Source organism: Siphateles boraxobius, unplaced genomic scaffold, assembly GCF_051911475.1.
Source record: "Siphateles boraxobius isolate OS27281-9 unplaced genomic scaffold, OSU_SipBor_1 11, whole genome shotgun sequence".
In the NCBI taxonomy this organism is placed as follows: Eukaryota; Metazoa; Chordata; class Actinopteri; order Cypriniformes; family Leuciscidae; genus Siphateles; species Siphateles boraxobius.
Window position 1 is genome coordinate 82,561 of NW_027508711.1, and position 72,089 is coordinate 154,649.

The window sequence follows — 72,089 nt, forward strand, 5'->3', positions numbered from 1 at the left end:
CCGGGTGCTGGAACTGAAAGAACTGATGAAAAGATCGTGGAGTTGTGCTTTTGAAGATCTCCGGGAGAAATGGATTCCGGAACTGGAGAGGACTTGACGTAGGCTGTTGACTGAACATTTTGAAATTGGTGGAATCGGTGTATTAGCGGCTGTAGCATGGAGAGATTTAATCTGAGAAGAATTTCTGAGAAGAGGCACAGTTAAAACTGGCGGTCTTGAAGGTGGAGGAGAACGTTGCCTTTTGGAACGTGGTTTATATGAGTGCTGGATTTCTCGGCCGGAACGCTCATGGAGATGATCCGTATTTGGATCCGTAAGACCCGATCTTACACGGGGTGAGGCTGTCGGTGTCTCGGGAAGGCTTGTCAGTTCGTCGTCTGACGGGAAGAGAAAGCTGTCTGTTAGCATTTCCAATCATCGCAACTGCACTTGTATAAAATCCTTGGAAGCATTTAAACGACACTATTCTGCATCCTGGAAAAAAATTATGGAATGAAATGGCATTTACCATTTAGAACTAACCTGGTCATGCTTAACCTCAGCTTAACACACATAAATCTTGCATTGGTCGGCTACAATGACCAAATCAAGCTGGTGCTTCCAGTGAGAGCACAAATAAAAATGTAAACCATTGGCGTATAATGAGATATGGTATAAACAGTATTATTTTATATCTCGTGCATATATTTTAACCCTTTGTGATCATGCAATATGCTTGTTAAATGCAGTTTAATGGTTCCTGGTCAACGATGTACTGAATTCATTTCAAGTGAGGGTGCAGTTACAGACCGGCCTTTCAGCTCACTCTAAATGCTCTTGAGTAGCATAATTATCTCACAATCTCTCCATAAACTTTCATCCACTCACGTTTTCTCTTTCACCACGTCCTGTTCATGTGTGCAGGAAGGTGAGCAGGAGCGCAGGTGCACCAGAGCTCATTAGCTTTATGAGAGACTTGATGGATGGTTTGGTTTTCAGAGCATTACACTCCAACCCTTTTCACATCATATGAGATTGTGTTTTATTATTAAAGAGAATGAATATTCAACAAAAATACATCCTTTATCATCCGTTATTCAGTAAAGAGAATGAAAATGTTCTCTGTGCCACTGGAGAGGTGGAGAGCGTGTACCATCGATGATAATTGATTTTTTTTTATGCTCCCGTGAATAATGATGACATGCTATTTTTTTATGAGGTAGATATTGTAGATATGAATTACATAACAGATATCTGGTGTTGATTATGTCATTGAGATATCTACATCTGCAGATTTGTGTCTTGTGCATTTCATGTTGTAACTGAATTATTGTGCTGAAGATGAAACTCATGCGGTCGCTGGACCCGCGGCGTCTTAAATACGAGATATTCCAACATGCTGGCTCTGAAAGGGTGCAAAGTGTTTCTAATGCTTTTCTTTTCTAATAAAATGTTGTTTCGACCATCCTTTGTGGACCCTTTCCTTTGTTCCTCAATTTTTTTCTGAAGAAATGAACGCTATTGCCTTCTCTTCCTTTTTAAGAATTTGATGGAATTTTGCATTGGAGTGCATGAGGCAACAGTTAAAGGTTTATATGCTTAAGCAATAAAGTATGAGAATATCAGTTAATGAGAATTGTTAGGCACCAAGTACAATGGGTTTATTATGGTATTGCCATGGTAACATCCCTTTTGCATCATAAAAATACTACAATATAACATTACATATTATTAATATTACAAATGTCATTTTGTTAGTTTAATTCATTAAATGGATAGTGTTCCCTAAAATGAAAATCAATATTTTCTAACATTAATTTTCCTCTTCCACTGAACAAGCTTCCATGGCTGATATTAGACTTCTGTAAAAAAGGAAAGTAATTTCATAGAAATAGCAAGTTACTACATTTTGATTAAAAATTATAAAAACAAACAATTTGGAAAATATTCTTCGTTGTACTGTGCACTGATGAATCATTCACAATAAAGAATAACAAATGAATATGTATTATGTTTGTAATAGGCGTGAATTCAGGTTGATTCTGACACTTTTTCCAATTCATCTCAATGGCAAAAAGTGTCCCTATGTTTTAATTTAAAATCTTGATTATTCTTGAATGAACAATATTTGAAAGATTTAATATTTTGATATGTGGAAACAGGAATTGTTGGAAGTGAACAATAAATATTAAATTTATTTAATTGAAAGCTTTTTATGTATTTTGGTCTTTCATTTACACGACAACGGTGGTTTGGGGGCTTTGAAACTCAAACTTTTGAAAGCCGGTTTCAAAGTGCAAGTGTTTTCTATGTTCTTTGAACGATGATAACCTTGCCACGACGTTAACCAAAGTTCAGAGTGAGTTCACTGTTAGTTGGGATAATAAAACATTTTCTCATTTTTTTTGTTAATTCAACACTAAATATACAGTGTACCATGTTTCACTCTTCCTCAGAAGGCCATCTGGACAGGCGAGGTGAGAGCGGACAGGATCATGAGAACAGCAGGCCGTGATCTTCTGACCTTGCTGAGCTCAAGGCTGAGGTGAGACGGCGATGGCCTGTCAGAACACAACATGCGTCTTGAGATTTATTATTTATACTGTGTGTGTCTGCATGGAGCTGTGAACTCTCCTCTCTCCCTCTTTATTACTTTATTAATTTACCTAAATGAGCGCCTGGTTTAACATGCATCAAAAAACTGATTAATATTTGGTTTGGTGGTATTATGTAAGAATATTATGTTTAATACACTCTTTTCTCCTTTTGTAGTCCAAAAAAAACGTGGTATTAGAGTAGCACCAGGGTAAATAATGACTGACTTTTTATTTTTAGGTGAACTATCCCTTTATCGTTTTCTTAGGCTGGCTAATTTCTCCATAATGTGACAATGTGTGTCTGATTTTCCCATGTGAGACGTTCACTGTTTGGGTCAATGCCAAGACTTTAAAGATAGGCCTACATCAAATAAATAAATAAATATAGTCTGAGAAATATTCCTTGAAGTAAACTGTGACAACTAGCCAAGGCCTATACAATAAGAAAAAGTTTAAATTACTGTAAAATTGTGTGGAAAAGCCTTCGTTTACGGAAAGCCCATATGAGCCTTGAGAATGATGCAGTGGACAGACTGGCCTTGTGCAGAAAACATCAATCCATACAGCCATATGAGCCAGTAAAACCTTCAGCTGTGACACTAGTGGTAATATATGTGTTTTCTCTTCCATCATCCACTGACCTAGATGAGACAGTCCTGTATCCATTATTTTTTCTTATCCAGATCTGAGAGCTGATGTCCTGCTCAGTAATAATCCATCTGACGGAAGGCTCGATTGTAACGCCACCCAGAGGACAGGGTGAGCATGCCACACTGAGCGAAAAACATGTCACAAAACTTTCCCTGCCCAAGCATTTAATTGGACTTTCTCTCTTATTATAAAATAAGTTCAAGACGTTATTGAGTGCACTTATTCAATCTCACATTCAATCCCACTACTGGGCTGTGTTCTAGGTCTGCATACCCTCATCAATATCAAATTGATTTCTAGAACACAGTCCAGTAGTGGGATTGAATGGTATGCATTGAATGCATAGATTCAGAGGCATTAGGTACTGTAAGTATTATATACAACAATGCAACAATAATAAAACAATGCATTGACATTTACTTTTGATACTTAAGTACTTTTAAAACCGAGTACTTCTGTACTTTTACTTTGGCCTTTTACTTGTAACGGAGTAATATTTGGCCAGTAGTATCTGTACTTTCAGTAAGGAAGTTGTGTATTTTGTCCACCTCTGCATAAAATAATAATAAAACAGCTATAAAGAAATCGTTTGGGACTTTAAATAATTTCCCTCTTATGTAGGCTATGTACTACAGGTTCAGTTTTGAACAAAATTAGGCTGACCATAAAATCTAAATTGACCATTTTATTTTTTATAGAATATTTCAGTATGTATTATAAGAATGTATAGTATTTATCAATAATAGTATGTAACTAATTATCAATGCACTTAAAGGGTTAGTTCACCCAAAAATGAAAATGATGTCATTAATGACTCACCCTCATGTCGCTCCAAGCCCGTAAGACCTCCGTTCATCTTCGGAACACAGTTTAAGATATTTTAGATTTAGTCCGAGAGCTCTCTGTCCCTCCATTGAAAATGCATGAACGGTATACTGTCCTTGTCCAGAAAGGAAATAAAGACATCATCAAAGTAGTCCATGTGACATCAGTGGGTTAGTTAGAATGTTTTGAAGCATCGGAAATACATTTTGGTCCAAAAATAACAAAAACTAGGACTTTATTCAGCATTGTATTGTCTTCCGGTTCTGTTGTGGATCCGCGTTCAGTGACGCTGCTGACGTAAGATGCTGCTGACGTGTGTCTGATGCGCCCGAGCTTTGTTTACAGTCTGAGGGAGACGCACGCTGGAAATAAAACAATCTCCACAAACATGTCTAAGGATTTCCACACAGAGGAAGACTTGCATTTTTTTGCCCAGCCATATTTATTTTTACCCGAATACACGGACGCATCAGATACACGTCAGCAGCGTCACTGCGGACTCGTGAACGCGAATCCCCAACAGAACCGTTGGGGTGGAAAGACAGTATGTCACGTTATAAAAAGGCTCTAAAAGCAGCCAGGGCTGAGCATGAAAAATCAAAGATAACGTCAGTAGACTATGGAGTGCCGCAAGGATCGGTGTTAGGCCCTCTGCTATTCTCAATATACATGCTGCCACTTGGTAATATTATAAGAAAACATGGAATTAATTTCCACTGTTATGCTGATGACACTCAATTATATATCTCATCACGACCAGATGAAAACACTAACTTATCTAAATTGACAGAGTGTCTAAATGATATAAAATGCTGGATAACGTTTAATTTCCTGCTATTAAATTCAGATAAAACGGAGGTACTACTTATTGGTCCAAAAAACTACCCACAAAATCCCTTACAATACAACTTTAATTTAGAAGGATGTCCTGTTACTTTATCCACTACAGTAAAAGACCTGGGTGTTATACTAGGCCGCAACTTGACTTTCGAAAATCATATTTCATATATTACAAGAACAGCCTTTTTCCACCTTAGAAACATTGCTAAGCTACGTAACATGCTATCTGTTTCTGATGCAGAAAAGTTAGTTCATGCATTCGTGACCTCGAGACTAGATTACTGTAATGCTTTATTAGCTGGTTGTCCTGCATCCTCAATAAACAAGCTACAGTTAGTGCAAAATGCAGCTGCTAGAGTTCTTACTAGATCAAGAAAATATGATCATATAACACCTATTTTATCATCTCTACACTGGTTACCTATTAAGTTACGTATCAATTACAAAGTATTCCTACTGACCTATAAAGCCCTAAATGGTTTAGCTCCTGTGTATTTAACAGACCTTCTATCGCCATACAATCCATCGCGCTCTTTAAGATCACTAAATTCGAGGCTTCTGGTCATTCCTAGGATATCTAAGTCCACTAAAGGAGGGAGGGCGTTCTCACATTTAGCTCCTAAACTCTGGAATAGCCTTCCTGATATTGTTCGAGACTCAGACTCGCTGTCCCAGTTTAAAACTAGATTAAAGACGCATCTCTTTAACCAAGCATTCACTTAATGCTTAACCTTTAATACTACTGCTGAATCAGTTCGAATGCATTAACATTATGAACATCAGCTATGCTAATTATTTCCCATCTGCCTTTCTGCTGTTATCTCGGGACGCTATTTAGTCCCGAGGTAAATAGCGTTCGTCAGCTCCAGTTTGTATCCAGCCTCTCACGGAGACTTTAGATGCCCCGACGCCTGTGAAGAGACGACTCGACGCCTGTGAAGATACGACTCAAAGCCGGCGATATGTTATGCCATAAATTAATACATGATTAACTAACTGTATTTTCTATGTACATTTCCGAAATGCACTTTCTGTAAAGCTGCTTTGAGACAATGTGTATTGTGAAAAGCGCTATACAAATAAATTTGAATTGAAATTTAATTGAACCGGAAGACAATACAATGCTGAATAAAGTCGTAGTTTTTGTTATTTTTGGACCAAAATGTATTTCCGATGCTTCAAAACATTCTAACTAACCCACTGATGTCACATGGACTACTTTGATGATGTCTTTATTTCCTTTCTGGACAAGGACAGTATACCGTTCATACATTTTCAATGGAGGGACAGAAAGCTCTCGGACTAAATCTAAAATATCTTAAACTGTGTTCCGAAGATGAACGGAGGTCTTACAGGCTTGGAGCGACATGAGGGTGAGTCATTAATGACATCATTTTCATTTTTGGGTGAACTAACCCTTTAATATTTTTTTTTATATATTCATGTGCCCTTGTAATCTTTAATCAAAATAACTTCCTCTCCCTCTTGTAGCGACCTCTTCTACGATGACTTTACTTGCTCGAGAGCAGGACAAAATCAATGACAAAATCAAGTCCCTCCCTAAATTTTTTTTTCTTGTTCGCGAATCCGGCCGTTTCACAATAGGGAAGAAAAGACTAGCGCAATTTTCGTTCATGCCAACTGTGTCTGACAATTTTCATTTATTCCTTTAATGTGTGAAAATTTACAATAGTGTTCAAGGATAATAAACCATACATTGTGAAATGATTGAATAATTCCGTGTTTGGAACCACATTTTTCCTTTCCTTCTTTGTTCTGTGTTTTGCTGTGTGAGACCCAAATAGGAGTAATTCAAATCAAGGGAAAATAATCTCTGAAAAAAACAAAAAATTATACAAAACACAGCCTTGCACCTGCAGTTGTAGATGATAATCCTTCATTATGAGTCTGGAGCTGTTTGTTGCTGCACCTGTTCTCTGAGTAAACAATTAAACATGGCATCTGGATACAAACCTCCCCTGGAATCAGCAAATCTTGTGTGCTGACTCTAGGATCTGAACCCCACATGTGCCGCTGGGTTCAACGTACCTCACATGAGCCTTTGAACAAGAGCTTTTAATGCCACTTTCTTGGCGAGCGAGCCGAGACTATGATGCCTGTTCTCACAACCGTGGCATTTTCTAAAAGCTCTTAGCATAGCAATGTACTGTATGTAATTTAGGCAAGACATTAGCAAATGGTGCAAGATAACAAACATGGCTGCATCAACAAAATAATGACAGATTCAATTTTCATATGTGCAAAGTGAATTCCACAATGACTCAGGTTGTGAATAATTTTAGATCTTTCACCTTTCTATTTATAATCTGTAACAAAAGGCCATTACTCTTTCTGCCTGAAACATGCTGACCAGAGAGAATGAAATGGTTTTGCTGACTCTTAAACCCCACGTTCTTTACCCCCGAGCAATTTATAGCCTACTTTGATTTGTGCAGTGCTTGTGAAGGACAACCTGCATGTATGCTCCGATTCTGTGTATTTTACCTACAAAATGAAGCATAAACTGTAGGCTACCTGATGGTTTTTGAGGTATCTGGATGGTATCTTGAGACGATACCAGCTTGTAAGGAGAATTTGTTTAAGCTAAGAAATTATATAGGCATTATATTCTTTAAATAAAAAGTACTGTGACAATACTATGGTAATTTGGTAAGCATTCCATATTGAATGATGGGCATATTCAAATACCATAGCATTTTCATATGTCAGCATGAAATAAACAGTTTCGTCCAGCATACACTGCAAAACCTAACAAATGTACTATACTAAACCCTTTTTAGCTGACAATGTGCAAAAGTTGAACCTAATTGCATAGCTCTAGTAAGTGTTACTAATTGTGCAGCCTAGCCTACTATAAACCCTATAGTTAAAGCAACACTATGTCGTTTTTCAAACTTCATAATATATTTCCAAGACCCTTAAGATGGTTCATCGACTTACAATAGGTTGAATGACACGTCTGCCATAGCCTGACAGTGTCTGTACCGCTTTTTCTGGCATTATGTAACTTCGGGTTTCGGGTAGTAACCAGAGACACACAAAAAAAAACTACAAAATTCAACTGCTTTACGGCATACGTCACTTACCCCACTTCCTCAGATTCTGACGTGAGAGCCCAACTAGCGTTTGATACTCGTCTGTATGTTGTTGTCTTGGCCAAAATAACAACTAAAAGGAAGGAGGAGACTAAAAGAAGAAAAAGGGAGAGTGACAAATTAACGTTAAAAGTCCGGACGAGGATCAACATTGGAGGGAGAGGCTGGACACCAAATAAAGAGTTCGAGGCTCGAGGACAGGAAGAGAACTGATACAAGACAAACAAAAACAAAAACGTAGAGGAAAATAAGACCACCGGTAAAATCAAATAAATTACTCACAGTGAATGTAATTTGGACAATGGCTGAGACATCTGGTGGATCTTTTGTATCGTTAAACCTAGATAACATGCTTGATGAAGGTGAAATGTTTTGGGATGAGGTTGTTAATGGCAACAAGCAGAAGGTACGACAAAGGTCAGAGAGTGAAGCGGATTCCATAGAATCAGTAGTTATGGCGAAAAAGACCAAAACAGATGGTAACAGGTCCTTGAGGCCTCAGGTTGATGTTTGGAAAGTTATTTTGGTATTTGATCAAGGGGGGACCAGATTTACATCCAATACATATCACGAAAGCAATAGAGAAGGAAATAGGCAAGATTAATCATGCACGTTTCATGGGTAATGGGAGAATGCTGATCTTTGCAAATTCTAAGGAACAACAAAGTAATATTCTCAAGAAAACCACACTCAACAAACTCAAAGTAACGTCACATATTCCGGGTGCAACATCTAAGGTCAGAGGAGTAATATCTGGAATCCCAACTTCAGTTTCAATAGAGGAGATCATGGAAAGTTTAAAAGATTATGATTTAAGTGAAGCTAAGCGGTTGTAAAAAAGGTAAAGATAAAATAGAAAGCCTGTCTATTTTATTAGGCTTCAAGAAAGAACTACCTAGCAGGGTTCAAATGGGATACATGTCATACTCAGTGAGAGAATATATCCCGCCGCCGTTAAGATGTTTTAATTGCCAACGGTATGGTCATGCTGCTAGCCAATGTCGAGGAAAAATTAGATGTGCGAAATGTGGAGGAGAACACAAGTATGGTGAATGTGAGCAAGATGCTGTATTAAAATGTTGTAATTGTGGTGGCAATCATAGTGCAGCTTATGGAGGTTGTGAGAAGCACAAAGAGGCAAAAGAAGTCCAGAAATGCAAAATGATTCATAAAGTTTCCTATGCTGAGGCGGTTAAGAAAATTGAAATGGAAAAGAAAGGTGCTAGCTTAATTGTTCCCCAGTATACACCAGAGCAAGCTCGGGAAACAAATGCTAGCAACCCAATAAGCAGAGTAAACCACAGGAGCCATCATAATGAGAGAATCCAACAGGTCAGTAGGCCTAAATGTAACTCTCAACAGTCAGAATACTGTGAATTCAAAAAGAAAATGTCAGAAGAAATAATGTTGGTCAAGAAAAATGACTTCCTTGCCTTTATTTGCGCAGTGATCAGTAAAGCAACTGAACCTCATCAGGGAAGTAATACGGTAAAATCAATTGTGGATATTGCAAATGACTTTTTAGGATTTAGCTCACAAGCTAGTAAAATTCAAGAGATACTGAATTGTAAATATGAGGGTCAAAATAGTGATTAAAAGCCTTATGGTATTTTTCATTCTTCAATGGAATGCCAGAAGTCTAATAACAAATGGTCAAGAATTTAAGAGATATATACACAATTTGAAAGAAAAACCTGAGGTCATATGCATTCAAGAAACATGGTTAAAACCACACCTTGATTTTGTATTGAAAGGATATAATGGTATTAGATGTGATAGAGAAAAAGGCAGAGGAGGAGGGTGTATGACATTTATTAAATTAGGAATACCGTATAGGTCTATTAATTCCAAGGCCCACGAATGTGTGGTAACTGAAATATTTAACAAAGGTAGTGGTAATTTTACTATCATTAATTATTATAATCCATGTAAAGCATTAAATAGTGAGTTATTGAAAAGTATTGTTAAGAGAAGTCACAGAGAGATTTGGTGTGGGGACTTCAATGCTCACAACAGTTTATGGGGCAGTAAACAGACAAATTTGAATGGTGAGGCAGTGGAAGAAATGATGAATGATAGAATGTTAGTGTGTTTAAATAATGGTTATGGTACTAGAATTAATGTTTATAAAAATGAAACTTCTTGTATAGATTTAACTATAGTTGATAGGAAAATTGCCAGTAGATGTGAATGGGAAATAGATCAAAGCACAAGCATGGGTAGTGATCACTTCCCAATTACATGTGCAGTTGATATTGAATTTATGATTGAACAGAGTTATGTGCCCCAAAGATGGAATTTTAAAAAAGCAGATTGGGAGAAATTTGTAGAAAGCTGTGGGAATGGGGAAAGTATATTAATTAATAATGATCAGACAGTTGATGAAATGAATAGTATTGTCAGTTCTTTTATATTGGTTGCTGCCAGCCAAAGCATTCCTGTTAGTCAAAATCAAAAGAAGCAAATCAATGTTACATGGTGGAATGATAAGTGTTCAGAGGCTATCAAGGACAGGAATAGAGCGTTTAAGAACTTGCGTAGAACATTAACAATGGACAATCTTATTAACTACCAAAGGAAGAAGGCATTAGCCAGGAAGGTTATTAAAGAGGCTAAGAGAGATACATGGAGACAGTTTTGCTCAACAATAGGAAGAGAGACCACGTTAAATAAAGTATGGATGATGATTAAGAAGATGATAGGCAAATTTAAGCCTCCTCAGGTTGCTGTTTTAATTAAAGATGGGACCCATGCAATCTCAGATTTGGAAAAAGCCAATATGCTTGCTAGAGCTTTTGCAGACATACACAAGGGTAGCCACCTGGAGGAGCGGTATATGAAAAGGAAAGAAGAGGTATTGGAAATAAATAGGAATATCTTAAATACCAAAGAGTCAAATATGTCTATTATGGATGCTAAAATTAATATGTCAGAACTTAAAAGGGCATTGAGTAATTCTGCATACTCTGCACCAGGGACGGACAACCTGTGTTATGCTATGTTTAGAAAACTACCTGATAATATATTGGAGAAAGTTCTTAAGCTGTTTAACAAAGTATGGAATGAAGGTAAATTACCAAGCATGTGGAAAGTGGCAAGAATTCTTCCATTTCCTAAACCAGGTAAAGACTCAAGTGATCCAGGAAACTATAGGCCTATTGCACTCACTTCACATTTTGGAAAATTAATGGAAAAAATTATAGTTGGACGTTTAAATTATTTTCTAGAATACATAAATCCAATTAAAGGGTATCAAACTGGATTTAGGAGGGGTAAGTCAACAACTGATGCTCTGGTTAAAGTATGCAATGAAATTGAAAAGACTTTAATAATGAAAGAAGTAATGGCGGCAGTTTTTCTGGATATTGAGAAAGCCTATGATACTATGTGGAGAGAAGGTTTGTTGATTAAATTAGGAAAATTGGGAATTAATGGGAAAATGTATAATTGTATACTTGATTTTCTTTCTAAACGTTCCATTAGGGTCAAAGTGGGAGATGCAGTGTCTGATGAGTTTATTGTTGAAAATGGAATTCCTCAGTGGAGTGTTATCAGTCCTATATTGTTCAACATAATGATTAATGACATATATGAAAAACTGGGAGATAGTAACGAAGGTCTATTATATGCAGATGATGCTGTCATTTGGAGAAGAGGACGTAACATTTCATATGTTAATGATAAGATTCAAAAGGACATTCATGTACTTGAACAGTGGGGAGTTGATTGGGGTTTTAAATTTTCTATCTCAAAGTCACAGGTTGTTTATTTTACTAGGAAAAAAGTCCCTGAAACTTATAAAATTATGCTTTATAATCAGCAACTTGAAAGAAGTGAAAAATATAAGTACCTAGGAATATGGTTGGATGCCAAACTTACATGGAAATTTCACATAAAATATGTTGAAACAAAGTGTAAAAAGGTAATTAACCTTATGAGAATGGTCACTGGGCATAATTGGGGAGCTGACAGGCTGTCTCTGATGAACATATATAAAGCATTGATAAGATCAAATATTGATTATGGCTGTATAATGTATAGCTCAGCTTGTAAGACATCCCTCAAGAAAATTGAAAGAATGCAATTTAAGGCTTTGAGGATTGCCCTTGGTGCTTTTAAAACAACTCATACAAGTGCTTTATTAGTTGAATCTAAGGAAACCCCTATTAATTTAAGGTATGAGAAATTATCACTAACTTATTGGGTAAGGTTAAAAGGAAGTTTCAACAACCCAGCTCTGTCAGTACTTAGTGATTGTTGGGAATATTGTAAAAAGTCCAGTGGGTTTGGTTGGAATATTGGCAATTTAGTAAACCATTATGGATTAAAAGAGTTGAAGTATGGCCCAGCATTAGCGTTAAGTTGTGTTCCTACATGGCTGCTTCCTGTACCAGAGGTAAATATTAATTTATTAGCGGGAAAAGGTGAGCATCACACTAAGCAAAGTTTTACTGAAGCCTGCTTAAGTTATTTAAAAACTTCATATTATGGATATTTGGAAATATTTACAGATGGCTCTAAAGAATCAAAGGGTCATTGTGGTATTCGAATTTACATTCCAGAAGTTGGAAAAAGATATGGGTATAGAGTGAGTGACCATTTATCAGTATATTCAATAGAGATGACTGCAATAATTACTGCCCTTAGGTGGGTTGAAGAGACTAAACCTCTGAGATCTGTTATATGTACTGACTCTATGGCAGTATTACAAAGTTTTATAACAGATAATGCAATACGTGAAGATTTAGTATTAGAAGTAAAGCATTTTCTTTTAAATCTTATAAGCCTTGGGTTAGTGGTACAGTTCTGTTGGATTCCAGGACATTATGGAATTGATGGCAATGAAATTGCTGATAAGTTAGCTAAAAAAGCTCTGGAATTAGACCAAGTACAAATTCACATTCCATTGGGTAAAGGAGATGCTAAAGCTTTAATTAAATCACAGATTACACTAAAGTGGCAAGATGAATGGGAGTTAGAGAAGAATGCCAGACATTATCATAGGAACCAGAACTGTGTTGGAGGGAAAAGAATCACCTCATTGGGTCTTAATAGGCATGAAGAAGGTATGATAACCAGATTGAGGTTGGGTCACACAGGCCTTAATTCCACTTTATCCTTAATAGGTAAAAGTAATGGCATATGCTCTGAATGTAAAGTATTGGAGGATGTCACCCATGTTTTATTTAAATGTAAGAAATTTGACAAATTTAGACAGAAATGGAAAGACGCTGATGCAGAAAATGATATTCATAATATTTTACAGGAACAAGGAATGCAGGGACAAAGAAGCAAATATTTAATTATATATCTTAATGATACTGGTTTAAGTAGAAGAATTTAGTGGGGTTTTTTTTGTTTTTTTTGTTTATGATTTGATGTATCATTTGCCAACGTCCTTTTTACACACTCCTGTGTAGTAGTCCAGTAGGTGGCGGTATATATCGTAAAGATATGATCTGCCATTAATCAGAAGAAGAAGAATAAGAACATTGGAGGGAGAGCCAGACAGTTTGAAGACGGTGAGAGTGCGCGCGACCGTCTCTCTCTCTCTCTTTCAGTAAAATGCACTCTGTCAAAAGCCTAGCAGTCAGTCATCTATAAAGTGTTTATGAATTTATAAATAAATCAGGGAGTCAGGGAGCTGACTACCGCGCGAAATGTAAAAGGCTGAATAACATTGCCTGGCCATGTTACGGAATCTGGTCATCCATTTATCTTCATGAATCAAGTAATGCTAGTAGAGTACCGATTTATCAATCTAGCTAGTAACGATGGTTATAGTAAATAATCTTTTTTATTTATCCTAATACTATCCTAGTATCCTATCCTAATGTCTGCAGGCTGATAGTGATAGTCATGTTTGTTTATTTATTTTTTCTGGTGAAAGTGTCTTGCCTCAGGCTATAACGCAAATCGATTTTCAAATGTGCATATTTGCATACTTGATATTATAATATTGACGATATATGGCTATTACCTACCACACAAACATTGAATTGAATTAGCATATCCGTTATGTAAAACAGTGGCCATTCTACTATAATGACGCTGTCTTGTAAACGTGAGCTACGCGATCTTTTGACGTTTGAAAAAAAAATAAAACCCATGAAATTATATTCATATGACATGCTGAAATATATGCCAATGTACCTGGGATGAAGACATTTCACACGCAACGCTGTCAGTCTGCCCAAGACGTGAGAACTCAAGACGGTATCGGCTTGTCAACAAATGTACGTGTATCCCCTGGTGTAACCATAGACATCATATAGAGACTAGATGCCCTATTGGCCGCTGTGGCGCAAGAAATGTGGCGCCATCTTAAACCGGTCATACTCCTATTTGCGTTGCATAGCAGCAGTAGATGCCAGAGCACTGTGCAGCATATTCCTGCTCAAATCGGCGGACCATCACTCGGGGATTACTTTTCACAAGTAAGATTTAACATTTAACATTACCATACTATTAGTTGAATTTTGTGAACAAAATATTCAATGTGTCCTGTATCGTAGCTACGTGTATGACCTTTGCAGCAAAAAAAACCCCACGTGAAAATCAGTTCGGTATTCAGTAAAATATGACTAATTAAATGCGCTGGCAGCTCATTGCACCTGCCAAACAGATTACACTGAGCGGAGCGGGTGACCGGTTTAAGATGGCGGCCCCACGGCTCGTCCGCGCAAATAGGCAGTAGCGGTCGATAGGGCGTCTATCTATATGATGTCTATGGGTGTAACCATGACAGGTTTTACGACAGTAGTAGAAGACAATACTGTTTCCCAACTGTAGTGGGACACCGAGAGCAAAAACCGCAAAAACGAAGTGTTGCTTTAAGTTTAAAGGAATAGTTCTGTCATCATTTAAAATTCTGTCATCATTTACTCACCCTCATGTTGTTCCGAACATGTATGAATTTCTTCTGTTAAACACAAAAGAAGATATTTTGAAGAATGTCGGTAACCAAACAGTCGATGGTCCTCATTGACTTCCATAGTATTTTCTTTCCTACTATGGAAGTCAGTGGGTGCTGTCAACTGTCTGGTTACCAACATTCAACATTTCAGATTTGAAACAATTTTAGGGCAAGTAAATGACAAAATTTCCAATTTTGGGTGAACTACTATAACCCTTGAAGGTATGATGCCCTTTTTGCTCCACTGTTTGTCACCTGTCCTCAGTTTAAAGAAAACTACTGGTGTCTTTAATCTTATTTAGTAGCAGGCACGTGCACACATAGACATCAAAAGGGGCTTGAGCACCTGCCCTTTTTATTCCTGGAGAGAAAGTGCCCTTTTTTCGAGATGGTTCTCACTGCGGAACATGAAATCCACGGGGAGGAGTCGGATCCAGATCCAACTCCTCCCACCTTACATACACCTAAACCTAGCCAACTCCGCCACCTGATCCCTAAACACACCCCTAATCCCTAAACCCAACCCTAATCCTACCCATCTCCACCCCTTGGATCTTAATCCGACTCCTCCCCGTGGATCTCATGTACTGCATTGAGGTGCTACTGCTTTTTTCTGGGGTGCTTTTTTTTACTTTTTGAAAAATAATACATATTCCTGTTTGCGCACAGCTTCCCTGTCAAACAAATATATTTATTGAATAGTGTATCTAAATATCAGGTCGGGAGTTGTGAACCATTGACCCGTTTCGTGGTTTTGGCCTAAAAGTCATCCCTGTATAGCACTCATGATTAAAGCTACACTGTGTAAGATTTTCTCCCATCTAGCGGTGAAATTGTATATGACTACCAACTGAATATTACTTTCTAGCCCCTCCCATTCCGAGGGCGTTTTAACTCCTACGGTGGCTGTATTATTACAAGATTTACATGGTTTCCAGTTCGACTTCGTCCATGAGTGTTCCTTCAAGTGATGAGGTTACTTTAGAAAACTATTACAAATTGCATTTAGTTATTTAGTTAGTTAACATATAGGTTATGACCTCTATGTAAAACGAATATTAGTTTTACGCTTTCGTTATTTTGGTACCATTTCATTGCTAACATCAGCTATCAGGTCTTGTTGATTTGCCTGTCGCGTTGTCGTTTTAATTCTCTCTTTCGCTTCCTTGGCGACTCTGTTACACGTCCTCGAGAATAGGCGCTATACTCCATCTTCAACAGGCTTTCAAATCTGCCGGGAGTCGCGAGTAATGAGCTTTACCTGAGCTTATACTGCCTTAACGTATTCACAGCAATTCGTCATGAAATTATAATTGTCATTATTTTTATCATAATAATCAGCGCAATATGTTGTACAAATTTTGTTATTAAAAGAACCATGTAGTTATCGTGAGAACAGATTTAGATCAGGCATACTACTGGCATACTAATGGGGTCCTAAGCTGGGACCCATCACTTCAGTGGGACCCATAGAAATATACACTAGATGTCGCCTTGGCTATGGCAGATCATTGGAACGAATGCGTCAATAGAGCCGCCATCATGGAACAGGGGAGCCCCTCCTCTTTAATGCATCAGCGTCAATGTAGTAAAGGTCTAACGGAAATAAATTCACCATAAATCGTCATGAATGCGATTTTCTAGTTTTTTGGGTTCGTTCCAACAGCCAGACATGTATTTATCATTGAGTCCAGAATAATTAAAAAAAAAAATTTAAATTCACATTCTTGTGAAATGCAATCCCTTGTCTGTCTGGTTTTTAGATTTTGTTCGTGTGAACATCCATACGCAGCACAAAAGTCCGGCATCATCCATGAATTCGAAGTACAGGTAGAGATAGCAGCGTTACCTAGCTACTTCCTATGACAAGACCCCTGTTCCAAGATGGCAGCGGTTTTGACGCATGCTTAGAACCCCAAGGTGACATCTAGTGTATATCTATGAGTGGGACCCAACTATTTTTTTTTACAGTCTATCGACCCAACACTTCACCACACCGCCATTCGAGCAACTCGCTCGTATGTATTCTGACTGGCAGATTCTACGCTTACGAGCATACTTAATTAGTTGGTGGAAGTAATTACACATGAATGAGCACATATAATTTTGAAAGAACAAAGTGTTTTTTGCAAAGAATCAACTTTAAAAAATACACAGTGTAGCTTTAAGATATGTAACGTTACAATCAGAGATGGGCGTTAACTGATTTATTTGTTAGAATCATGCTTTTTTTTATTGTAGCCTTACAGATTAATTTTTATTTTTATCAGTGTATTGTTTTGATATTATTTTTTAAATGTCTTAGTATAATAAAAGAATGCTCAGGATGTGTTTCAATGAATCACTTGAATGACAGCCTTGTACTGAGAGACACTGATTGCATTTCTCATATAACGAGGCCTGCGTCTATATATTTGCCACGTTCATTTACACCAGGGTCATTTACAACCGCCATTGGAACATATTTCCCAGCTGAAATGACACCCACTTACCGTCACCAATTCCTCGCAGGAAGCCCTGTCACGTATGCCTCTGGCTGTAAACGCTTCCGTCACAAATCATATGTGCTGTTTACCACCAAGTGCTTTCGTTTCACACCACTGGTGGCCTCCAAATGGATTTTCCCTGATCATAAATACCATCACCCAGGCCATGTCTCTTACAGGATAAGCCCAGGATCGAACTTTCGAGCACACACCATTGTCAGAACGGTAAATCCATGGCCTCCAAGTCACCTCAATTACATAGAAGAGTACAGGGCAGTAATGCAGACGCCTATATCTTGAGAAACGGAGCCGGACCCCTGAACTGTACCTGAATACTAATGACAAAAATAAGCAATGCTCCATTAACATAGCATCACACAAATCAGACTTGTTTTTATCACGTTCAAGTACTTATCATATTGATTTATTGTTGTGATTTGTTTTAAGCAGATCTTTTTATGTGGTCTAAAGGAGTTTAATAAGGACATATTGATTTTAGATGGATCTTGTTTTCATTAATGTCAAAAGACTTAAAAACTAATCAATATGCTTTTATTGGTAACTAATAAACTAGAAATATAACTGAACCCATATTTGAATGTAAGCAAACACCATGTACACAAATATAGTCAGGAATAATACAAACTGCTCGATTAGATTCAGTAAACAAAATAGATCCCCTTTTAGAAACACTAGTTAAAGGGCTATACAAACATAATAACCCTATCTACAAGGAAAAAGTACAAGACGAATATTCACATATTTAAAACCCCTGTGTGACCTGAGAAAATAGTGATCCACAGCCTTTACTAAAGTACATTAACAAACAGCTTTGGACTGTTATATTTAGTATGATCGTTTCGCACTTTACACCTAAATGAACTGAATTTTTATTCAGAAATACACTATGTATTTAAGTGGATCTTTATGCATGTTCTATGAGCACATTTTTGAGAAATTGAATTGGACATTTTAGAGCTCCATTGATCTTAAAGATGTTTACGCTGGGAAAATGAGTGACATGGAAAGCACAACAAGGCAAAAATGGGTGACAACAGTGCATGTCAAATGAGCAACTGTGCAATTACTTGGTACAGTAAATGTACTGATGGAATATGCTTTTTTTAAAGAATAAAGGCAAGAGGTGAAATTAAATCTAGCACACCTTAATTTCTCTAGTTTGGTTTGTTCCAGGTTTGTGCAACCTTTGCTGTATACTTATTTTAAACTCGTTTCCTGCTTTTGCAGCTATAAAAAAAAGAAAGCTCATATTGTATTTTCCTGAAACCTTCAATCAAGGAATCAAGTGCAAGGTCCATGTTGAATTTGGTCTTTTCAAAAAAAGTTGACAAGTTGGTCCATAATGAATCATTCTACTTTCATCAATCTGAGAAAAAAAAAAAAACAGAAAAGGTAAATTTCAGCCTCTAAATTGGACTCTTGCAATCGTTCAGTGTCACGGCTGCAGGCAGGGCGTCCAGAACTGGTTATTGAGAGAACATTCAGTTGAGTGGTTTTGATCTCAATTACCAGACATTCCCCTGTATGTTCTACTCTTGGGAGAACAGAGTGCCAGTCACAGTCCACTGCTGCAGACTTTTATGCAGTACAGTGCCTTAAATCCTTCAGTCCCGGGGTTTGTTAGGAGGGATTTGGGAAGATCACCCTGTGGTTAGGTTGTTGTCTGGTGGCTCTAGGGTCTCGGCGATGTCCTCCAGCTCATCCAGAAGCTCAGAAAAGGAAGGTCTTCGGAATGCATCCATCTGAGAGAAAGAAAGAAAATGGATAGGCTTTGGTGTTTCATTGAATCTGTTATATATACATCTTCAAAACAGTTAACCAGGTGAATTGGGATGCCGCATTGTGAAAGCTGAAGGTGAAATCGCTCACTTGGCAGGTGTTATTGCTATTCACGCCATATTAAAAGCATCACTTCATACCTGGCAACAGCTGGCCGACAGCTGCAGAACCCGCTCTGGGCAACCGTGCACCAGCTCTCTGAACGATTCCACATCTAGCCCATAGTCCTGTGAACACGATGTACATTTTGAAGTAAAAAAACAACAACCAATGTAAATTTTCTTTTCACTCGTTCCTTTGAAAGAACATGGAAATGCTCCTAAAAGATGTGTTGTTGTCAGATGAGTCTAAGACAAACTCTATCTTACCAGAAAATTGTAGGAAAATTTTAGGTCTGTTGTACCAAAAAATTAGTTTTCACCAGAAGATTGGAAGAAACTTTTCACAAACTATATTTCACCAGAAGTTTGCAAGACAAACTTCACAACTATATTATATCAGAAGTTTGCAAGACAAAATGTACAAACAAACTATATATTTCACCAGAAGCTTGTAAGAAACACTTTAAAAACTATATTTCACTTGAAGATTGCAAAAAACTTTGCAAACAATATTTTACCAGAAGATTGCAACACAAACGTTACAAACAATATTTTGGCAAAAGATTGCAAGACAAACTTCACAAACAAACTATATATTTTACCAGAAGATTGCAAAACAAACTTTACAAACAAACTATATTTCACCATATGATTGCAGGACAAACTTTACAAAAAATATTTTTCACCATGAAATTTTAACACTTTACAAATAAACTATATTGCACCAGAAAATTGTAAGACAGACTTTAATCAAACATACAAGACGAACCTTACAATCTAACTTTTATATCTCAGTCATAAATTAAGGTCAAGGCAAACTTTATTAACAATCTTTATTTCACCAGATAACTCTAATTATAAATTGGTTTCTATGAAAATTTCGCAATGTTTATAGTTAGTGTGAGTGCAATTCTGTTACGTAATATATATGCTACCGGTCAAAGTTAGAAATAATTATGATTTTTCAATGTTTTTGAAAGAAGTCTCTTACGCTCACCAAGGCTGCATTTATTTGATGAAAAATACAAAAACATTAAAATCTTAATTATTCCAAATTCCAGTAGTGTATATATACCATAACCATGTGTTTTTAGCCTCATACATAAATTAACAACTACTGTGAAAAAATAGATTGACCAGAAAATCATTATCCCTGATGTGGTAGAAGAACGCAATGAATAAATCCATACTAAAGAATCTAAATGGCCTTGCGATGGTTCCTTTGACCAAGATCAGATCTATCTGTTCTCTCCCCTCCAGACAAAATCGGTTGTCCATCAGCATTAATGAAGCGTAAATGACCACACTGCTGTACACCAGAGGGCAAATACTCTGTCTGAGCTTCCTTTTATCCCCAGTGCAGGAAAGAGCACATAACAAGCCTCTCTTAAGGGTTATATGTAACCATCCCAGAACTCATGTAAGTACTAAATTATGCATTCTGTGTAACGATTTAGAGTAAATGAAAACACACATTTACCTACATTTATGGACAAATCTTTTGAAATAAAGGACATATATTTGTGATCTGGAGAATTTAGATTTCATGCATCAAAAATATAATCCATGTCTTAGTGAATAAACTTAATTTTAAAATATTTATAGTCATAAATTATTTGTATGTTATGAGGAATTGCTTGAATTTGTTTGTTTTTTTGGCCCAGAAGCAACACTGTACGACAGTGGGATGGATATGAGTGCAGTGGATATGGATGCAGCATATCTACTACATCATATATTTATTAATAATTTTTGCATTATTTATTATTACAGTATTTACTTAACATTTTATTTAAAAAAATAAATAAAACATTAAGCTAGGAGCAGTGAAAGTTTGTTCCACTAATGTTTCATTTAATAAAAATGGTTTAATAGTATTGTTCTTTGCTGTTTTTTTTTTTTTACTATTCTGACATCAATAAAAAATACTACATTATATATATATATATATATATATATATATATATATATATACACTACCGTTTAAAAGTTTGGGGTCTATACGATTTTTTTTTAAAGAAATTAATACTTTTCTTTAGAAAGGACGCATTAAATTGATCAAAGGTGACAGTAAAGACATTTATAATAATGCAAAATATATATTTCTCTATTTCTTTATTGATGATTTATTTCTTCATTGATTTTATCATTGATGGACATTTTATACAAGAAAAGTAAACACATTTTTTAAGCATTGCTTTCCTAATGTATGCGATAGAAGGTTGATGGCTTTGAGTATTTACCTGTGTCCTGGGAAGCACCTCTGGGTCAGCAGGGATTCTTGCTAAGATCTCACACAACATGATCCCGAAAGAAAAAACATCAACCTATGATTAAACGGAAAAAATGGCCAGTCAGCAGAGATTGAATTCAGTCTCTAATCACATCAGCACCAGCACTGCCTCTCTCTTTACCCCTGACACTGAGGGAGAAACAGTTTACAGTTTATTGCATAATAAATGACTGTCCAAATCTTTTCCTCACCCCTGACCTGATTAAGTCTGACATCAAATCAGAAGGTTCATTTTTAATTAAGATGTAACTGCAAAAGGTTATATGGATTAATGTGAAATCTGTCAGCAAATCAATACTAATTTCGTTTTCAGGGAAAAGACTATTCAACCATGAATGTCCTAATATCCTACACTTTCATTTTCAAAGTCATCATTTGTTATTTGTTCTCAGTACCTTGCGATCGTACGGCTCTCCTCTAAGCATTTCAGGGGCCATCCAGAAGGCCGAGCCCACCAGAGACAGCTTCCTGTCTGGTTCATTTGCGGGCAGTTCCCCCACCTCTCTGGCCAGCCCGAAGTCAGTGACCAAGGCCTCCCTGCCACGCGAGGTCACGCGGATCAGACAGTTCTGCATCAACAAAAACAGATTACACGTGAAGTTTGTTGCATGAGTCACAATAGGAGATCTTTATCTCACGTCTTTCACTGCAGTATGAGGAAAGAAAGCAGTAGGAAATTGGTAAAGCACAAAACAACAAGGAAGATTTCTCTCCATCTCAGATTACCAAAACGATATGCAGAAGTCAAATCAAGTCACCTTTATTTATATAATGATTTAACGTTATACAACTGATTGTGTCAAAGCAGCTCTACAGTGATAACAGGAAAATGATTCAATGATGCACACAGAGTTCATTTCAGATGTACAGCAGCTCTAAAAGAAAATAGTGTCATTGTTCAGCTAAAGTCAGTTCAGTGTTGATTCAGTTCCATTGAAAAGATCATCAATTATTGAATTAGTTCAATTCATCTATAAAGCAGCTCTGCAGAGTTGGCTGATGAGAGAGGCCTGTTGTTATTTTTCAAAACAGAACTACCAAGCACAGTTACAGAATTACACCACAAGATGGCAACATTGCTCTATAAAAGGATTAGGATCAGCACTAAGAAATGTTGTCTCTCTGCTTCTCTTTCATAAAATCCAGCTAGAGCCTGAAGAAAGATCCAGTCATTACCGGACTGATCTATTCAAATCTGACCTGGTCATCAAAGCTGTGGAAATTTATAGTTCCTATTTTCCTCTATTTTCTATCTTAAAACAGAAAGTTACGGCTGTAACATCAGATTGGACTAATATATATTCTTATGCAATAGTATTATGAAAAATTTTGTTTAATGTTTAAATTCAATTATATTGTATAATCTAATAATATTAAATAGATTATATAAAATATAATAATTACTTTTAATCATAATTAAATATAGATATTTTTATTAATAATATTAATTATGCATTATAATAATATTTTTAGTACACAACAACCTCACTGAAGTGAGTTTTACTGAATCATCTCTTGTCCATGTTATTCAGCGAATGTGTGTAACCAAGTGAATTTCATTCTTCACAGTTCTTTCCATGAAAAATTGTCTAGACACATTTTTCCAGTCAATGAGCCAGTAACATTAGTGAGTGAAATGCACAAATTGATAAATAATATGATGCTGAATAGTGAGAGAGAACACAAATGAGAGAGGCATCCAGCTAGGCTTCATTACACAAGCATCATCTACACACACAAGAGACCAAACTCTTCTCTCTGACTTCACACAGAGCATCAGGTAGAGCTTTACATCAATAAGACATCAATGAGAATGTGCAATGCAGTTGTGAGTTTGGTATCAGGCTCTGAGGTTTCATGTGTGGCAGTAACAGTACCCCTGAATTTTAAATACACCCACTGACAAAAAGCGGATATACAACCACACTTCACCTCCAGGCAGAAACTTGAACTTGTCGTGTTATGTAAGCAAGCCAGTAATGCTTCAACCCCACACTGATAATGGCATCTTTGCTTCAATTAATGCACTTAGATAACAGACAAGTGAAAGAAAACAACACTGTGGTGGGTGATTGCGTGGTAGGGAGAGGTCGTGTGTGTCTGAGTGTGTTCATGGTTAGGGATAGGTTTAGGCAAAGGATTAGTGGATAGAAAGTATAATAATTGTATTATTATTACTAATTATAATGTATAATAATGGTCAATAGAAACATCATGATAAAAGCATACACATAAATAATGCTGTGTATTGATTTAAAAAAATGTAAATAAAAAATCATGGATAGTGTTACAATCTGAATCTGTAGTAAACTATAGGATTAATTTTTGCACAATGGATTTAAATATCACAAATCAAGTGGCTTGTTCAGGTGTGCTATTACTTCATTGCTCCGCCTCCAAAGCTCACCCTCCAATTCTAACCGCCCTGCTCCGAGTCGGACAGCTGGCGGGTGCACTAACAAGGAAAACAGCATTTTCTAGCAGTCATCAGCTTGCACAACTCTCACTAGATGGCCTCAGTTACATATGCAATTCAAGACTTAGTTGTTAGTTGCAAACAGCACAGGAGCTCTAGACAAACAATGGTACTCAAAACCAGTGATATTCATGTATGGAGTGGAATCAAAGCAACCTCTGCGTCTGTTTTCAGGCCTTCCCTCTTAGCTCTGTCCAGCACTGGAAAGCTTTTCTAAAATGTTCTCATAACTCTTCATTTTTCAGTGATTTTCTTATGAGCTTTTCACTTTTGTAATGTCTCTCAGCCAACTCTCTTTCTACAGTCTTTCTTCAAATCTCCCTCTTGCTCGTTCTCTCTCCTCCACCGTCATACGCACCCTAATGCCGATCTGCTACACGTTTGTTGTTGTGTCTGGTTGTGCCGGTTCGACCAACTTTCAAACAGCGTTTTTGAAATATCGCTTACCCTACCTTTAAAAAAAGAAATAGGATGTTTTAAACATTTAGAGAACATTCAGAAATGACGTTTTCATAACTTAATGGTAATGTTAACAAAAAGTATGTAAAACATTTTTGTTGGCTGGGACCCAAGCTACCATTCCGAACACCTTAGCAACCACATACAGAAGGAATGTGATAAACCATTCAAAACCCTTTATTACGCACATAGCAACACCCTAGCAACACCCTAGCATTGCAAGCACCACTCACATTCTAGTATGTGAAATCATTTTTTTTTCAAATCCAATATAAAACTTATATAAAAATAAAATAACAAGACTAAGGCTATGTCTGTTTTTAGTAAAATTGTGTGTGTGTGAGCAGGGTGAGAGGATAAAAGCTTGAAAGTTGAGTCAGCATGTCATTTTATATAGAGAGAGTGAGAAGAAAGGACAAGAATAAAGAGGCGAAAAGCAGTCGCAGGTCTGGTGTTTATGAAATGGTGAATGTTGGGTACAGCATTAGCATAAAAAAGGTCTGACCTCCTCATCTCTGTTCAAACACACAGTCCTGTGCTCACTGCTCACTGCAGCCTGGCAACTGACACAGTTAAATCGGTCAAGACCATGACTGCTTTTCACAGCTCAGACTTTATAGGGGTGTAGGATCCCTTCCCAAAAAGTAACACTTTTGTATTTTTGTCTACTTCACTAACAATATTAGTGACCATCATATACACTACAATTTAAATGTATGGGGTCTAAGAAATTAATACTTTTATTTGGCAAGAATGCATTAAAGGCAGGGTTGGCGATTTTTTTACAGAAGTTTTTTTTTTTGTTATGCTGGATGAGTTTCTTCACATCCTGATATCAATCACTATGGCTACGTTCAGAGTCTCAGTCCAAATCAGATTTTTGTGCATATACGATTGAAATCAGATCAAAATTAGCGAGTGTGAACTGGAAAAAATGACATGAAATGCAATTTTTTTAAATCCATTTCGAGCTACATCATATGCAGTTTAAAATCCTATTCAAAACGCATTTCTAGAAATCCGTTTAAGTCTGACCGCTCTGATCGGATTTCGTGTGGTTAATGTGACTCTCCCACACCACGAAAAAACGTAAACGTCAGACATTGTTATTGGAAACATGCTGAAAGTTGCAGCAGAAACAAGGTTGTGTTGTTGCAAAATGCTGGACGAGCAGAAGGCAATGTAATGGAGACATGTTTTGAAACCGGTGGAGACGACAGCACAGAATAAAGCCACTCATGCCAGCCTCCTACGGTTCTGCCGCTGCCTCAGAGGACGCAGTAGTCCAACGTGGCGGATAGACGTTGTCATGTGGTAAATAATAAGTCAACATCTGTATTGCAAACCCCTCCATGTTGCGGTTGTTGTTTTTGGCGTATGCCTATAACACAACACCATTGCCATAGAAACCAATGGAGATATTCCAGAAAAAGAAAGACCAGCATGGACACACAAATCGGATCTGAACAGCTGCAATACACAGTGTGGCATCAAAAATTTTAGGTCAGATTCCAATAGGATACACAAATAATCGGATTTGGACTGACAGTGTGAACATAGCCTAAGTTAAGTGGCTTAGATGTATTTATATGTATATATATCATCTGTGAAAGATGTAGGACCATAACATTTTCGTCCAATCATTGCATGTGTATTTCAACATATGTATTTCCATACCTTCGCGCAGACATCACATTTCATCAGCACACTTCGTGCTATGCAGAGTTAGACAGACGTCAGTCACTGAGCACCGAAACAGCAGCTTTTACAGTTCCTCCTGAACCAAAACAACAAGCTTATGCTGCGTTCATGCCATAACTACTGTAATTTGGAAGAGATGGGAACCCATGACCCATATACTTGGAGTGATTTGCGACTCAAATTTATGTATTTCAATGCCAACACTGTCAACGCCGAAATGAATTGCAGCAGTCAGGTGGTACAGGTCAGAGCTCTTTAAGTTGTTTATGTTCTTTTTCATTGTAATGTTATGTGCTGGGTAATGTGTAATTCTTGAAGGATCATGTCACACTGAAGACTGGAGTAATGATGCTGAAAATTCAGCTAACATTTTAAAATATATTAAAAAGACATCTGTTATTTGAAATTATAATAATATTTCACAATATTTATTTGTTACTGTTTTTAATATTTTAATCAAATAAATGCAGCTTTGGTGATTCTAAGAAACTTAAAAAAATAAAATTTGAATGGCAGGGTATTTACAGTAGGAGTTTCAGAGTTTCCTGATGTTTGTTTCCTTCACTGCACCTGTACATGGTTCATGGTATATTCTGTAAACATATTCAGAAGAAAAACAGAAAGAAGCATCTCTCGTTTTTCCCTGGGCTAATTCTATTCCTTTACAGCACACGTCTTCTTTAGGACACAATGTTCTTTACAAAAAAATTTGAAATACCTTGGCCCATGGTGTGAGAATGGTCACGTGTTTTGTTATCTACATTCCATCGCTCTGCTATTGTGTTCATGATGGACAAATGAAAACCATAACCGTAGTAAATCTCAGATATGACTTTACTTTATGACTTTACTTTATGACTAACCAAAGCCTTTCACTCAAGATATTTTCAATCTCACACAGTTTCACACATTTCAAAATTATTTGTTACAAAATGCCATTCAATATTTTTATAGTTTCAAATGTGAATTTAAAGTATTCAAAAGTGAATAGGAGTCAAAAAGATATTTTTTCAAATATACCACATTTAAAATGCATTAAATTCATTGCAAAATTTAGATAACATAATATTAACAAGCGGCATAAGCAAGGAAAAATCCAAGAACTAACTTCACTTTAGTTGGTTAAAAGGTAATTGTAAAAATAACAAAAAAGAGTGAGTTCAGAGAAAATGTCTAGCAATGGTTAGCAGCAGATGTCTCTTTGAAATATTGTTTACTTATATGCAGTTCAATTCATTTTTATTTACAATAATTTTAGTTTAAAAGATTTTAAGTGTGACTAAAGCATCCAGACAACTTTTGGGTCACTGTGTAAGTATACCAATCTTCACTTTGACTTTGAGTGGGATTATGTGAGATAATATTATGGTTACCTCATAACTAATATCAGAAATTAAAGCAATAAAAAGTAACAAAAGTATAAAAGAAATAAAAAAGTCTTTGCCACAGGAACAGCCAGCTATGTTATATGTGAAAGGAACTAATGGACACAAGAAAAGTGTACTAACTACCAGTTAAACACTAGAATATGTGGTCTCGCTGAATCATTTTGTCCAAAACATTACTCAGGTCAAGTCAGGCAAGTTAATAGAACATTAGAGCGAAAAAACATTAGCTCATGTTTCATTGGAGTGACATTAGAAATGTCTGTTATTATCTATAATTGCAAGGCGTGTTCTTGGCACACGCCTTCAAATCAAGGTTGAATGCTGCAAGGTGATGTTTCATAATATGTCTTTGCCATAAACTGCTAAACTTTGATCCCTAAATTCTGCCAACACACCTTAGAGTTGAGGTCTCTGTGGTAGATGTTCTTGTAGTGGAGATAGGTCATTCCTCGACTGATATCACAGCACAGTTCGATCTTCTCCCTCCAGCAGAGGCTGACATCCTCTCTGGCCAGCAGTTCCTCCAGACAGCCTCCACTAACATACTAGGAGGAGAACGAGGGAAGCACATGAGATTATAAAACGCTTCCAATCCTGATCTGATTTATACAGTGAAAACGCAACTCACTTTTACAGCATGTTAAATCAGGAAAACTTTTGCTTCGTAGAAAATTATATACTCTTGACACATTAGAAGAACATGATGGTGAGTCACTGGTTGTGTCATAAGATTTGACGGGCAGCCTATTAAGAAAGCTTGTACTGGATTCACTGAATTGTGAATCCTAAAATGATTTATCCTAAATCCTAAAATTTGCCACCCACCTCGAGAATTGGGTACAGCTTGTTCTCCTTGACACAGATCCCCAGGTACCTACAACAAGAAAATTAGAGTAATTTATCCATCTGAGAAATAAGGAATTATGTAAAGTTTTTGAACATTTATTAGCTATGACAAATCTTTATACATCTTTATACATCTGTGTAAACCCTTTTAAGAGATAAATTCTAAAGCTTGTAAGTGAAATAAAACTTAATTTCAAGCATTTTAGAATATCTGTTTACCAGATACTATAGTAGTTTTTTGTTGCTATTGGGTTGCTAGGGTGTTTTGGGTGGTTGTTAGGTTATAGATGAGGCCACTTCAAGCCGCTATAATACTATGGCCTGAATACACAAAGGGTAAATGTTTACTCTTAAATCAGTCATTATTTTTATGTTATGAATTCTAACTAATAAATGTCTGATAATACTATTTTGCCAAAATAAATTAAAAATAAAACAAAAATAGCAAGTCAATCGTTTCATATTCTACAAAAGAATTTATGCATAACAGCATTGTACAGTATGAAAAATGTATATTCATATGGAAATTTGCTAAAGATTATATTTAACAGTGTTATTACGATTTGAAGACTAACTAAGATTTGAAATTAATATATTGAATTAAAATATTAGAATTTAACATGCACATTTAAAGGGATAGTTCACCCTAAAATGAAAATTCTGTCATCATTTAGTTGTTCCAAACCTGTATAAATTTCTTTCAATTTATGAAGATATTTTGAAGAATGTCAGTAACCAAACACTTGATGGACATTCCATAGTGATTGATTGACTTCCATAGTATTTTTTCTTCTCCATGCTATGGAAGTCAATGGGGTCCATCAACAGTTTGGTTACCCTTATTCTTCAAAATATCTTCATTGTTCAGCAGAAGAAAGAAATTCACACAGGTTTGGAACAACTTGATGGTGAGGAAGTGATGACAGAATTTTCATTTTTGAATGAACAATCCCTTTTAAAATCCAATAATGATTGACACCAATGAATTAAAAATCTCTAATACTTGCCAAAAACTGACGGTGTAGACATATAATGCATCCTTACAAACAGCACTAATAATGATGCCTGTTTTAGCAAGCATTACTAAAGCTCAGTAACTAAAACAAGGGCTGTGTTGTAGGCATTACAGTCTCAAAGGCTAAAGCTTTTAATCTCATAATTTCATTTAAATTGTAGCCAATCACTGGTTACTTTTGTTAAAAGTCAGGAAATTTGAACCCAGTCAGGTTTTATTATTTAGAGTCAGAGTTGTTTTCTTCCCATGTTCTGAGTTGGTGTTATAAGCATGAGGCCTGCGTGGGATTGATGGATGTGATTAATCGTGTGCGCAGGGGCGGCTCACCTCACTATGTTCGGGTGGGAGAGTTTCTGAAGTAGACTGATCTCCCTTACAATGCTGTTCTGATCCACGTCGTTCTTATAGATCTTCAACACCATTACTTTTTTTGTAGTGCTGTGCATCACCTGAGCGGTAGAAAACAACATCATATTCACTAAACTGTGAGTTTCTTTCACTGAGATTCTGTAAACACATTCACAACAAAAAGAAGCATCCCTCTTATTTTCCCCTGGGGTAATCCTCTTCCTTTACAGCACACGTTTCCTTTAGTACACAATGTTCTTTACATAGAATATAAATCCATGATTTCTTGGCCCGTGGTGTGAGAATGGTCACAGTCGAGGCATGTGCCACAGTTTTTCATGCTCTGTGTGCACTGATATTAAACACGCTATCCATCACATTCTACGTTCTATAACTCTGCTATTGTAAAACTCTGATGTGAGCTTAGTGTCTCACCAAAGTCTTTCTTTCACTCAAGATATCAAGCACAAAGGGTTTCACACATTGGAAATCCCCTTTGGTATTTTTGTAAGGTCTACTTGTAACAAAATGCCCTTTATTTTCTTTCATGAGGTAAAAGTAAAGCAGGACTGCAAATATTTTGCAAAACAAGAGAATAAAAGTTAGCATATACTGTAAAAAAAAATGTGGTTAACAAAATGTGATTCCTCAGTTGTTTTTTTATCACCTAGTTATTTTCTTGTTTGTGAAGGCTTTCAAGACTATTTAAGCTTGACTGGGTGGTGACAATACATGACGTTAACCTCTATTTCTTTGTTGGGTTAAAAACTGTCTGCAGGATGTAGCTTGTTTTTGGGAGACTTCAGACACGTCATGTCTGTACAGTTCTGTTGTAAGGACTAATAGGGCCGTGACTTCCAGACAAAATGAATAGTAGATTTTTTGGCTGCAGAATATGGTATGGAACAAAACCTTAGCTCTTGAAAGGCAGCAAGTGGTGGAACAAAAACATTTATCTTGAACGCCTGAGATTTCACAGCTTTGATTAAATCAGTGCTCTTTCACTAAAGGGTCCGATTATCTAATCAGATTCTGTGCTTTTCAATATCAGCGACACAGCAGCTGCGTCCATTTTTACATGCTGCCTTTAGGACATTCTAGCAATTTTAGTAAATTTTTTGCAAAACTTTCAATCTCCAAACAGTCATTTGTTTTTTCTCCTCCATTATTGACAGGAAACTCTTACCTTGTAGACCTTAGAGAAGAAGCCGGTTCCGATAAGCTCTGCGCTGAAGTCCTCCCAGAATTCCAGCTTGCGGACGGTGGTTCGGAGTGGGTGCCAGCAGTCGATCTGGCAGTAGGTGTCTGTGGACTCGCTGATCAGCGTGGGACTGACCGGTTCCGGAGTCTCATCTACCTCACACATCTTAGAGATCTCATCTGCAACAAAAAAGCAGAAGCAACAGATATAAAGCTTAGTTTTAAAGAGCAGAAGTAGATGTAGAGTAATCAATGCAACCAAGATTTATTTGTAGCCGAAGATTTTTTTGTAATACAGCAACAATTAATCATAAACAGCGCCTTAATCATATGACGTAAGACCAGTTTTGTAGTAAAGCCAGCATTGTTTGAGATCAATACTAATGCCCAACACTGCATCTATACGGAGGATTATCCACAGATACATGGGAAAAAAAACGAGATGGAAAAATGACAGAACAGACAATGAAAAAGTAATTTACTTTATCCTTTGGTACTTTGGTTTGGTACTTTTTTGTACCCGTTTAATCGCAACTCAATTATATTTCAGGATACATTTCTTTTCTCCAGCTGTAACCTCAAATAATAATTCTGTTCTATATAAAATACTTTGAAGATATGTGCATAGTTGCAAAGCCTTTACAAAATTTTCAAGTATACTACACACTTAAAGGGATAGTTCAGCCAAAAGTGACAATTCTGTCATCATTTATACCCTCAAGTTGTTCCAATATGAGTAAGAAAACAGTTGATGACTTCCATAATAATAAAAATATATACTATGGAAGTCCATGGTTACTGTCAACTGTTTGGTTACCGACATTCTTCAAAATATCTTCTTTTGTGTTCAGCAGAAGAAAGAACTTCATACAGGTTTGGAACAATTTGAGGGTATCAATGATTTTTCATTTGAGGGTGAACTATGGAGTCAAGTCAAGTCACCTTTATTTATATAGCGCTTTTTACAATACGGATTGTTTAAAAGCAGCTTTGCAGTGATAACAGGAAAATAACGCAACAAAGAAAAGAAAAAAATAGTGTCATAGTCCAGGGGTGCGTTTCCCAAAGCCAACTATGGTCGCAAGTTCCGTCGTTACCAATAGAGTTCAATGGAAATTGCGATCATAGTAGGCCAACGATGCTTTTGGGAAACGCACCCCAGATTAAGTAAGTTCCGTGATGGTTAATTTTTGGTGTAACAAAGTTATTAATTTAGTTTATGAATCGCTCTGGAGAAAACAGTGATGTCATTGTCCAGCTCAGTTCAGTTTTTTTGATATAGGTCTACGATTACTTTGCAAATGATTTTAATTTCAAAAACATTTTAAAAACATTTCCATAGAAATGTGTATATCGTGATATACAGTATATTGATATCAACCAAAATTGTAAGAATACCATAATATAAAGTTTTGTTTATATTGTTCACCTTTACTATAGTCATAATTTACTGCATGCAAGTGGTACAAGGTAACAGGATGATACAGTTCAATGAGTTTGCGATGACATCAAATCTCTGAAACATACTCAAGAAAGAGTTTTGTTTGAGAAACAAGTAAAGGAGATACCCTTGAGCACACCTGCAGAATTTACTTTGTTGTCACAGTTATATCCTATTTCAAATTTACCCAACTCAAAAAGAACCTTTTGGTTGGTCACTCTGGATGTTGGCCAGACGTCTTTCTATTTCAGTTGGCAGTTTTTGGTGTTCTATATAGTATGAATGTGTGTAGTATGAATGGAATCAGGACATACTACATACAGTATCATGTGACCTATCAGTGTCAGTTGCGTCGCTTCAATGACATTCCTAAATCCTCTCCTGTGGCCTCATGGGATAGTAAAGTGTCCATCATATGCATACTTCAGAATCTCGCCGAAGTAGCAAGTCATCCGGGTACTTTTTGCCAACTCTTTTATGAGTTCTGTAAATTCGGACATACTTCTTTTGTCACATACTGTTTTTCGACAACTATATAGTAGGGAAGAATGCGATTTCGGGTGCAGCCTGCGACTTTAAAGATGGTTTGGCTTTATTTAGGCAAAGAAGAGGACATAACCATCCTCTAAAAGATTCTTAATGACCTCACTGGATTAACTCACAACATGATGTCAAAATGTAGACTATGGTCTAAATAAAAAGGGGCCAGCCAAAGTTTATATTTATTTATGTCTCTCCTGATGCTTAGTGTAGATGATGCCATACACTGTGCAAGCCTTTATGTGCTACAGTAGCACAAACTTGTTGCTGACCATGATATCTATAAATACCACGGCTTGCAAATAAAAAGTCTTCGTGTGCATGTGTGCATAGTGCGGATAATCTAGACATTTTATTGAGTTGTTTATTAGCGTGTCAGCTGGAGATTACATCATTGCTCGACTGAAAGCGCGTCATTTTTGGTGCCCAGAGCACCGGGTGTCCTAACTGCCCAATAACATGTTTACTGGGTTCCACACGTAACATCCTACAGAGTTTCTCAGTGATGATCCTGCCACAACCTCCATCCATCAGCTGCCATCAACACACCAGCCAATGACTCCAGGCTACTGACACCAACACACTCCCTCGCACTGTATTAGATATGTGTTGGCTTAGATATTCAAAGCTCTGTATCGTATGCAATAATCCCAAAGGCAATGACGTATTGCTGCTGCACGGGAAAGATCTGTAAAGTAGAGTTCATGTAATATCAGTGTTAGCTCAGCATAAACAGCGATTAGATAACTAGCTGGCCATACATATGGAGAAAAGGCTATAGTCCTTAGAGATGTTTTGCAGTGTTGCTCTGAAGTTTGTCTACAAGATACATAATTTAGTCCATCAACATGTTTTGGTCAAGTTTTTGTTTTTATTGCAGCTGCCTATTAAAATAGTTTTGACCTTGTTTTTGTGCTTGTCGTTGTTTGAGTTTTACAAATTACAATGTACTACCCACAAAGCATCAGAATTACTTTGTCATAGTTTATTTTGAACATGCACAATAAAAATACAAAAGTTATTTTTGAGTAACATGAAAATACCATGGTATATGAATATGGTAATCATTCAATACTAGTACAATATATGTATGTATTTACAAAAATTTATTATTTTATCTAATCTCTTAAATGTAATATTAAAAAATTTAAATATTAAATAAAGAAGAAGATGCTCAAATATTAGATAGTTTTGATTTATTTACCACTTTTTACCGCACCTATACCAGCACCGGTGACTTAAGAAAATTTTAGCTACCAGTGAAAATTCACAATTCTCAAAAATTTAATTAAGCAAATGTAAAATAACACTGCATTGTCTTCACTGTATTAAACTTCCTTATTAATTAACCCCTTATTAAAATGACAAAAGTTATTCAGTCAAGAGCATTGAGTGATTTCTTTCTTTGTCCTTTGTTGTCTGATTAACATTAAAAACAGACAGCAGCAGGAATATTAGGCTACTGTCACTTTAAGAGCGAATGCTCTTGCACACATGCGTTTACTTTCTCAACTGTTTACGATACTTGAGACATGTTCACAAAGAAACTCGCTATTTCTTTATATAACTGTGTGAATTTGTCTGTGATTTTGACGTGGCCTTGTTAGAATTCATAAATAATGTTACTGGCCAACTGGCGAGTGACAACGTTTCATATTCTCGCCACGCCAATTTTTACTCGCATTTGGCGCTTGGCGAGTGTTCATTTTAGGCTAATAAATATATATACTTCTCAGATATACTTGGTCACTATATATTTCCCATAATAACATTTGTGTTATTTTATAGCTTTGATAACTTTACTATTATTCTAAATTTTCAAAATAGTAACAATAAAGAATCAGCTACAACTTTCTTATACTGTTTCACAAAAAACCATGGTATTTCAATCTGATAAACCTGTATTACAGTACCAGCACAATACTGTATGTAAGGATGATTTGTGGAAAAAACATGGTGTATGTTGAGTGCATACATGCTAACAAAAGGTGTTGATTGAAACATTTCTTTTTCACACTTGGTTGATATTAAATGCTTCCGCATTGCATTTGTGTGTGGTTGCATGGGTGAACAAACAAAAGCATTTTTCCAAAAACTTCCCTGAATACTTAATGAAGGCATATGTACGTAAGATGTAATAAGATCCATCAGGGTCTAAATCTTGGTATTTCTGTTATCATCTACATGCATCATTACCGGAATTATATAAAGTAAACCGCACTCAAAGAAAGACAGGTCATCTAACCAACAAAGCTGACATAACAAGAGATAAGATAAGAAACTCACAAATCCTGTATGATAAGAGAGAGAGAGCGAGAGAGAGAGAGAGTGATTGCTGCCAATACATAACTGGCTGATATTTGATGTCTTGTACAATCACGCACAAGCCCATGCACAAGCACGCACACGGATGCACAGACGTACCTTGCCTCTCTCACATGCACATGACAATGGTGAATGTAGGATCGAGTGACGTGGTCTTTGAGGGGGTTTAGCAACCCAGGGAGTCTTCTTCGGTGTGTGTGGGTATGTTAATGTAAATGAGACATGGAAAGAACAAACAAGTGTAGAATGGATTCAGATGTGGTGTGACGCAAAGCGCTTGCTTGATCTGTACCTTGGAAAGAGTGGAAGAAATTGAAAACAGGGATCCTGCTGAAATAGTGAACAACAACTCTTTATCTACTAAATAAAAAAAGGAAAAAGAAAGAAAGAAAAAGGGTCCAATTCTTTGCAAAGCAAAGCCATTTTTGGGTGGATTGGGGAAAAAAGTGGTTTACAGTGATTTTGTCTACAGCAAAATGAGACACTGTTTGTCTATTCAACAGTGTTTTTTTCCAAAAAAACGTTTCCAATGGGAGCACCGCATATTCAAAACGCCAGCAACATTGGCGTTTTTTCATCAAAATTTTTTATTCAACTTTGAGTAAAACACAATGCTCATTGCTCGTCACTGTCACTTTTTACTCAGCCGCCCAATCACGGTGGAGGAGAGGCGGGACTAATCGACCAACCATCACATCCTGGGTTTACAACGACAACTTTCTACGTGGTTCAGCCATCTCCTCATCCGAAACCAGGGCCAGAACATAGTACTTTACATTGTGTTGACCCACAGTTTAACAGACTAAAATGCATGTTTGAGCTGTTTTAACTGAAAGCAGCTTGCACTGATATATCTTAAAATATGTCAGTGCCATTGTTTTGTCTCAAAATGCACACCAGTAAAGTTTTTTTCTATGGCATGTTTATAAAAGCCACTTAAATGTCTTAATTGAACCAAGGCCTAATCCTGGCTTAATCTAAGCCCCTCTGCGAAATCAGATAGTCTTTAGCATTTGGTGTCCACCAAAACATTTTCAACTTTTTACTCTCGGCAACACACAACAACATCAACAAAAGCACAGCGCTCAGCATGAAATAGATGCTCGGTGCCTCATCATGCTGCTGCCGTTTTAAATATACGTCGCTCCATTTGAAAACAAGTGAAAAAATATGCTACCATATAGAAACACTTTGGTGGGACACAAGTTGACACAACCTATAAGGCATTCAGGTAGTTTTCACTGTGATTATCAAAACTCTTCAAAGTCCACAGATGGAAAAACACAAAACATGGGCTTTAGCATTTAAAACAACTGAAGGGTTAAAACAGGTCATTTACATAATAAATAATTCAGTGTAAGGTGAGAACTCTCGTGTGTGTCACTTTGGAAGCTCTCCTTTAGAGATATTAAGTTTCCTTATGTCTGTGTGGCAACTGAAGCTCCCTGGGTCGGATCCCTTCTGCTTTCTATGACGTGAGCTCGAGAGTGTGTGAATGACACAGAAAGAGTGAGAAAAAAAACGAAAGAGGCGATGAAGATTACAGTTTGGCTAGATTCATCCCAAAGCTTCATATTATGTTAGAATATTCAGTGCAAGTCGTCTCACAGCTGGTTACTGAAAACACAAGCTGTGAAAATCTGTGTCATTTCAGATCGGTAACCATCTCTACTCTAAGTGCTTTAATTTGGCCGATAATAACCCTGAAGTCACACGTGGGTTAAGCGGGTCTCAGTCATCATAGGTAATGCAGAGGACACATGCATAATTTACACATACAGGACGGGTGTGATGAGTATTCAAATGCACTGTGGACAGAGACACTCCTATAAATGCAGGTCAAATATCAGTACAGCTAATGGAAATCAAACCAAACTGCAAAGGAGTTATATGTATATGAATCAAAATAATACGGTTTGATTCAGTTTGTTCCATAAGAAAAATGACATGCTTTTTTATTTTTCTAGACTGTTTAAAGGGGTCCAGTCATACATGTGCATGCTAATAAAGTTGATTGCAATAAAAACAGTGGTAATTTAGTTTTCCATGACCATTTTCTGGCCTCTCTGATTATTAGAATCAAACATGCTTTCTCTTCTGCTGCTGTGCCTTTATGGACGTCTATATGTAAATTAGAGCTTTGTATGTGAAATGATTAGTCAAATGAATTATATAGTTGGCACCCTTGCAAGGCCTGCATTACATTCTGACAGGTTCACACAACGATCCACACTGAAATGTGACGCAACTGTTAAAGTTGGACTTGGATCAGGAACATTGTTGAAAATATTTTTTTTTCCCTAACATTATGCAGAGCTGTTGTGCAGGAATAGCGAAAGACTTGGCAGAGTATATTAGTTTATGTTAGTTATATATAAACTGTAATGATAGTTACTTCTTCTTTTGGTATTTAGGATAAATTGTTTCAATCCCACTTTTCCCTTATTACTTCACCATGACTGGCCGAGCCAAACCGAATACCGAAAAAGTCTTGTTGGAGTGGATTGGAAATGTTAGAAATAGCACAGCCAGAGTGAAAGGATAGTACAAAATTCTGTAGAAAACCTTCTTAAAGGGGTGGTTTGCCCTTTTCACAAGATGTAAAATAAATCTCTGATGTCCCCAGAGTGTGTATGTGAAGTTGTAGCTCAAAATACCCCACAAATATTTTTATTGACATGTTAAAATTGTTACTTTTTGAGGGTAAGCAAAAACGCACCGTTTTTGTGTCTGTCCCTTTAAATGCAAATGAGCTGCTGCTCCCAGCACAGGGGGTGGAGCTTCAACAGTTTGTGTCCTTTTACCTCACACAGACATGCACTGAAAATGTCAATGTTTATGTTCAAATCGGAGTCAGACAACGATGGAGAGACTCAAGAGGAAGTGAAAACTTGTAGAATGCAACAGGATATTTCTGAATGGTTAGTTGATGAATTTATGTAGCTTATGTTTAGTTATCTTCCAGTCATTGATTAGCATATTCTGTCATGATAATCTATACTAATTTGCGTTCCCGGGGGAGAGGTTTATGTAAATTTTAGGGTTGGAGCTGTCACTAACCAGGGAGGAATGTTGTGTAGTCCCTACCAGCCATTTGTTGTAGTCCTTTAAAAACGATTTAAAAGCAAATATCTTCCTTTGCTTTGAACTTTGAGCTTCGTAACTTTGCAACAACCTCGTTTATGCTCAAACAGCAACATTACACACTAACTAAAGTTAAAAAAGTGAAATCATAATCAACCACCCCTTTAAAAATCATTTGTCTGACACTCGAATGTTGCCAAGTGTAAGTATCAATTAATGTCAATACTACATGAGGTCCAACAACAAACAGACATCTTCAGGGTGTAATGACAGGTTATCCGTTTCATTAAAAAATAAACAGAGTAAAGGAGTCACCCTGCAGGACATGAATAGCTGAGCTCAGGCAAACACTGGAAAAAGCTGGTACGGTGAAGTCAGAGAAGTCAGACACTACTCACTCATGTACTCACAGTGATTTAAGGCCATGAACACTATAACCTTTGGGGTCAGTAAGATTTGTTTTAAAGAAATTAAAAATATTTCAGGATGCATTAAATTGATTCAAAGTGACTGTAAAAACTTTAACATTTGTAAAAAAAAAAGAATAAATTCTATTTCAAATAAATGCAGTTCTTTGAACTTCATAATCATCAAAGACTCCAGAAAAAAAAAACACTGGATCATGTGACAGTGAAGACTGCAGTAATGGCAGCTTAAAATTCAGCTTTACCATCAGAGGAATAAATTACATTTTAAAATATCTTAAAATAGAAAAGAGTCATTTTAAATTGTTGTGTTTTCAGAGTCATTTTAAATTGTTGTTGTTGTTTTTTTGGTTTAACTTATTTTTATATATTGGTGACTATTTTGGATTTTTCTGGTATTTGTGTTTTTTAAATTTTTTAATAGATGATTGGGTTAATGAGTCTGATTATTAGATCAGTTGTGACGGATCACGTTTATATAAATTGTATCTTGCTGAGTTGCTGTGTACTTGTTGTTTGCCTGAGGAAGACCTTCGGGCCGAACATTTTATTCTCTTACTTTGATTTATAAGCTGTTTTCCCCACTAGGACAAGGATTTTGGATATTGCAATGTTTGTGGGGACATTTCGTCCCCATAACATAGGGTTTACCTGAACACACACACACACACACACACACACACACACACACACACACACACACACACACACACACACACACACACACACACACACACACACACACACACACACACACACACACACACACACACACACAGAGGGTGTGGTTCATGCCAAGACACCATTCTGTGAGATTCCACACTTTGTGAAGATTCTGCAGCACCTGATATGAGAAAAAAAGCACATATCTGCTGTTCTTACCAGACTATCAAGAGGACAGACACATCAAATAAAACCCCGAAGAAAGACCGTAGAGAACTACATAAACAAAATTCAGAAAGGCCAAATCAGTGTGGTCTAAATAACTGATACGTTTAGAAAAGCAGGCTGTCCAGCAAAGGCACACACACATATAAAAACGAGACTCTTCCGTTGTACAAGGGTTTAAAGACACTTGATCTCCATTTGCACGTGTACGGATGGATCTACCAGCTCCATTCAATTCTACAAAACAATACAAAACGTGAGGGAAAAGGTCATCTGATTTTCCACAAAGGATATTTATTCTAATAATTACATCAAGAAAAAGAGAGATTATAGCTGCAGCCTGAGATCATTAGCAGGCTCACTCAGTCATAATGAATCAAAGCCCTTGTTCCTTTTGTTTAGTCTGCAATGCATGTGACCTCAACCGTCTATTGAGACCTTCCACTACAAATGCGAAAATCAACAGTGATTCCAACAACTTCCATGTTGAACTAACTGAGTGACATGCTGTCCATATCATTTATTACTGGCTTTATTCCCCTCTTGGGTGACACCACATAACTGTCAAAGAGGTAACTGACCTCAGGTATGAGATGTATCCATAGTTTGGCAAAACCCATAAGCAACAATATGAATTATAGTTTAAATAAATGCATACTTAGTGAGCATAAGAGAGTTCTTTCAAAAACCATAAAAAATTGTAATATCAGGGGAATGTTTGGTAGCTCGACCCAGAGTATAAATAGACATCTTGACTTGAAATTTGTTTAAAAGTATAGGGACATTCAGTGCTTGTTCGACAAAGCACAGAAACAAATTTTGATTTGTCTCTCAGTTTGTAAACAAGAAACCAAAAAAAAGGACAGAAATGCCTTTACAAGTCTATGGGGAAATCATTTATTGTTTTGCTTCCTGTAAAGCAACTGATAGCAGAGCAAATCAAAAACAGTCATTTTTATGTAAACTGATTTTAGTGTAAACCTCATCAAATGTTTTGTTTTGATCCTGCAATGTTTCAGTTTGTGTTAAACTGACAGTGCTGGTAGAAACCCTGCAGTCTCTGTTACCTCGGTAGATATAAATATCTGATTTATCACCTACAGTACATTTCCACTCGAACTCTCTAACCTCTCAACAAACCTTCACACCTACACAATGCGTCAGATGTCACACAATATAATATAAATCCTCTTGATAGATATATAAGCAATACATTAAAGAGAAGGAATATTTTTAGGCAATCATTTTTAAAGTCACACGCACATGATTTGAACAGCCAATGACATAAAACACATCATCTATCAGCATGTGACAGTATATTTGTGTTCATCAGCATTTATAATTGAATATTTGCCAACTGCAGTAAATTTCAGACGTCATTACAGCTGGGCAGACGGACGACCAATGATCAACCTGTCATTTTCCGCTGCAATACAATCCAATCTTCTGACCTAACTTGCAACTAATTTTAACCAAGGCTATTAGAAGGTTCATATGCATCTCAGTCCAAACAAAATATCGGAGACATCAACATATAGCCTGCACATAAAGTTAGCCAAAATATGTTCTGCATGGTCCTTTCTTAAAAAAAAAAGAACACGTAAAACTATTAATACTTACTCCATCGGTTTAATAAGCTGTTCATATGCATCATGAGGAGATGGTGATGGTCAGCTTCCTGTGACTGCTTCTAGGAGAGACCACACAAGTATGAGCAAGAGCAAATGATACCCAAACATGCATTACAGTCTCAAAGAATACAACACAATCTATGTAAGATGAAGTGTTGATTGACTAGGCAGTGTTTATTTCTTCTCTCTGCATTTTTGTTTTGTTTTTGCAAAGCTAGATCTTGTCTACGCTTATAAAAGATAAAGTTACAGTGTTAAACTGTTCTTAAATAAAGTGCTAGATAAAAGATCATTTGATTGTACAGACCATCTTTCAAGCAAAAAGTTTTAAATTGAAACAGAAACCCTAAAAAGAAGATAATATTTTTTTTTTCAATTTTACTATATTTTATATTATTTCTATATTTTTAATAGGCTATATTTTAATTATATAAATAATATATACTACTATACTTCCCATAACTAAATGGAATAACAGTGCAATCTTGTATAAAAAAATACACCATGCATGAGATACTTAATATTAAATGTTCTACATAAAAATATCTGAATGGTTACTAATATTCAGTAAACAAACAAACACATAGTTATCTAAATATGAACTACAACGATATCCTGCAATAATATTTATAATTGAATTACAAGGTGGGAAAATACCCACTTACAAAAACACCTGCCTCTCTCAAAAATCTTCCTGGCACCTTCCAGCGAAAACGTTTGTTAGATGTTGATGGTACATCAAAGCGTGAATACCAGGTGAATACACAGTGTTATGAAGACTTCCTTCTCCAGACCAGGCGCGCAGCTCAGTGCGCATTCACGCTGATCCGCGCGCTTTGCTGTTCCCAAGCACAGAACGCGCGCACAGCTCAAGTTAATAAACGTTTGATCAGTTGCCATAGGAACCTGCTTGCGGATCAGAGGCTCCACTTATCTGCGCATACACTTCTCAGACTGCAAATCTGTGGCGCTTTCAACACGGCACGCGCTAGATTTTTTATTTTAGAATATATATATATATATATATATATATATATATATATATATATATATATATATATATATATAAAAAAGAATTACGTTCTATATATTCTACTGAGTAGGCTACTGATATTATTTTTGTTTGCAGAATGAACAATCTTTCACGAGACCACTGTCCCTCTGACGCCCTCTAGTGTTGTATAAATGAAGGTACAGCTAACGAAAGAGAGAGAGAGAGAGAGAGAGAGAGAGAGAGAGAGAGAGAGAGAGAGAGAGAGAGAGAGAGAGAGAGAGAGAATAATCACATTATGAAATAAATGTTTTTCTCCAAAACACATTGGGAACAATTATTTGCCCTCTTTAATTAAATATTATTATTTAATTAAATATTAAATATAATTAAATTTTGCAACCTCCTTTTTCCAAGGAGTCAGACAGGAGTCTCCTATAATACCTGAAGTTTGGAGAACAACTGACAAGAGATCAGAGACCATTCCTCCAAAAAGAATCTCTCTAGATCCTTTAGATTCCCAGATACCAAAAAGCTCTCCTTTTTTTATCTGTCCATAGAACGTTTGAAAAGTAACTGATACCACTGGAACTTAAAACGGGACAGGTTTTATGGTCAGATGAAAAAAAAAAGAAGCTTTTTTGGCAGTAAACACTTAAGATGGGTTTGGTGCACACAGGGATAAAAAAGTACTCCATGTGTACAATGAAATACTCTGCTGTATCTTTAATTTTCGCCTAATTTTTTGCCAGAGGTCCTGGACATCTTGTTCAGATACATGGCATCATGGATTCGATCAAATACCAACAGATAAAAAATCAAAACATGACAATCTCTGCTAGAAATCTTATAACGGGCCATGTTTGGATCTTCCAACAGGACAGTGATCCAAAACCAAACATCAAAATCAAAACAAAAATGTGTTACTGAGTACAAAACCAAGCATCTGCCTTGAACATCCCAGTCCCCAGACCTTACCCTGTAGAAAATGAGTGGGCTGACTGAAGAGAAAAAGCGCCATCTCAGGAATTCATCAGGCATTATAGGACACTCAGAGCTGTTTCCTTGGAAAAAGGAGGTTACAAAAAGTATTTAATAAAAGGGGGCAAAATATTGTTCCCAATGTGTTTTGGAGAAAAAACTTTATTTCATAATGTGATTCCAAAAGTTCACACATGTTCTAATTTGTTGCACTATTTAAATTTAAGTTATTACTCTATTGTTTAGATGTTTTTATTATTATTATAAGTATTCCAAGCTTTGGCAATATTGTATTATTTACAGTCATGCCAATAAGTAATTTTGAATTTGATTTGAGAGATCAAAATTCTGTCATCATTTCCTCACGCTCTTTCTATCCCAAACATGGCATTCTGCCCACTGTGGATGACAGAATAATTATTTTTGTGTGAACTATTCCTTTAAATCTACACTATTACTATACTGTGCATTGTTTAAAGACGGTCTGATTCTTTTAATAATGAGCAACAAGAAAAAAATATGAAAAAGCAAAAAGCAAAACTAAAGGCAACTTCAATTTATTCAAATAATCAACTGGATACAATATATAGAATTATCAGTGAGATCAGAGAATGTTGTAAAGAGCTCAAACATGCTTTGAAAACATGCTGAATGAAACTGCGTGAATGTGACGGCATGCATTTTTGTAACATGTAAACAGCCCTCTCAACAGTGCTCAAAACGCAATCTCTTTTGTGATATGGATGCAAACATTTACCCTAGCCCTTCAAGAAATACTGGGCAGATACAGTGAGGAATTATATTGAGAGGTTAGAAATATACAGTACAGCGTTCTCTTCAATATACACCTCTACAATCAATCAATTCAAAGTACCATTTGCAGGATTAGTATCTGAGAAAATGGCTATACATAGGAAACTGAAAGATGCTGTCTTTGATTTCAGCTGGTTAATTTTGCTCCTAGTTTTGATCATACAGAAGAAAACATGGTTACAGATGCCTTCATTTAAAGTTTTCAATAAACATGCATCATTTGAAATATGATAACATTGTAATGTGCAAAGATAAATCTCTCTCTCTCTATATATATATTTATATATATATTTAGTTTTTCTATATAAATATTTACTCGGGGAACGGTGCTTCTACAGTCCTGAATATATTATTTAAAGGTGCGGTATGTAATAATGACAGCTAGTGGTTGAAATGGGTACTACAGTCCAAATTCAAAATACTGGAGAGTTGTTTCCCCCGCCCCCTCCTCCTCAGACTCGACGCTCACGCGGGATGCCAGATTGAGGACATGCAACAGAAACGAGTGCAGCTGACAATGGAGCTGTAAGTTGCTCAGGTAATGTACACGTTTACAATGTTTATTTACAATGTTTTTTTTTAGGCCGAGTAGAATCTGCGATCTATGACCCTGTTCGTTTGCTGGCTTCCATGGCTGCAATACGCTGTGTTTTCCGTCAACTGGCAACCCGGAGTGTCTTAATTCTATTGGGTGAATTGGCAGTAGGTGGGGGTCACACAGACCAAAACAAAAACAGACATTCCAACACGGAATGCACATTTCAAAGTAAAATAAAGTTGTTGAAACAAGTATTGGAACTTAGAATGTTTCCTAAATCTCTACTTTTTATGACAAAAGATGTCCATAAAGAACCTTAAAAGGGTCATCAAAATCTGTTCAGCAAATCATTAAAATGTCCACTTACATATAGTGGTATTGTATAACCAGCTTGGGTTTGTCAGTGCACATGCATATTTGAGTCAATATTACAAGTTTCCTTCAATTTTCAATAATCAACATCCAATAGAACAAACACAAAGGACCAACCGACTGACTCTGTCCAGAACTGCACCACAATGTGAGATTTCTTATGCATAGTAATAGTACCTACACAAAAACAAATCACTAAAAGAGAGGGAAAAAATAAATCACAAAAAACAAGTACTATAAAACACAGCAAAGTTTAACATGCAGGGGGATAAAAGTTAAAGAAAAAAAAGGTATAGAGTTTACTTTAGTTACAAGGTAAACCAACAACATACATTCAAACTACTTGTGCAGAAAAGACTCCCCTTATACATGGAAGCATGAACTATGTTATAAATTTCAGTGGTGGAAAAGCACCATGACTCAGACATTTTGAAACTACAGCTAAAACGATCATAGAAAAATAATCAACACAGGAGATACATGACCGTAGTGCACATTGAGAAAATCTCAACAGGGCTTTGGACTATTTTTGCTAACTTTAAAACTGAGCTTAAGCAAGTTACTATATTTCCACACTTATCTAAAATTCTACTTCCCAATTCTACAATTTTATTGTACCAACAACAACAAAAAAAACTCTGCACATGTACTGATGATCTATGCTACAGTTATGAGTATGAAAATGTAAGGCATACATTTGTCAAAACAGACTGACAAACATTGATTCCTTTAAGTGAAAAGTCATGCATAGATTGCACAAAGTTATTGTATTTCCTCAAGAACGTTAGAGTTTAGAAATGGCGATGACTAATTCACTCTGATCACGACGAAGTCGGGAATGCACTACTATATGGCATTTTGGTAATTCTACACAGGAAAAGGAAGCGAAAGATACTGTTACCTTTATGATTAAAAGGGTCACGTTACTGTACATACAAGGAGAAGAATGGTCACGATGCCTAAAGTGGCACTACCTAGATGTTATTTGCGCCCTAAATAATTAAACTACTATTCAAAAACATGCTATGCATAATACTCTGATCTCTTGGATTTGGACTTTGTTGTATTAAAAGTTTCCAGATAGTTTCCATGTCTGGTCCAGTTCACTGTCTACAGCGCAGACATTTTAATACAAACACAAAGCGGTGTGATTTGATATGTTTGTATGTGTGTGTTTGTTTATATATCTGTATTTTCTTGAAATCGCACCTGAAGTGTCTCCTTACTATATTTATACACATTTCCTAGCTGCAAATTTGAATTATTATAAACTCATTTAAAACTTTAAAAAATTGTCCTTTTTTTATTTATTTGTTATTATTATTTTCAACTTTTATCTTTGATCAAACAAACCTGATTTTTTGAGATTTGTTACGTTGAAATTAATAACTGAAGAAACTCTGAGCTATTTTTCTTTTATTATTTTCAAACTCAGTTCTAATAATCGAATGAGATCTGCAATCAAGCAGCATGTCTCTATAACCGATGAGTGATGAACCAACCTAAGAAATCATACATTTCTTCTAAAGACGTATTAGTGAAGATTGTGTGCAAATTTGAGGAATTTTAATTATAAAAGCCATTTATTAATTTATTTGACTCAAGGTAATATACATACAGTATATTATTTATTCTCAATTTTGTCAAAACCTTTTTTTTTTTTAGAAGCTTTTCCAAATTAAATAAATGACTGATGGACAAACCTAAGAAATTGTAAATTTCTTCTAAAAAAAATGTCTTAAAGATGATCATCTGTTTAGCCTTCAATGGCGCCCCCCAGCTACAGCAGAGGAGTAGAGCAGAGTCTCCATGCTGGAGAGGAGAGTAGAAACACGCGCACACAGAAAACGGGTCCTGAGAGACTGCAGAGACCTGGGCGGACAGATACGGTGCATGCTGCTGTGGACTGTACAAATGCATGCATGAGCGGGTGGGCACCCTCCACATCAACAACACCTCCTCCCCAGGTCCATATCCTGGCCTTCCGGAAGCCACAACAGCCCCATCTTGATGCATTTCCCTTGAGTAAGACGCCCACAGTTATCAGGAAAGAACTTCATCCTCGCTCACGAAGGGCAGGTCCATGCTCCGCACGCCTTCCTCGCTCTCTTGTTTCCTAGGAAACAGACAAATGTGGAGGTTTAAAACAGTCGCACATTCCAGGCGCGTCAACCTGTCTGCGGCAATGCAGACTGTTGTTAAGTGCGACTAGAATTGTTAGGCAGAGGGTAAATTAAGTCAGCGCGAGGGGAAGTACATGGCAACGCATCAGTCATATGCTCGGGTCAGGAGGCCGCACATGAGAGTGACTGACTGCCACGTTTTTGCAAGGGGGTTTGTACAGGGCAGGCTGGGACGGTGGTGCCACATGCAAATGCACCCAGTCCGACAAACCAATCAAAGTCCTTGTAAAAAAAATGACCATGGCTGAGTGGCAAATCAGGATGCTCTTTTCTTTTCGTTGCTGATATTATGTATAAGGGGAATGCAGATATTTAGAAGGACCTGGAAAACATCATCCTGAACTGCCCATGAACTTATATTTATCTGTTCAAATATTACATGCAAAATATAAATGCTTGATGTACTATTATTGAACATAGCTTGTACATTTAAATACATACAAGAGGTTTTAAGAAGGGAATATCATGAATATTTTAGATATTACATGCATAAAATGCTGTATATTAGGTAGTAAAACACAAGCGGAGAAGTTGTTATTCATTAAGCCACCTGACTGAGAATTGTTTTGATCTTAAAAGCATGCTAAAAAACACAACATCATTCATTTTAAGTGCAGATCATCCAATATGGGCATGACCATTATTTCCTACTTATAATACAGATGGAGGAGTGTGAACAGGACATAGGTGGAGCGCTAACAGGCTAGCAGAGCTTTACCTGGGTGTACAGAGATTGCGGCAGTATTTCAAACTCCCTGCTCTCCCTTTTCTAGACGGCAGGAGAGATGCGGATACGTGAGAATTCTTAAATCGGAGCTTATCAAATATTCCTGAAACCATCACTAAACAAAAGCCTTAAAAGAATGTTTCATGCTAAATATTACTCAAACATGCTATTGATTACCACAGAGAATAATTTGTACTCATCCCTATGGCTTTAAAAAGTAATAATTTACTTTGCTAGGTAGTAATTAACCTAGAATATTATTGCAACAGTGTGCATAGCTGCAAAGGGGGCGCTCATGAGTCAAAAAATGACATATGGGCACTATGTGTCAGAAAATGCATACTTCCCTACTATATAGTAGGTGAAAAAAGTAGTATATCCGAATTCAAGTATTCATAAAACATTAGGCGAAAAGTAACCGGAAAACCTACAACTTCAGATGAGATTCAGGCATGCGGAGAGGGATCTGTGAGTGGCAGTGTTGTGACACAACTAACGCTGTAGCTCACATGGCAGAGTCAACATGGTGAATGTACAACGTCCGGATTCCATTCATACTACAAACATTCATACTATATAGAACGTACTTTAAAAAAAGAATGAGATTTAGAATGCATCTTATGGTGTTGTGGATTTAATGGATGCACACAAGTGAAGCCCACAAGTCCTAATCAAATGAGCCATTTGTGACAGAGCCTTTAGCATCTTGCGTGAAGCATAATAGCTTAGAAGGCTAATCCGGTAGATAAGGGAAAGTACAATAAAAGCGTTTAATATTAACATGTAGCTTTGGTTTCAAAATGTGATATATGATTTGTGATTTGTGATGTATGATAAAACATTAATTTAACAACTAAAAGAAAATAACTGTTTATTATTTTGAAATGTAAATAATTCCTGTGATGCAAAGCTGAATTTTCAGCAGCTATTACTCCAGAAATCACATGATCCTTCAGAAATCATGCTTGTATGCTAATTTGGTGTTAGAGAATAATTTCTTATCATTTTCATAAAATTGAAAACAGTTGTGCTGCTTCATATTTTTGTGGAAAAACTTTCCCCCCATAATTCTTACTGTATATGAATAGAACGTTTTATTTGAAATAGAAATATTTTGTAACATTACAAATGTCTTTACTTTCACTTTTGATCAATTTAATGCATCTTTGCTGAATAAATATATTAAAGCATAGCTTGGCTGCCAGGCTTTATGTGCATTGCTATAAACACATTTTTCATTTGTATTTAAGGAATTGAGAAAGAAGTAAAAATTATTTTCTGTGGAAATGCTGTGCATAGACATTACACATTATTTAACCTGAAAATACATCATTATAGTATTACATTGGAACCTAGTGTAGTGACATAGTATTCTATATAGTAGGTCTATATATGTAGGTCCAATTAAATTACTGTCAAACCAGCTATAAAAACCATTTCAGATTTTCAGTGATCACTGAAACCACTGCAGAAGTCCAAGTCTATGTTCAGGACGTCTGTTCCAGTAATAGCCCATCCCAACTGAGGAAGACTTACGATAGCATGTGTCCTGGAGCGGTGGGACTCCTGTCTTCCCTGCGGCCCCAATCAAACGGGTTTCCAAAAGAACGCTTGCGCAACATAGTCCTAACCAAGATCTGTAGCAGAGAACATGCAGTAAGTTTCAAGAACAGGCACTGGGTCATTAATCTGTTTTTTTCATTTGATGTGGTTATTAGCATTGAATCAATTATGCATATTCATAAAATAGAATTAAGGTTGTGTAAATAGGCCACCAGGGGTTTGAGATCTCACCACGGTGGCCAGGCTGGGGATGTGCTTGACAGAGTTTTCCACTTCCTCCTCTGTCACTTCTATAAGACTGCAGCAGTTGTCGTCCTCAGGGGGGAGGGGCTCAGCGCCGTGCCGTGTCACCCATGGGTGCACCTACAACAACAACGGAACAGAAATCCGGCTTTGATATCATTAATTAACTCAAGATTGTGTCTAGGTTGTTGGAGTGTCCTATATTCACACAAGAAGTGCTTTGAAATTCTCTTTTAAAAAATAAGGAAGAGTTCTATTTTTGGTTCAATTGAAGTACCGGGTTTAAATATAACAAAGAAAAACTACACTACCATGTGCAAAACAAAAGTTTGGGGTCAGTGAGAGTTGTTCCAAATGAGTTTCTTTGTGTTGAACACAAAAGAAGATATTTTGAAGAATATGGTAACCAGACAGTTGATTGGAGTATGGAAGAAAAAATACTATGGAAGTCAATGGCTACTGTCAATTGTCTGGTTACCATATTCTCCAAAATATCTTCTTTTGTATATTCAATAGAACAAAGAAACTCATTCAGGTTTGGGACAACTTGAGCGTGAGTAACTGATGACAGACTTTTCATTTTTGGTTGAACTATCCCTTTCAGACGTATTAAACATTACGCAGCACAAGTGTATTCAATATTGCTAAAAATAAGAAATGTTTCTTGAGCACCAAATCAACATATTAGAATGATTTCTGAAGGATCATGTGACACTGAAGACTGGAGTAAAATTCAGCTTTGCCATCAAAGGAATCAATTACATTTTATATATATATATATATATATATATATATATATATATATATATATATATATATATATATTGCAGTTATATTTCACAGTATTACTGATTTTACTGTATTTTTGATCAAATAAATGCAAACTTGGTAAGAATAAGAGACTTCTTTCAAACTTTTGTATGGTTGTGTGTATGTATATAAGTGGAAAAACAAAACATCACCTAATAGAGCGATTCTGGGGAAAAACTGCTTGTTTTTCTGACCAATCACAGATGAGGACTAGCTTTCAGGAAACATTATTGGTGTCGTTAGTGGTTCTGAAATTACGCATTTCACCTATGATGGACTCGAAGGAGACGTCCTTGGTGAAGAAAATAGTCATACTGACCTTGATTTGTGGGACAGTAATTCTGGTTTCGGGATTCTTGTCCAACATTTTAAAAAGAAGGTCCCTTAAGTCATCTGATATGTCCGCGCTGTAAAGTGGTACAAAAATGCTATCAATGACAAAACAGACGGGGAAGGTCTTTCAGGCTCAAGAGAAATACTCACTTCTCGGGAAGCTCCACCGGCTGAGCCTTGATCTTCTGATGGAGGCTCAAAATACGCTCATCCATAAAAGGACACTGTGGAGAGAGAAAGTCAAAGGCAACATCCATTTTACACACTTTACACAGTTTTGCTGAATTAAAGGTTGGATTATTCTTATCACCGCATATTTCACGAGAAATACGAAGGTCAAAACAGGGCGTACCACTCCAAAGATGAAACAGTACAAGGTGACTCCCATTGCCCAAACATCCAGAGCCTATAAAAACATGATGTTAACCTGATCAAATCAAAATTGACAGCAACACTGACTATTAGCAACTAGCTTAGAGAAAAGAGCTTTTAACCTTTCCAGAGAAGTTCTTGCGGGTCTCTGAAAGAGTCTCTGGGGCAAGAAATGCTGGCGTTCCCACTGTGCTGGTCAGCAGGGCGTCCGTTCCCTCAAACTGGTTACTGACCCCAAAGTCGGCAATCTTAACGTGGCCATCTTCTCCCACCAGCAGGTTGGAAGGCTTGATGTCTCGATGGATGATTTTCTGATAATGTACTGTTGAGGATGAGTAGTTGACATCACTTTTGTTTGTTAATGTAAAGCATTCTAATGACTAGCAACAAGAACTGTATCTAGTCTCGTATGATGCATATTGCAGATAAAAATGACAAGAACTTTCTGAAAACTAAAAGCTCTAATCTGATTTTTATGCTATTGGTACACAGATTTACTTTACATATCAGTCAGATGGCTTCTTCCTGTATAAGTGGCAGTACTGTTGTCGTTAACTAAAACTATTAAAAAGCTGAAATAAAATATAAATATTACTTAAAAATGTTACATTAAAAAAACTTGTATTGGTAACCTTGTATTAGTAACTAACTGAAATATAATGAGATTAAGAATTAATATATATATATATATATATATATATATATATATATATAAAGTATTAGAAATACAGTAAAAATGACAAAAGCACATGACGAAATGATTAAAACTTGAAAAATATAGGATATAAAAAGAAAGTTGTAAATTAAGACAAAACTTAATAAATGCTATAATAGTGACAAAACGATAATAATGACAAAAGCACATGACAAAGTGACTAAAACTTAAACATAAAATAAAAATAAAAACGTGAATATATATATCCTGTCAAAATATGAATACATACTATAATAGTATATAATTAAAAATGAAGCAATACAATATTTAAAAAAACAAACATCAAAACCACATGACAAAATGACAAACTTAAACATAAATAAACTGAAGATATAAAAAAGCTAATTCAAAATACTAATAAATACTATAATAGTATATAAATAATACTAAAATAACACTGCTAAGTGGGTTGTTCTTGGCCAGAATAAGCTTTGTGGAAAAGACTAATAGTCTAAGTCTGAAAGTGTGGCTCCACAAGACTTATCAGAGCCTAGCCAATTGCAAGGTATCGTACCCTTTTAGCTGGATGTACTAGAACCAATCATGAGTACAGATGACATCGCTAAGCTTTAGCTAAATTCCCGCACTCACAATATTCGATTCCTCTCAACAAGTCCTGGAAGTAGAAGCGTGCCTGGTCCTCATCCAGGGGCTTATCAGCAGGAACCTCCATCACTGCTCTGCAAACACATGGGGAATAAGACACAGTTTCTCTAGCAGAGTGGCACTAGCTCAGCATGGGCCGGCGCTACAGTCAGAAATAACGTGCTTACTCACCCTCGTTTGACAAGCTCGAATACTGTGAAAGCACAAAGGAAGAAGAGTTTAGGTGTTGTGAATTACATTCTCTGGGTTCACATAAATTAAGGACCGAAATGTAGATTGTGCATGTGCAAGTGTGTAGCATCTGCCAAGAGGATGAGTATCTGGCCAGACTTACCCATGTACAGATGGTCTTCACTTGGATCATCCAGCACCTACAAAAAAACAACCCAAAGCTGTTTAGAAAGAGAACGAAATCAGTCAGCATAAAACTTAGATCTAATTTGATGCAAATACAAACAAGGCTTTGAGGGGAAAAAATCAGTTAATGTGATATGATGGACTCGGACTGCATGAACTTTTAAAGTCTAATTATGACAACCCCACTTTTCCTGACTTTTTTGTCCAATGGAAATTCATGGAAAGGCTTACTTTCAGCGTTTTACTGACTAAATAACAGCTGCCCTGTACATATCAATACACTGCAAATTAAATAATTTTCCAGTCAAATATTTTTTCTTGTTTTTGCATTAACCTCACTACATATATTTATGCTTAAAATTGTCTTATTTTAATTATCTTGGTTTCAGAAAGGTTTAAACATTTTACTAGACACAAACAAAGCAAAATGTATTTTTGCAGTGTATAACAAACTATATCTATCCCTCACTGTTTCACATTCATTCATGGTTAAAATACTTTCCCCATCCCAGTTTAATAAACGTATAGGTGGATTTTCTGTTTGTCCGACGGTGGAAGCATTTTGGGAAACTTGTTCGAAAACAGTAAATCTTTTTTAAATTCCACTTCCATTAGTCGGGCATAAATTACACACTTCACGCTGATTTAAGTCCTTGAGAATACTGCATACTAAGAATGGAAGCACCCACCTCCACAAGCTTAACCACATTAGGGTGATCAAGCTTCTTGAGGATGGCTATCTCCTGGTAAACACGCTCCAGAGGCCCTTTGGGCTGAGAGGGGCCCTCAGGGGCCAATCTTGCCCCACGAGGAGGAGGTCTGCCTGTTTAAACCAGCAAAGAGGAAATCATGTGAAAGGTTGAAGTATTAGGCGTTCTGCTAGCTGATGAAAGTGTGCCCCCAACCTCACACACATACACTCAATCATAAACCCCGCTGTGCGTTCCATCTGCTTTAAAGCAGACACTTACGCGGGAACCCAGCCTGCCTCATCAGTCGTTTCTTGGACAGCACTTTCATGGCCTGTGGAGAGCAGTGAGAATGAGAGAGTGAGAGCAGATATCCAGTGTCATTACTGGTGCTGGGTAACATATGCCCCATTCTACAACCAACACTGTGATAGAACTACACCAAAAATGGGATAAAAAAAGTAGTAATAACTAATCAGAGCAAGGAGCAAATTTAAGTTAAAATCAAATTATTTCAACAACAACATATTATATTCTTATTACTACAGCATGTTAATAATATTTATTATTATCATCAAGATAAGGATATTCTATCTCAAATTAAAATGAAACAGTTTATTAAATCTCAACAATACACAGTGACAAGAATATGAAAATATAAAAAAATCACAAACATTAACTCTTTCCCCACCAGCGTTTTTTTTTTAAGTTGCTAGCCACCACCAACATTTTCACAAAATGTTCATGGCCCCCAGAATATTTTATTGTATGAATATCTGAACATGCAATATATCAAAAGAGCCTCTGCTTTTAAACAAACAAACAAAAAACTTATAGTCTTTATGCAGCTTTTTTAATATTAAAGCATTCTTTTTCTTCAACACTTGAATGTGGGCAAGTTTCATAAAAAAGCAACATTTTGAGTAAAAAGCTGAGAAAATTGCGTTCTCTTACGAGAGGTTCTCTCGTATTGCGTAAGTATAGCTTACGCTACGGGAAAGATTCATCTTTTCGAGATATTGAAGCCAAAAAATTATCCTTAATTTTTGTATCCATTGTCAACGCAGTGCAGCAGCTAGCAGACCTAGAGCAGGCTGTCTAGCGTGCTCATAGGCTGCCCTGCGGGAACTGCAGCAGCCTATCACTGAACCCTTCGCGCCTTCACAGCGTCAAAGCCCACCAATATGGGCGTGGCTTAGCGTATATAAGCAGGGTTCGTAGGCTGATTCTCTGATTTTTCATCTCTTCAGCGAAGCTCTTGCATCGCTGGATCTAGAGAGAAGCCGCCGCCGTCGAGGAAGCGACAAGCCAGCTTAGGACAGCGCCTGAAGAAGCCGGCCACCTTCAGCCATCCGTGCGAGCTAAGCTATCCGGCGACATATCCTTTCTTGCAAAACTTACTGTCTAAAAGAACAGCAAGCGTCTTTTTCAAGATGCCTCCCACTTCATGCGGCTCGTGCAGAGCCCCGCTCAACGACGGAGACCGCCATGTGATCTGCGCTCTCTGCCTGGGCCAGGAACACGCAGCTCTTGCCCTCTCGGGGGTTTGTGAGCTCAGCGACTCACTTCCGATGTCGACCCTGCGGGCTCGGCTCCAAGTGTTCAACCCTCAAGCTGTCACTCTGCCCTTTGCAGGACTGCGCAAAGAAGCGCCGTTCTCAAAGGCAGCCGGAGCCGGTGGCCACCGCCGGACTCTCCCTCGAGCATCTATCTCTCCTTCTCCGCCCCCCCTCCCGGACGCGCAGCCGCCGGCTCCCGCCCTCGCTGCCGCCGCCTCAGGGGACGAGGCGCTTGATACGGATGAGGACGCGCCGCTGACAGCTGTTCTAACCGTGGCTAGCTTTCTTTACGTTACAAGAAAGCTACCCCGTCCCTCATGCGTCAGGTAATGTCAATATTGCGGCATGAGCCTGTTGTATAACACGCACGCCTGCAAACAAATGCCGACGCACAGAAACGATGATGAAGTGATGACGCTCTCTTTATCTGCTCGCGCTAACTAAAGCCGATGTTGTTTCCCCCTGTGGCTCAGTGGCGAAACCAACAGCTTTCGCGCCAGAGACACGTGTTCCATCCCGGCTCTCGCAGCGGATAGTAATTTTATGCAGCTCTCTTCTCTGAGATCGCGGCCAGCTTTCTTACGTACAGAAAACGAACACGCGCGCGGGAGGGCGTGTTCGCAAAACCAACAGCTTTCGCGCCAGAGACACGTGTTCGATCCCGGCTCTCGCAGCGGATAATAATTTTATGCAGCTCTCTTCTCTGAGATCGCGGCCAGCTTTCTTACGTACAGAAAGCGAACACGCGCGCGCTGCATGATGACGCTCTCTTTATCTGCTCGCGCTAACTAAAGCTCATTTTATGCAGCTCTCTTCTCTGAGATCGCGGTCAGCTTTCTTACGTACAGAAAGCGAACACGCCCTAACACGCGCCCCGTGCGCATGCGTCACCGGCAAAATGAGGAAAGAGTGTGATTTAGTCCCGCCGAGGCCGGACTATCCCCCATTTCTCAAACATTTCTCAGCTCCTCTTAATTCAAGCGGCTGGTAATGTCAATATTGCAGTATGAGCCTGTTATCATTCACAGCGATCGGGACGCTATATATGAAACAGCCTACTATCGCAGTTAGCGAGCCGCCCCATTCAAGCACAGAGAGAGAGTGCGCGATCAGAACCCCGAGGCCATTCTGTCCCTAGCTGCACATATAAAAGCATGGTAAGCGATTCCAGGGGTATCAGAATGGGTGCTAAGCACAATAAAGCAGGGCTATGCGTTACAGTTCGCTCGCCGCCCCCCACGCTTTCGAGCACGGACCGCAAAGACAGTGAATGCGGAAGTAGCCCATCTACTTTGCTCAGAAATAGCGAACTGCTGTGCAAAAGCCCATAGAACCGGTACCGCCTTCTCTGAGCGAGTCAGGCTTTTACAGCCATTATTTTCTCGTGCCCAAGAAGGACGGGGTTCTCAAACCCATACTAGATCTGAGACAGTTGAACAAAGCTCTTATGAAAAGACCGTTCAAAATGATTACAACCAGACAACTCCTCGCGCACCTTCGCCCGAGAGACTGGTTTATATCTCTCGATCTAAAAGATGCCTATTTTCAGATTCAGATAATACCCCGTCACAGGCCATTCTTGAGATTTCCCTTTGACGGTCAGGTTTATCAGCACACCGTCTTGCCGTTCAGTCTGTCCTTAGCATCCCGCACATTCACGAAGTGCATGGACGCGGCACTCGCCCCCTTGAGAAATCAGGGCATGCGAATTCTGAGCTATCTGGACGATTGGCTCGTTCTAGCACAATCAGAGACAGAAATACTGCCTCAAAGAGCTGTGCTCCTCAGTCACCTGGAAACCCTGGGTCTCACGTTCAACTGGACCAAGAGCTCATTAATGCCCAGTCAGTCAATTTCCTTTTTAGGAATGGAAGTGGACTCTGTGGCTATGACGGCCCGCTTGTCAACACGGCGCGCGCGCTGTGTTCAGGAACTGGCCGCGTCTTTCCAGAAGGACAGCACCGCCCCTCTGAAGACATTCCAGAGGATGCTGGGTTACAAGGCTTCAGCTGCTGCGGTACTTCAGCTGGGTTTGCTACGTATGCGCCCGCTACAACGCTGGCTGGCTGCTCGTGTGTCTCACCGAGCTTGGGAGTCAGGCTGCGCCCGGATCAGAGTGTCTCAGAGCTGTATCACAGCTCTGCAGCCCTGGTTAGCGGCCGACTGGTACCAGCGGGGAGCGATTATGGGAACTGTCTCATACCGGAAGGTCATCTCGACAGACGCGTCCAACACTGGTTGGGGCGCGCTCTTCGAGGGCAGACCAGTCTCTGGCCTGTGGTCAGACCGGGAAAAACTCCTCCATATAAACTGTCTGGAAATAATAACGGTCGAGAATGCGCTGAAGCGTTTCCTCCCGTTTATACCGAACCACCATGTTCTAGTCCGCTCAGACAACATGTCTGTAGTGTCCTACGTGAACCGCCAGGGCGGTGTCAGATTCAGAAATTTCTGCAATCTGGCAGAAAGCCTCCTCGTCTGATCTCAGCACCATCTGCACTCGCTGAGAGCGGCGCACACGCCAGGCCATCTGAACGACGGCCCAGACAGACTGTCCAGGAACAATGTTCCTCCGGGGGAATGGTCCCTGCACCCCTAAACAGTCCAGTTGCTATGGCGCCTTTTTGGCAAAGCGGAAGTCGACCTATTTGCGTCACAGGACAACGCTCACTGCCCAAGGTTCTTTTCAAAGAACGAGGACGCGCTGGCCCAGACCTGGCCCAGCCGCCCACTATATGCTTTCCCTCCGGTCTCTCTGTTACTACAGGTGATCAAGAGGATCAGGGAAACGCGCCAATCAGTGCTCCCCATAGCCCTGCGTAGGGAGAACCAGACTTTGTTCCCGGAGCTGGTTCCCGGAGCTGTCACAGACAGCCCCGTGGCCAATTCTGGTGAGAGCAGATCTCCTCTCTCTCAAGCTCGGGGCTCGATCTGGCATCCCCATCGCGCTGGTCTCTGCACGTATGGTTGACCAACGGTTACCCTTTGCCCAGCCAGATGCAGTAATGAACACAATCACGTAGTCTAGAGCTCCTTCTACCAGAAGGCTCTACGCGTCTAAATGGTTTGTGTTCTCTAAATGGTGCGCTGACAAAAAAATTGACCCACGGAAGTGTGGGGTTTCGCGGTTGCTTAGTTTCCTTCAAGAGCTGTTGGAAAAGGGAAGGCCCCCTTCCACGCTCAAAGTCTATGTGGCAGCCGTCGCAGCGTTCTCAGAATCGACGCGCGGTCAGTCAATAGGCAGGAACGGGCTCATTATCCGCTTCCTCGGAGGAGCCAGGAGGATGAATCCCCCGCGCCCCCCTTCAGTTCCTATGTGGGATCTTTCTTTGGTCCTCGAGGCCCTGAAAGCATACCCCTTTGAACCTTTAGTCTCTGCGGATCTAAAATACTTATCACTTAAAAAAAATTTTCTGATCGCTCTGTCGTCAGTCAAACGTGTGGGGGACTTACACGCGCTGTCTGTCAGCGCCGCATGTCTTGAGTTTGGCCCGAATGACTCAAAAGTCATCCTCAAACCTAGGGATGGTTGTGTTCTTAAAGTGATTGGCACACCGTTCAGAGCACAGGTCATTCCCCTATTGGCTCTGCCAGCATCCGATAGTGAGAGTGATGTTAATCTCCTCTGCCCTGTCAGGGCGCTGAGAGTTTACATTACGCGCTCCGCCCCTTTCAGGCGTTCTGAGCAGCTTTTTGTTTCGTTTGGTGGGTGCACCAAAGGTCTCGCCGTCTCGTTACAGAGTCTATCCAGATGGATAATAGACGCGATTGCAGCTGCTTATACAGCAAGGTCTGCAATGCCCCTTGGGCATCAGGGCTCATTCCACAGAGGCTTGGCCTCTTCGTGGGCATGGTCCAGTGGAATTTCTATTCATGACATATGTGTGGCGGCGGGCTGGGCCTCCCTTTCCACCTTTGTCAGATTCTATAATCTGGAAGTTCCCGCCCTGCAGGCGAAACTACTATCAGTGAGAGGTCAGTTCTGCCCAGGTACTAACTTGCGCAAACTACTCTCATATGACTTAGCTCTTCTGGTTGAGCTGCACTGTATCAGGTTATGTGCTATATGCTTATACATTGACCGGCGTCGCCACTCTGTATTCCCTGTGAGTGCTTATATACATCCGCTTATATATACACATGCGCTTATTCCCGCTGATCTGGGATCCCCGGATTTTTCTGGGACTCATAAGTGGATGCTGGCGCGCACGGCATTGACAAGCGGTTCCCGTAGCGTAAGCTATATTTACGCAATACGAGAGAACCTCTCGTAAGAGAACGTACTCGGTTACCTAACGTAACCTTGGTACTCTCTAGAAGAGGGAACGAGTATTGCGTAACCTGCCGTGCTTGCGCCACGAGCGTTTTTCACTTCAGTCGATGAAAACCAGAGAATCAGCCTACGAACCCTGCTTATATACACTAAGCCACGCCCATATTGGCGGGCTTTGACGCTGTGAAGGCGCTTGGACGTAACGTCACGTCGGGTTCAGTTATAGGCTGCTGCAGTTCCCGCAGGGCAGCCTATGAGCACGTTAGACAGCCTGCTCTAGGTCTGCTAGTTGTTGCACTGCGTTGACAATGGATACAAAAATTAAGGATAATTTTTTGGCTTCAATATCTCAAAAAAGATAAATCTTTCCCGTAGCGTAAGCTATACTCACGCAATACTCGTTCCCTCTTCTAGAGAGAACCGAGGTTATGTTAGGTAACCGAGTACGTTTTTGTCATAGACTGCTTAAAAATATGGACGTAGTGTCCGTGACGACACCCGTAGGTTTCTGAAGAGCATTTTTGAAGCCCAAAGTGGGCCAAAACCACTTTTTGCACCAGGCTGTAAACACGCTGTATATGGGATTTACTCTCTTTTGCAGCCTGTCTCTAGCTGCCAGACGATGAATTGCAGTTTAAGTCACTTCCGTGTTGGTTTCAAGAGAGAGACAGGACGGTTGCCGCTTGGTTTTTGACTACATCCAGATCGGATTCAGAATGATGATCAAAACTTAGATTGAGTCCATCAACACCCCCAAAGCTTCACAATCCTATAGCTTATCCTGGGTTGACATTTCATTCAGTATCATTAAGCAGTTTTGATTTATATGCTGTTTACTGTTGATGATTGTGATATTTTACATGCCTCTGCTTAGATATGCTATCGCTTGTTTCTGCATCATATTCACATGTTTTTTGATCAGGAGATTCAGTTCTCTTTCAGAAGATGTGCCATAGCGCCCCCTACCGTATAACAGTGAAAACATGGCAAACCGGAAATTTCCGTCAATGGCGAGAAAGCGTTGTCTCATAAGTGATGTAAATTTCCATCAATGGCAGGGAAAGAGTTAATAGAGGAGTTAGCTGGATTATGAGGCAATGGGCTTGTGCAGAAAAACGACATATCCCACAATTCTTTAAAAAAATACAGCATACCAAATTTGCCATTTGTATGCTTTTCTCTTTATTTTGTTGCACTAGAGCAGGGGTAGGCAAGTTCGGTCCAAGAGAGCCGCTGTTCAGTAGAGTTTAGCTCCAACCCTGATCAAACACACCTGAACAAGTTAATCAAGAACATCAGGATTACTAAGGCTACAGTCAGGCAGGTGAGTTTTTTTTTCCAGGGCTGGAGCCAAACTCTGCATGACAGTGGCTCTCTAGGACCGCACTTGCCTCCCCCTGCACTAGAGCTAAAATGCAAAAAATAGAATGAAACATGTCCATTTTATTCCAATTCAAATCACTTGAATGCACATCATGATTATGATTTTGGAGTCTGTAAGGAGGAACTTCCTGAGAGGATTTGAAGGAAGCCTGTGATGGTGTATATGGGACCATTTTTGGATGCTGAAGTGGACCTCAACTAGGCAGGCAATCATAATTCAAATATTACTGATAACAGGATGTTAGCTCTTTACTCGCCTAAATAAAACTGAAATTAAGTGTGTATATATATGTGTGCGAGATTGTTAAGAGACCGGGTTCCATCACTTACATAGTATGTGTTGTCATCTTCATTGTACGCCAGCTTGACAACTCCATAGGAGCCCTTTATCCAAAAAACAAGGTGCGTCATTCATGACAACTTGTAAGTGGAAGAAATTGCAGTGCAAACACAATCAGTAACAAGCATTAACTGGGGGAAACAGGAAGCTAAAGTGTCCAAGCATTTTTGCCATTTGATTAACTAGAGAACATGTAAACCAAATCGAGCCAGTAGGCAACAGCCGGTGTCATGATGAACTCCACAGACAGGCATAATTCCACTTCTGTTCAGTCTCTATCTCTCTCAAACCCACACACACACACGGGTCCCAGCTGGGAGAGCAGATTGCCGTTCCAGCAGGGAATCCAACCCTCAGACACAAGAGATGAGAGCGGAGCAGGAATCTCCACATCCAAGCTGACAGTTTTCCATGCCCTCGTATCAAGATGAAGCTTAGTGAAACAGCAACAGTGAAAACACTTCACTGCTCCTTTAAATTGCATTTCTGCAGTACTATAAATATTGTAGTAAATTTATTTCATGGTCTTATCCTACTCTATGCTTCTTAGAATAAAGTACGGTGGTAGTACTATGGTTTATTGATGGCATCCGATGGGAATACCATGGTACTTTGCTATATATATTATGATCACCATATTCATATCCTATAGAAATCTGATTTCTTTGAAGAATAACATGGCATTACCATGGTGCCATGTCCAAAAAAACAAAAAAAACATGGTAAAACAGTACGTTGTCTTAAAACATACTTTGTTTCAAAACATGGTACATGTCTATTCTGTTCTGTTCAATTCTATTAAATAGTATTCCAAGATAATTTAAACACCATGGCATTACCATGGTCATGAAAAACATTTAATAAGTTTGAATATATTAAGCAATTGTGCATAAAAGGAAATCTACCTTGTTTTAGAAATGTTGAAAAATAAAGCAAATATACTACTAAAATACTATTTAAATTATCTTTGAAGTGTACAACATTGAACAAACTGCTACAAACTGTATTCTCTATTCAATTCCATAAAATAAAACATGATGATTTTACTTAAATTCTGAATGGTCAATAGTGTCAATTGTGTTTTTATATTTTTTATTTTTCATTTTATACATACAACGTTTGAGATTAGAAAGAATTTACCAAGAAATTTTGAAAGAAGTTACTTATGCTCACCATGGCTGCATTTATTTGTACAGTAAAAACAGTAATATTACTACCATTTTAAATGACCGTTTAAAAAGATTTATTTATTCCTGTAATGGCAAAGCTGAATTTTCAGTAGCCATTTCTCCAGTCTTCAGTGTCACATGATCCTTCAGAAATCATTTGCATTTTTTATTTACTATACCAAATATGGGAGATATTAGTTTGCTCTGAAATAAGAACAACAGCACAATTAATATTTCAACAGAGCTTTCATTCATCTCACTCATAGCAGGGAACGATCTATGCATAAATAATAAATGAAAAATAAACATACCTTTCCGATCTCATCTTTCAGCTTGTACTGGTTGAGCTGCACGCAGTCCTTTTTAAATAAAGAAACAAATTTCATTGATCAGTGACACTGAGGTCTTTTTAAGAGGGTTTTAGTCACTGAAGGACAACTACTTCAGCCAGTGTGGCCAAAGATCACAACAAACGCAAACTTGATTCTCACATCAAGAATGATGCTCGAACATTACAGGTTCAAAGAATCAAAAGCATTAGCAAAAGAAGTACTACAGGGAGTACTTGAGCCGAGAAAGGCACACAAGCTAAAGCTACACACCTCTTGCTGATTTCATGTCCTAATGGAAAAGCAGAAGCATCTATTGGGGAATTTTCTCTTGACAAGCACCATTAAGAGGAGGGTAATTGCTCCTGTCAGTAACATTACCTTACACACCTTCTCAACCTTTACTTTGCAGACTTGAAGCCAGCGCAGAGAATGAAGAAAAGGAAATGATCTTCTCAAAGACAACATCAGTTCTCAAACAAGCAGCTCAAATATCAGGCCACAGCATCTGATTGTCTCGGTTTTAGTGGTTCCAAAGGTTTGGAATTATTATGATTTTATAATGTTTTTGAAAAGTAGTCTCTTATGCTCACCAAGGCTGCATTTAATTGATTAAAAATACAGTAAAAACAGTAACATTGTGAAATTTTACAATTTAAAAGAACAGTTTTTTTTATGTTAATATATATTTCAAAATGTAATTTAATCCTGTGATGAAAGCTGTTTTTTCCATGTGAAAGTCTTAAGTGTCACATGATCTGTCAATAATCATTCTAATGTGCTAATTTGCTGCTCAAGATACATTTCTTATTTTCAATGCTGAAAACAGCTGTGCAATTTTTGTGGAAACCATGATGCACGACCAAGCAATTAAGTAAGATAAATAAAAAGAAGAAAGGAAATGAATACTTTAATTCAGCAAGAATGTATTAAATGGATCAAAAGTGACAGTAAAGACATTTATTATGTTTCTTTTAAAATAAAAGCTGTTCTTTTGAACATCCAGTTTTTATTATGATTTCCACAAACATATTAAGCAGCAAAAAATGTTTTCAACATTGATAATTAAAGGAACCATTACTATAATTATACCATTACATAATTTAGTGCCAATAATAATTGGGCAGCAAATCAGAATGATTTCTGAAGGATCATGTGACACTAAAGACAGGAGTAATGGTGCTGAAAATTCAGATTTGCATCACAGGAATTAATTACATATTAAAATAGAAAACAGTTATTTTATTTAGTAATAATATTTTACAATTACTGTTTTTATTGTATTTTGGATCACATTAACCTTGATGAGCATAAAAATGTAAAATAAAATAATCAAAATAATTCCAAACTTTTGACAGGTACTCTACATAATTATTAGGCATGATGGTAGCCATTGTGTTGTTGTTTGTAAAGGACTTTCAAACACTTCCAAACACACATGTTGTTAACTCTGGCCACCTACCTGCAGGTCTGTGATGGACACACGGTGAGACTCCACGGTTGGTCTTCGAGGGAGGCGTGGAGACGAGTGAGGGGAGGTGATTGGCGAGTAGGGCAGCGATGGGTAAATATAGCGTCCGTTCAGCCCCGGAGAACCACAGGGCGACGAAAGTGTCTGTGAGCGTTCCTGTAGCGACAGCTTCCTGTCGGAGAGGCTGAGTCTACCTCTGTGCTCTTGCGGTTCTGGGAAGAGAGCTTCCGGGCAGCCCAACGTGTGGGATAAGAGATCACAGGAGGCCATACGGAAGGGCGGTACCGGACCTGACGATGCCGGCTCTGGCGTTTCCGAGCTGTCCATGTCCTCCACCTCCTCCTCCTCTCCGCCCTCCTGCCCTGAGCCATCACTGGGCTCGTACTCCGTCACCACAATCATGGAGTCCATCTCGTTGGTGCAAGGGCTCAGGCGTGTGGATGGGGAAGGGAACACAATGCAGCTCCGCAGCAGGTCAGGCAGTGGCTGTACCGAGGGAATGGGCGGAGCATGGCCGAGAGCGGCAGGCGGATCAGAAGAGGGCCAGGGGGAGACACAGGGAAACATAGTGTCCTTCCCAAACACCTCTCATTAGCCCCTCCATCAACACCTTGCAAGAAAAACAGATTTGGTAAATCTTAGGTGTCATACAGAAATGTCAAATCACAGGGCTCCCACAACTTTTGACCAAAACATTTCTTTGATTTTGAGTATCATTTGGGAAGTGGCTTTATGAAATTTAGGAAAAGTCAAGTCAAAAGGACATTATATTTTCTGTACTTTGTTCATTATTTTTCCATTAGTTTTTTTTCTTGATTTTTCCCACCCCTAATATAGATCACAAAGAATTATATATTTTACATTTGAAGTATACGCCATATAAAAAAAGTCTATGCCACAAAATTAAAATATGACATAAAAATTATATATATATTTATTTATTTTTATTAATATATTTAAATTAATAATGTATTATATTATTTTTACTATTGTATCTATTTTATGTCATTTTATAAATAGACGTAAATATATTTATAAATATATATATAAATATATATATATGTGTGTATGTATGTATGTATATATATATATATATATATATATTCCATACCTTTTACAATCCTACAAAATCAACATTTTAAAATACACTAAGATTTCCAGGTCTTCCCTGATGCTGATTAGGATAAAGCATAAATGGGAACTGACTTAAAAACATATGCGTGACCTCCATTTTTCTCTGTCCTTATTCTCGGAGTCTTGTCCTTATCTGTACAAATTAAATGACTGAATACAGCTAATAAGCTGAATAGAAGATGCTACACACGTTACTCAAAGTAAAGCCTGCTGGAAAAAGATTACATATCTCCATTCTGCTCTGAACTGCTGCAGTTTCTTTGGAAAGCAGATTTCCTGAACATTACAGACACTGTGTGTGTGGGAGAGGTGTGGGTCTCACAGAACAAGAGAAATAGAAGCAGGTACAATAAAAAAGACATTCATTACTCGAGGGGTTCAGAAAGGAGAACTTGTGTGGGTTGGCCCACCCCCTCCATGCGTCCTCATTTCTATCTCTCACATTCTCAAAGATTCAATGCAGCTTAGTTTTTCTTCTCTGTCTCTGTCATTTCTTCATCTGCGATCGAATCTCTACTGATGTTTTTGCTGTAATATCGTCTCGGGGCCCTGGCCTCCATGCATTCTCCTGTCAAAACACCCACACAGCTGGAAGATGGTGATCTCTCTCCCTCTTTCGAGAACACGCTGAGAAAAAAAAGCATATTTTTCTCAGCGTTCCTCATCTTTGACCCCTCCCGCATCCATTTCTCAAGTTATTACGTCCCTGACACTCATTTGCACATTAAATCAGAACACACTGATGAGGATTCGAGCTTTTCTAGCTAAAATGTCAGCCATACTGGAAATAACCTCTCCAAAAAAAAAAAAAAACATTTTGAAAACACATTAAAAGAAGGACCAAGCCATATCCAGAGACCTGAATACTTGGGGCTAGACTTTAAACCATTTTATAATCACCCAGAACACCCTAGCGACCACACAGCACCATGATAGAACCAGTCAGAACACCTTAGAAACCACTTAGGTGTCAACCTTTGTATTAAGCAAGCCAAGCACATTCATATTTATGCATAAAATGCAAAAATGTAGTTTATTTTTTTTATTAAACCGTCTCTCTCTCTCCATCCATCACCTACTGAGAGATTCTGCCAGCAGGAGAATGAATGATGGATTCTCATTCTACATGACATCAATATGACAACAAGTGACAGCCAAGTGATTGTAACATGATATTTGCAGCACCCTGTGTTATAAACATTTTCAAATATACATCATGATTCATCAGTCAAGCAGACAAAAGTACCATTATGCTCATTATTAAACTTTAAACATTTTAATAAGTTATATATTTCTGCCATTATATTTATGCAGTTTCTACTTTAATCTTAAATGTCATTTTTCAAAACCGTTCAAATATTTGGGGACAGTAAGATTTTTTGTTGTTGTTGTTGTTGATCGAAATGAATAATTTTATTCAGCAAGGCTGCATTAAATTAATGAAGTTTCCACAAAACAAATATTAAGCAGCACAACTGCTTTCAACATTGATATTTCCTGATATTGCCAATCCCTAATATAGAGATCACAAAGAGCAATATTTTATAATGTACAATTTTTAAATATATAAAACTGATAGCCATAAATTAGTTATTAAATATTATATAAATAGTATGCAAAAAATTGAGCATAATTGCAAAAAATATTGTTTAATTGTCATGAAACTTACAAGGTTAAACAAATTTAAAATTCCCTGATATTTATTTGTGTAGTAAGAAATGTTTCTTAAGCACCAAAAATGTTACAATATAAAATATATTAAAATACAACTGGTTAAATATTAAATTGGTAATAATATTTCACAATACTACCGTTTTTACAGTATTTATTATCAATTAAATAATTTATAAAATTATGCTCTGGAGAGTATAAGAGACTTATTTAAAAAAAACATTATTAAAAATATTAAAGAAACTGATTGCGTTGAAAAGTGTGACTATTGGTACAACATCAGAAGAATTGATTATCTCTGATGACAATCGTTCAGCAGGATCATATCAAAGTATGACATCTGATTCCATTACTGTACCATGGCACCCCTTTTCTTATTAGTACATGTTGGCTAATAAAGTAGCACGCAACAAAACGAATCAGCTATTTCAAGATATCAGAGAGACCCTTTTAAGGTCAGATCAGAATGCTGCACTGTTTCGTCCCTGGTGTGGACGCCGTTTGTGATTTCCCATCCTCACATTTCTCAACCTCGCAGACAGAGAGACAGCCCAGCTGAGCACAGAGCGACCAGGCATGTCCGACACGTTTATCAGACCAGGTGCTGATGGTGGGATGATGAAAGTGTGCAGAAACTCAGAGGCATTGATGTGCATTTATCCAGTTCGAGCAGCAAGCAACTTTGAAACTGATGCGGCAGAATTACGCGTACGTTGCAAGTGTACCTTACCAAAAAAAAGCAGATTATCACATCCTCTTTTCAAAAACAGGAAATACACTGTAGATGCGGGCAAGATTTGACCTGACTGCAATGGTAGGCTGAGCTATTTTAATCTGAGAGCTGTTTCCACATTCTTCTGTGACCTACTTCGATCTTTGATGGATTGCAAACCAAGTGTTTCTCCTCCATGTGACCAACCATCCAAACACACACAAACCTCATTTGTTATAGAGACTTGGACTCACAAGGAAACAATCCCTGGGGCCTGGTCCCCCACTCACCACATGTATAACAAACGGGGTCTACATTAAAGGGCTTCTACAAAGTACAACAACAAACACATAAAAAGATCCACTGTTTTCGATCGAGCCCTACCCAGGATAACATCTTGGAAGAAACCAATCTTCCCCTAGAAACAAACAGATGCAGCCTTACATCAGATGACTCTTAACACACACTTTCCACTCCCTGGTTGTTATTATTATGGTGAGATACACAGGGCGTCCACAGAGGATTGACCATATGGGCCCATCTGGAGTGCAGCATTCTTTGAAACTGCGCTTTAACAGGGAAAAACCGAAGTACTAATCTTTGGTCAAGAGTAATGATGACAATAGGATATGCAGTGTACATTTTTTTTTTATAATTTTTAAATAGAAAAAATGTTACCTGTTATACCTGTTATCAACAGTAAGTTCCATTACTATAGTTATTATGTAGCCCCGCCCCTTTCCTGCGCTGCGCTTGTTGTGTTTTGTCTACCGGTAAGATCTTTCGGATTTATGAATGAACCACTTGTTTTAAAATGATCCTGGTCTGCAGAGATTTGTTAAGACACCCGCTTCAAACATTACAATGCTCATGATAACTTTCATTAACTCTACAATAAGTAAATTCACTTCACCAGCGATGCCACAGAAATATACACAGCTACGGCAAAAAAAACAAAGTTCAAAGACAAAATTCTAAAGATGGCGGCATGCTTGTTTCTCTGGCGCATCAGGTCTATACACTGAAAACTGTAATACATCTATCAGGCTATTTCATGTAATTTTACAGTAAAATACTGTTAAATTTATGGTTTTTGGAAGTGAAAAATAAGTTATAATTTTGACTGAAATAAACGTAAATTCCCAGACATTCCCAGTGTGACACTTCGCATTTGATGGTTTTTCATTGTACTAAATCGGTTTCTTCTTAGTTTTTTACTGTCGATTTCACAGATTGTTTTAAAAGTGTGATTTTACGTTAAACTACCATATTATACCTAACACTTTAAACACAAGTTCCGGGTTGAAAATGAGTCAAGTTCTCTCAACATCAACTGTAACATGGTCTCGATGATGACCACAGATAATTATGTTTCTTTACTCAGTTTTACTATAATGCATTGACAGTTGAAGTTTATAGACCTTGTTCACAGCAGCGCCATCTTTCGTTAGTGGGAATGAAAGCGAGGCTGTGAGGGATAATCATCTCTTCAGCGGGTTGTGCTGTTATTTAATGTTCTGCTGACGAAACACTGGAAAAATGTCTTTCCGAGAAATTTCAGTAGACAAAACTCCAGACAACATTATAAGTACAGAAAATTAAAAGTGATCTTGGAACTTTATACTGCTTTTACAGAGGATGCCGTTGAAAAAGTCTATTCCTCACAGCCTCGCTTTCATACCTGCCATGGCGCTGCTCTGAATAAGGTCTATGGGGTAAAATATACAACAGGGTTTAAAAAGCATAAATGTGCAGCTTGTATTCTGGTGCTTAAACTTCTGTACAAAATTATATTTTATTTTATCTGTAAAATTTTATTTTTTTCTGGAATTTGGAAGCAGTTTAAAAACAAAAAGGCCAAGTCGGTGGATATTTACCGTGCTATACCAATGTTAGTTGCATGTAATCACATTCCATAAACTAAGAAATGAAAAGTAATTACGGCAACCACAATCATACTTTTTGCACATAAAGCCTGATAAATAAACAACTTTATCCATCTCATCCTAAACTAGATTTAAAATCACACCCAAATGGCTCATTCCACAGGGAAAAGCCCTCCAGGGACCTTCTTATGCCACTCTCTCCAAACAAGGCAGACTATTTTAGACCCAAACACCCAAGCAAGTCAGTGGATACAAAATATAATTTGTTAATAATACAATACACATCTAATGTTTTTGCATGCATGCATCTCCTTTCATTATATTATACGGATTAAAGCATCACACAATAGCTGTCAAAACCTGGTGAGCTATTAAACTAGACAGCATTTTTGGACACGTGAACCTTTCAAATGTGTCTTTGATGCACAAAAATACTGTCTAGGCAGGCAGCTCACAAGATGTCAAACAGGCAGGATGAAAATGAATTAAGGATGCTGAATTCTTCGGTAACTGGGTCATTCTACAAAACAGGTGCCATATTTGTCTCTCATATACATATGTAGAAAAATGACTTTAACAATCAATAGATTATGCCAACTTTAAACACAATAAGATAAATACAAATATACAAACTTTCAAGATGAGAATTATTTAAGGACAAGTTACAATCTTTTCTTTCTTTCTTTTTTTGCCAACGTTGTCAGTAGTTAATTCTTAATTTTCAATCCTGTTTACCTGAACACATAATGTAAATATTTAGAAATTGATATATGGATATTTGCTGAAATACCCGTATTAAATTCTCCTTCTAATAAGCACATTCTAGTTTCACGACCTTTTAGTAGCAACTTTAACTAAAAACTGTCAACCCTGTTACAATAAATCAGTCCTGTTTTATAATACATTAAAATGCATTAATTTCGCTTGAAATGGCACAATGCGATTCATTAACACTTAACACATTAATTGTCTCAGTGAATATAAAAATCTTACAAAATTGTACTTTAAATCCCCTTATTGAACAGGAAACGCGCCTATTTCGTAGAATAACCCAACTTCTCATATGTGTGTAGGCTTTGTAACGTTATATCACTCCAGTTTTACAGTTGACATGCAACGCAATTTCGTGCCATATAATCTGCAAAAGCGTCTTGTAAACACTGACACTGGCTCGAAGAGCTGATGCCGTTTAGAGAATAATTTTAAGGCAGGTTGTTATTTTGCTAAAGCTGGCTAACGCATCTCTTACGAAACAGATGTTTGTAAAATCCAGCCGAGGATTAATAAAATGATTGTGATCACGTATGTTGCTTTAGAGAGGTACAATACAAATCGTTAGTTCAGGGTTATGTCCTTACCTCGGGCGTTTATAAGATCCTGTTTTTGATGGGAATGGTGTTAGCTCGCTGGCATTACTGTAGCGGTAGCGGTTTATGATATGGTATGATGTGCAGGCAGCGGGGGACGAGGTGCTTCTGCTGCTGAGTGAAGGTGAGAGGAGTGGCGACATCTAGCGCTCACAAGGGGAACTGCGTCTAACGATCAACTGACAAGCAGGGGGTTATTAGTCCTTGATTAATTGAACTTCATTGCTGTGCTTCACTAGAATTCCTGCACTCTTATTCAGTTGCATTTTGACACGGAGTCAATCAGAAAATTAAACTTTTGATTCTTACAATTGCATGTGAATCCCCAAAGTATTATTTTATTGCTCTTCAGTGCTGTCAAATCAATGAATCACAATTAACTGTATCTAACATAGTATCTAAAAAGTTTGTATATATATATATATATATATATACACAGAGACACACATGTATTACAAACTTTTATAAGAGATGCAATCAATCAATTTTACAGCACTATTGATCTTACAAGCCAATACAATTATGCTCCTGGCTGAACTTTCATAGCCATTGACATTTCAGAGCAAACTGTATTTGGACACAACTATGGGCATTTATTCTTGTGAGGAAACATCTCATAAACCACAAATGTGTTAGACCTAAAGAAACAAACTTATAGACATTGCCAAAGGTGGACAAGTTATCAAGCGGGTTTAAATTTAACATCTGGTGTGTTCTAGAGCAGGGGTTTTAATTTCAAATTGATTAAAAAAAACTTCCTAAAAATGTGTTAAATAATACAATCTAACAGATTACCTATTTATATAGTACTATGTACTATAGTAAATAGAAAATTATATTTAGTATAACTTATTGTATAAATTGGGTTTTTATACATGAAAAAAAACTTTGATTGCATAAGACCCTCACATAAGGATGATCATATTTGGTGGTCCATAGAATCTAAAATATTAAAAACACAGCATTACATAATCAGAACAACAAAATATGGAACAAACAGGTTCTTATCTATTAAAGCAATAATTTAATGCAAACCTTAAGTAGGTGCTGAGGTGTTACGATATTGCACTGTTAATAAACAGAATGACACGCTGCTAAATCAGTCCTTCACCTAATTGATGCATTAATAAA

The 72,089-nt window shown here is 37.6% G+C and overlaps 3 protein-coding genes across 9 annotated transcripts in view; all 3 read right to left on the reverse strand.

The window, feature by feature from the left end:
- Nucleotides 1-17,940: 17,940 nt before the first annotated feature.
- LOC143757959 (dual specificity testis-specific protein kinase 2) lies at nucleotides 17,941-42,309 on the reverse strand. 5 transcript variants are annotated; one of them, XM_077248593.1, is made up of 10 exons: nucleotides 42,037-42,309; nucleotides 41,361-41,427; nucleotides 31,024-31,217; nucleotides 29,817-29,938; nucleotides 28,454-28,502; nucleotides 28,024-28,173; nucleotides 22,000-22,173; nucleotides 21,555-21,638; nucleotides 19,351-19,437; nucleotides 17,941-19,173 (listed from the first exon to the last, which is right to left on the reverse strand). In XM_077248593.1, exons 2-10 carry the CDS (start codon nucleotides 41,392-41,394, stop codon nucleotides 19,072-19,074), a joined length of 996 nt encoding a protein of 331 aa, XP_077104708.1. In that variant the 5' UTR covers nucleotides 41,395-41,427; nucleotides 42,037-42,309; the 3' UTR covers nucleotides 17,941-19,071. The 5 variants fall into 5 exon arrangements, with proteins under 5 accessions (XP_077104708.1, XP_077104707.1, XP_077104709.1 ...); XM_077248592.1 differs by having other exon boundaries at nucleotides 41,361-41,424; nucleotides 42,045-42,224; XM_077248594.1 differs by having other exon boundaries at nucleotides 41,361-41,430; nucleotides 42,049-42,222.
- Nucleotides 42,310-46,704: 4,395 nt separating this feature from the next.
- camkk2 (calcium/calmodulin-dependent protein kinase kinase 2) lies at nucleotides 46,705-71,093 on the reverse strand. Of its 3 annotated transcripts, none has more exons than XM_077248595.1 (17): nucleotides 70,950-71,093; nucleotides 64,180-64,798; nucleotides 62,700-62,747; nucleotides 61,210-61,263; nucleotides 53,947-53,998; nucleotides 53,665-53,798; nucleotides 52,953-52,989; nucleotides 52,790-52,811; nucleotides 52,604-52,692; nucleotides 51,420-51,619; nucleotides 51,278-51,331; nucleotides 51,076-51,149; nucleotides 50,912-50,999; nucleotides 49,771-49,902; nucleotides 49,513-49,613; nucleotides 47,968-48,018; nucleotides 46,705-47,182 (listed from the first exon to the last, which is right to left on the reverse strand). In XM_077248595.1, exons 2-17 carry the CDS (start codon nucleotides 64,753-64,755, stop codon nucleotides 47,110-47,112), a joined length of 1,785 nt encoding a protein of 594 aa, XP_077104710.1. In that variant the 5' UTR covers nucleotides 64,756-64,798; nucleotides 70,950-71,093; the 3' UTR covers nucleotides 46,705-47,109. The 3 variants fall into 3 exon arrangements, with proteins under 3 accessions (XP_077104710.1, XP_077104711.1, XP_077104712.1); XM_077248596.1 differs by lacking the exon at nucleotides 70,950-71,093 and adding an exon at nucleotides 65,765-65,897; XM_077248597.1 differs by lacking the exon at nucleotides 47,968-48,018 and having other exon boundaries at nucleotides 70,950-71,084.
- Nucleotides 71,094-71,406: 313 nt separating this feature from the next.
- Nucleotides 71,407-72,089, reverse strand: part of snrpd3l (small nuclear ribonucleoprotein D3 polypeptide, like) — a 2,342-nt gene continuing 1,659 nt past the window's right edge. Inside the window, exon 4 of the mRNA XM_077248598.1 lies at nucleotides 71,407-72,089. This exon is cut by the window's right edge and continues 249 nt beyond it. The gene's annotated coding sequence lies outside the window, so the exon portion shown is untranslated.

Coding starts and splice junctions, on each gene's coding strand:
- LOC143757959 (XM_077248593.1), bottom strand. CDS start 41,394: ATGATGCATATGAACAGCTTATTAAACCGATGGA. Junction 28,174..28,453: donor AGCTGTACCCAATTCTCGAG/GTGGGTGGCAAA, acceptor TTCTCCTCCTAG/TATGTTAGTGGAGGCTGTCT. Junction 19,438..21,554: donor AGGTGCTTCCCAGGACACAG/GTAAATACTCAA, acceptor TCGTGTTCACAG/GACTATGGGCTAGATGTGGA.
- camkk2 (XM_077248595.1), bottom strand. CDS start 64,755: ATGTTTCCCTGTGTCTCCCCCTGGCCCTCTTCTGATCCGCCTGCCGCT. Junction 51,620..52,603: donor GTTGAGAGGAATCGAATATT/GTGAGTGCGGGA, acceptor CATCCTCAACAG/TACATTATCAGAAAATCATC. Junction 51,000..51,075: donor CCGGTGGAGCTTCCCGAGAA/GTGAGTATTTCT, acceptor ACCACTTTACAG/CGCGGACATATCAGATGACT.